The sequence below is a fragment of the Eucalyptus grandis genome, chromosome 1 (assembly GCF_016545825.1).
Source record: "Eucalyptus grandis isolate ANBG69807.140 chromosome 1, ASM1654582v1, whole genome shotgun sequence".
In the NCBI taxonomy this organism is placed as follows: Eukaryota; Viridiplantae; Streptophyta; class Magnoliopsida; order Myrtales; family Myrtaceae; genus Eucalyptus; species Eucalyptus grandis.
The window spans coordinates 4,611,736-4,683,824 of record NC_052612.1 but is presented as its reverse complement, the minus strand read 5'-3'; the positions used below and the strand labels follow the sequence as shown (position 1 = coordinate 4,683,824).

The 72,089-nt window shown below is 39.6% G+C and overlaps 2 protein-coding genes and 1 pseudogene across 2 annotated transcripts; 1 reads left to right on the top strand and 2 right to left on the bottom strand.

The window, feature by feature from the left end:
- Positions 1-8,028: 8,028 nt before the first annotated feature.
- On the bottom strand, positions 8,029-8,928 carry LOC104428901. The gene has a single exon (XM_010041823.2). It carries the CDS (start codon positions 8,926-8,928, stop codon positions 8,029-8,031), a length of 900 nt encoding a protein of 299 aa, XP_010040125.2.
- Positions 8,929-9,014: 86 nt separating this feature from the next.
- On the bottom strand, positions 9,015-10,031 carry LOC104452565. The gene has a single exon (XM_039315989.1). The coding sequence runs from the start codon at positions 10,029-10,031 to the stop codon at positions 9,015-9,017; it is 1,017 nt and encodes a 338-aa protein (XP_039171923.1).
- A 33,818-nt stretch (positions 10,032-43,849) lies between these two features.
- On the top strand, positions 43,850-68,629 carry LOC108958282 (annotated as a pseudogene).
- Positions 68,630-72,089: the final 3,460 nt, after the last annotated feature.

Here is a 72,089-nt window from a genome sequence, read left to right as displayed (position 1 = left end):
CAATTGGGTGAATTGGGTAATGCAGTGCATCACGACGACTTCCCTGAGTGTCAAATTCAATGGACAACCGTTACCCTATTTTCAACCTACAAGAGGCCTCCGCCAAGGCGATCCTCTCTCGCCATATATATTCATCCTGGTGGCTAATGTTTTATCAACCCTCATCACACAAGCTGTCGACATGGGGAATCTTAAAGGAATTCAGTTCAACAAAAAGGTCCTATCCTTTCTCATCTATTTTTCGCCGATAATGCCATATTCTTCTTAGATGGAAGTCTACTTGAATGTCAAAATTTAGCCAATATCCTGCAACAATACTGTCTAGCTACCGGACAAGTGGTGAATAGAAACAAATCTGGCCTTTTTCTAAGTAGAGCTTGTCCTAATCTCTTAAAGCACAATCTGGCTAGTACATTGAGGGTGCCATTGATTGAAAAAACTGGAAAATATTTAGGGATACCTTCTAATTGGGGAGTTTCTAAAAAGGATATGTTCGCCTGGATACTAGGAAGGGTTAGTGCTAAGCTGGCGGGGTGGAAAGCACAGCTTCTATCTAAAGGGGGGAAGGAAATACTGCTCAAATCTGTGGTGCAGGCCTTACCAAACTATGCTATGTCAATATTTAAAATTCCAGTTTCTATATGAAAATCTATTGAGCAGAAAATAGCACAGTTTTGGTGGCAAACTAGTAGTACCAAATCGGGCATACACTGGAAAAGTTGGGAACTACTTCAAGAAAGGAAGGAAAGTGGAGGGCTGGGTTTTCGTGACTTACTTAGTCTCAACAAAGCACTCCTAGGTAAACAAGCTTGGCGACTATCTCAATGCCCTTCCTCTTCGTGGAGTCGACTGTTTAAAGGTTTATATTTCCAATCTACTGATTTATGGCATGCTCCTAGAGGTTCAAATCCGTCATGGGGCTGGCAAAGTCTGCTATTAGGTCGGGACTCCATCTCAGACCAGATTCAATGGTCAGTCGGGAATGGTCACAGCATAAAAATTCGAAATGATAAATGGTTAGCTAGAGGAACTCTAGGTGGGCCAGCTAAAAGAGGGGAGCCTGAAATGGTTGAAAGTTATATTACACAGAATCCGACCACCTAGAATGTCCATCTTCTTCAACAAAGTTTTGATGAGCAAGTTATTCAGGAGATCCTCACCATTCCTCTTAGCTCAACTATGGTTTCTGACAAGATTATTTGGACAGGGACACTTACAGGAGACTATACAGTTAAAAGTGCCTATAAGTTTATTAAAGAACATGCTCATAAACATCTTCCCACCTCTGCAACCACATTCCCTCACGTTCCAACCCCTGTTTGGCGCAAGATTTGGCATCTACAGACTGCCCCCAAACTCAGAGTCTTTCTGTGGTCCCTCTGCCACAATGCACTAGCTACAAGGGAAAACCTATACAAAAGACACATCCTCCCCAACCCAGATTGTCAGTTATGTCAGACTCATCTCCCTGAAACTACAGAACACTTATTTCTATATTGCCCACAGATTCAGGGTCTTTGGTCTCATCCGAAAGTGCAGCTTACTATTTCAACCCACAACACACAAACAATGTCCACTTGGCTAGCAGATATATTGTTGCAGGATGAACATGTACCTGATCCGGAGATAGTAGTAGCTCTCCTCTGGCAAATTTGGCAAGCGAGAAACCACTTCATCTTCCGCAACAAACGCTCAACTCACGAATAGATGGTAGATCTTGCATTCATAACTGCAGAGAGCAACCGCAGTAAGCAGAAGGCCATAATATCTACAGGGCAGCGAGTTTCGCCTACCTCTCGGATTTGGAATCCTCCACCGTCAGGGACAATCAAAGTAAATATTGACGGGGCTTTCCCCGTAGCAGATCACACAGGTTCAGTGGCTTGTATTTGCAGAAATCACGAAGGAAATCTGATCGGGGGTTCCTCCCAAATCGTTCCTGCTTCATCTCCTCTGCAAATCGAGATTCGAGCCCTACATCATGCCCTGCTTTATCTACTCGAGAAAGGAATGAATGAAGCTCACCTTCAGATTGATTCTGACTGCTTGGTTATGGTAGAACTGCTGAACAATCGTTGCTCTCCTCCATGGGACTGCCGAACCCTAATTGTCGAAGTTGAAACTTTGCTTTCCCGTTTTCCCCTTTTGCGTCTATCCCACTGTAGACGGGAAACGAATTCCCTTGCTGACTGGGCCGCTAAGGCCTTTGGCCGAGGTTTTTTGAACTCTAATTGGGCCTCTTCACCTCCTCCTATGGTTCTGGACCTACTATGTATCGATGCCCTAACAATGGGTTGTAATGCTTTTCCTCCGTAAATATTATGCTTGGTTTTTTCTGATCAAAAAAAAAAAATATGATACTATCGGTTCAATTATTTAATATTTCGTGTGTGTTTTTGTATAATATGATGTAAATAATCATTGTACTCTGTGATGGAAGCTATAGTTCAATAGCTATAGAATAATTATTACAAGATTTAGTATTATGTTTAATTTCATATCTATGATTTATGCTTCCATGTAATCCCTATGCTAATAAATTAATAAATGGCTGTGAGAATGCCATGGATATTGCTCAACGGGGGGAGATTGCATCGAGATATCGAAGCGAAGCAGAGAAGCGGTGTCGGGTCAGAATAAGATAGAATAAATGATCATAATAGATATGACAAAGGCAATTAAGAGGAGGATGATAGAATAGGGAAACGCAACTCCTCTAATTTGATTTTAACTGGTGTAATTTCAATCATTACTAATATCTATCGGTTGTTACCAAAAAGCCTAGCTTCACTCTCATTTCCTTTCTAAGTATCTGGTTTTTATCAACGACTAGATTCATTGATTTTTATTACACAACCAGTTAATTAATTCCTCTTAAGGGTGCAATGTTAAAGCTTCCTTTATCAGGGACTCACCCGATTATATTATCATGACCCTCAACAAAGTTTCTCAATTCACCATGATAAAGCTAAGGTTACCAGAAAAAATGAATTTACCACAGAGTTACATAACTGATGTCGAAAATATTACAAATTAAAGTCGAAATCGAGACAACATTCATGCTTGTCCTTGCCCCGTCGCACTTGTTTTCACACTTATGAGGATGAAAATTTGCAATTCACCATGATGATATTCTTATAATCCGTAAGGTGGTGCAATTCATGTATCAGCTACTGTGATATAAATATTTCCTTACGTGAAAGAGGCTTGCTGTCATCCAGTCTCTTGCATCTTATATCAAATTAGCTATCCTTCGACAACAATCTGGTGGTGCCAGTAATGTAATCATCTGAAGGGTCCTCCACGGGCGAGATGGGTAAATCTTTGGCAGGTAGAGTTTCAAAGGGTTTCAATTAGAAATATGTAAACGGGGTGTATTTTTTTCGAAAATTAATGGTGAAAAAAGAACTGATTGGAGTTTCGTGACTTTGCCTTGGTAAGCTCTCTTTGGGCTTGCATGACCATTGCTCCATCTGGCTTGCTACGCGATGCAAAATCCATAGCCTGCAAGGAAATGACTGGGAGATTTGCCAGATAACTAGCCTTCCAAAATCTAGTCCCCGGCTATTCCATGGGTAGAATTTGCTTCTCTTGCCGTCGGCAAGATGGATAACGATACTAATGATCATTTTCTAATTGTTGTAAGGTAGTGCTGACATTTAGATTTTTATGATATAAAGGTCATATTAATTTAAGAAATAAGAATCTATTTTCTTTTAATATACTTTTTTTGGGAGTACAATGATGAGCTTCTTAGAGGAGCTGGGTGATAACTATTGCGGTTTGCCCTAGTGACCCACCCTTCCAACTTGGAAGAGGGAGGTGGCGGGTTTGAATCTCCACCTTGTTGAGGAGTTAGGGTGGGGACGAGTAAGCTTCACGAGTGGGTTTCAACTTTCAAACCCCTGCAAAGAGGTAGGGCAAAAATCCGAGAGAATCGAGTGTTAGAATAGAAATAGAGTAGGACGGACTAAAAAAATAAAAAAATGAGGAGCTGGGTGATGGCCCACAAGGGGCCCACCCTTAAAATATAATGACCCCATAGATCCCATTCCCAGAAGTGGAGATCGAACACCCCACTTTCCCGATCGCGTAAGGAAACTTATGCCATAAGGAAACTGTGGCCACTAGGCTTAATTCTTTTTGGGAAGAAAACCCCACTAGGCTTAATTCTTTTTGGGAAGAAAACCCCATTAGACTTTAAATTTTATTACAAAAAGGCACATAAGATGAATCACCAAATATTTATTTTTGGAGGCATTCGAGTGAACAATTTTTATTAATGCGTCACTTAATTGATTGAAAAAAAAATATGGCATTTAAATGATTGTTGTACAAAAATTACAACTCTTATGGTATCTTTTTTTCCAGCATATCTCTTTTTTTTTTTTTTTTTTTTCAGTCATTCTATTTTTTTTTCCTAATTTCAGACATTACACAATTACTGTCTTATTTGCATGATTTAATTTTGGTGATTTCCAATAGATCACCAATTCTACATGGACTCTTAAATGATTTAGCATAGGTTTGTGACAAATTTAGCAAAATAATGATTTACTCCAGATAATGTGAGATATCAAGTTGCAATTTGTAGGATTTAGGAGAATCCATATAAAGAGTAAGCATTATTTTTTGGTTCGGTTTCTTTAAACAGAATTTTCATGCACGGAATCTAGGATGATGTTAAATAAAGAAAGAAAGGATGAGGTAAATTCTCCATACCTTTTTTTTTTTTTTTTTGGGGGGGGGATAATCCATGCCTGTTAAAAGCGGAGATCTTGATCGCTTTCTTTTTGTGATTTTTCCAGTTTCTATGGAAGTAATTCCAGAACCACTACTAATTGTTAGGGTTACGTGGATGAAAATTCTATCCAAAGTGAGTACTATAATAAATGTACGAATGGTGTCTGTGCAATTTTTATTTTGCGATTCAAGTTAACTCCGAGCATGACACCTAATTCTTAGATTTTCTCTATTCCGCATTATTTTATGATATTGGTGTCCATACCATCAGATTTCTTTAATGCTAATTAATAGAATGATTACGAGCAAACCTCGGAGTGATTTAACAGGATTGCTTGGTAGACCCGGATAACATTTAGACTAAGTGTATATTCTTCCAAACTCTATCCATCGCAATTTTTTTTTTTTTGGGTTAATACCCTGAAAAATCTCAAACTGATATACCCGTGACAAATTTACCCCAAACTATTTTTTTGACCATGAAAAACCTTAAACCAATACACTTGTGACAAATTTACCCCGATTGACCATAAAAATCCTAAATTAATACATTTATGACAAATTTACCCAAAACTAATTTATTCAACCGCAAAAAACCCAAACTGATAAATTTGTGACAAATATATCATTTACTAAATTGGATTAATGCCACAAAAAAATCTAAAATGTGATAAACGGAGCGTAAAATCCTAAGTTAGTATACTAGTCAACTATCATGTATCATTTAACTTAATAATTTGATAGTAAAATTTAACGAAAACTAATAGAAAGTAAATTTGTTATAAGTGTATTAGTTTGGGGTAAATTTATCAAATGTATACCAGTTTGAGGTTTTGGCGGTCAAAAAAATAGTTTGGGGTAAATTTGTCACGGGTGTACCAGGTTTGAGATTTTTCAGAATATTAACCCTTTTTCCGCTTTTCTTAAAATTATGGGTTAATACCCTAAAAAACCCAAAACTGGTACATCTGTGACAAATTTACCCCAAACTATTTTTTTGATCATGAAAAACCCCAAACTGGTACACTTGTGATAAATTTACCTCAACTGACCATAAAAAACCCTAAACTGGTACATTTACGACAAATTTACCCTAAAATAATTTATTCGGCCGCAAAAAACCCCAAACTAATAACTTGTGACAAATATACCTTTTGCTAAATTATATTAATACCACAAAAAAAAATTGTAAACAGTGACAAACGATGCGTAAAATCCTAAATTGATATATTGGTCAACTCTCACATGTAATTTAACTTAATAATTTGACAATAAAATTTAACGAAAACTAATATAAGGTTAATTTGTCACAAATATATCAGTTTGGGGTAAATTTGTCAAAGATATACCAATTTGGGGTTTTTAGTGGTCAAAAAAATAGTTTGGGGTAAATTTGTCACAAGTGTACCAGTTTGGGGTTTTTCAAGGTATTAACCCTAAAATTAAATCATCATTATGTTAAAGTCACCACTAACCTATTCTAGACTAGTTTGGATCCTAATAAGATACGAGAGATCGCTATAACTAGATATTTGTATAGAGATGTGCCTACACCATTGATACCTCTTTTCACTCTAGTAAAATACTTCCAAAAATGAAATTTACCATAAATTGACTAATAGTGCTTCTCAAACATTTTCAAACAGGAAATGCCCATAAACTAGAAAAATGACCAAAATAACCTTTAGATCGAGAAATTGATTAATATGCGTTCTCGGACTTGACGGAAATGCCCCTAAACTCAGCTTTATGAGTGAAGTGACGATATTACTTGTACGTTCGGACGTGAAATGCAATTCATCATTTTTTGGAAGGCTACTTGTTTGGCAAAAACAATATCAGTTTCCTCCATTTTTCCTTGCAGGCTAGCTGATAACATTTTTTAAAAATGTTCAAAGCATTTACATAATTCTAATAGAGACGCTTCGAAACCGTAGCTGCCTAAGATTTATCAGTCATCGCCTGTGGAGGACGCTTTAATCGATTAAATTGCTGCAACCACAAGATTTTTGTCAACGAACGGCTAATTTGATATAAGATACAAGTGACTGGGTGTCAGCAAACCTCTTTGATGTAGGAAATATTGACATGACAGCAGGTGATACATAAATTGCACTACCTTACGGAACACACATTGGTAGTGGTGCAATCTGACGTTACGACCCCCTCTCCCCCAATACAGTTGATCATATATCCCAACTCTTCTTTATTAAAATATTTAAATAATAAATCACGTCTTCATCTAATAATTTAAGCTTTTAAAATAGTTGGCAGTATCCCCACAAAATCTCATATGATATCAAAGCTATTCAAAACTTTCTAGGCCCCATTTTTCTCTCCAATTAAATTTGCATACTTAGTATTAGACAAAAAAAAAAAAACAGATTAAACATGAGGGGGAGTGTTATAATATTTAAATAATAAATCATACATCTATCTATAATTTATGCTTTTAAAATAGTTGGTAGTAATACCACAAAATCTCTCATTCTTAACACGGAACATCGACACTAATGAGTTAATGTCATCCCGTGGCACTTGGAGCATGAACTGAACTTTCATCTTCACAAGTGGGAAGTCAAGTTGTGGCGACGATGAGCAAGAATGTTACCTCAATTTCGACTTTTAATTACGTAACTTTGTGGTAAATTGATCCTTTATGGTTTCTAGCTTTGCCATGGTGAACTGAGAAACTTTATTTAGGGTCATAAGAATTTAATCATGTAAAGGAAGCTTTAACATTGCACCTTAGGAGAAATCAATTAACTGGTTGTATAATAAAAATTGAATGATCTAGTTGTTGATAAAAACCAGATACTTAGAATGGAAATGAGAGTGAAGCTAGGCTCTTTGGTAACAACCGAAAGATATTAGTAATGATTGAAATTGCACCAGTTAAAATCAAATTAGAAGAGTTGTGCTTGCACTATTCTATCATCTTCCTCTTAATTGCCTTTGACATATCTATTATGATAATTTATTCTATCATATTCTGACTCGACATCGCTTCTCTGCTTCGCTTCGATATCTTGATGCGATCTTCCTCCGTTGAGCAATATCCATGGCATTCGCACAGGCCATTTATTAATTAATTAGCATGGCAATTACATGGAAGCATAAATCATGAAATTAAACATAATACTGTATCTTGTAATAATTATTCTATAGCTATCATACTATAGCTTCCATCACAATATACTACAAACATTAGCATCATTATATACGTAAACATACACGAAATATTAGTTATTGAATCAACAGTGACGTACTGAATTGCAAATGCGTTTAGAAGTTAGAGAAATTGGTCCATTCCCCCAAGGGTTCATAGTGCATGCCCCATTCAGGTATATATAGACAGCCGAAATGAGCCATTAATAGCCAGACAAAGGTTAGAAGCTCTCCACCTTTGCTTAGCACCTTCCCATGTGCCTCTCCCCTTATATGACTTGCTGCATATGACAGCATCTCAACCCATACTCCGCTCATCACCCTCCCCTTCAAATCCTCAAGGCTACCCAACTTTAGAGCCAAAATCCCCGGTCCACGGAGCAGGGATGTCGGTTCGCAAATACCTGACAATATCTCCCACAGCCCCTTCACATCCTTGGTCGCACCATCAACATGGCCCCATAGCTTGCGCACCCTCGCCACTGATTCCATTTGGGCAACCCCCTCCACAGAAAATGCCAAGTTGGGCTGATTAAGGCAAAGATATAGCATGTAGTCGGAGAGGATCTTACTGAATTCCCTTTCATCGTTTTTGCCAGTAGATTTTTCGTTCTCGTACCACATTTCGGTAGCAAGATGCCACATCATTATACTATCGATGTAATTAACCTCAGTGACATACATTAAAAGATGGCCGCATTCGATTCCCACTGGCGTACTTTCGAGAAATAGGTTACCTCGAGCCTCAAATATTTCCCTCACCTCTGCCAGATCATTTGCATTCTCAGATTTGCGTTTGACCTCCTTAAAGATATAAATCCATAGTTTCTTAATAAAGGGATTCCTTGACACGTGCTTCATATTCGCAATCATTAGTCTTTCCCCTGGACCACGGCCTCTTATAATTTTCTCACCAGCTTCTTGGAGACAAGAGATGACCTTTTTAGCCACAGAAAATGGAAAATTGCAGCTATTAGAAAAAGTGGTGATGCCCCAAGGACGATCACGCTTATACATCTTTTTCGGACTCTCTTTCAAAGTCTCGGAAAAAAGGTTGGAAGCATAGATGGATACCGACCACCTTCGAAATATTAATGGTGTATCTAAGACCATGTAAATAACATTCTATTATGCTCTGCTTCACATGCAATGAAGCGGGGCTCCCTCAGCTCATCCGTGGTAGATAACAACTTGTGGAGAAATGAATCTAGTTTAGATGATCCTGTGTTATACCACTGGATTCCAACAACAGTCCAATCGGAGAAAACAAGCATGAACAAAGCTATCACATCAAGAGCAATTCCTCCAAAAAGAAGGGAATAAGTAATTTTTGCATCAAGTTTAGAGAGCCCATCCTTCTGCAAGTGAGTGAATAAAATGAAAGCCAACACAATGCTAGTGAAATCTATGAAGCGGAAAATGTAGCTCCACCAGGAATGTATTGCCAAAGCTTTTGTATATAGCACCTCGTACATGAAATTGAGTTCAACTGATATCACCCTTAATGCATCTATGGCAGAAACTTTGCAAAAATACTCTTGGCTCATTTTGCGTTCGTCACGTCTAAATATAAGGTTCACAATGAAGACATTAAAGATTTGAAAAAACTTGTAAGCATGCTTCACCACGATACTCTCAGCAAGCTTTGCTTCTTCATCATCATAGTATCCATCCCTTAGAGCATCGACTTCTTCAATTAATTTATTAACTGCACCGAGTGAGATTATCGTTTTTCCAAGCCGAATGCTCGAGAACATTGATTCCCTAAGCCTTGGGAGGCTCGAGAGTTTAAGTGCTTGTAACCTCTCCGCATTTTTTGTGACCCCAACAAGAAACACCAACATCGTGGGGATCACCTGTGACTTGTTGATGGGAAATATCTGCACAAACACATAGATAACAGCACCGACTTGGAATATGAGATTGAGCATATGTCGTCGCCAAAGCGAGCTATCCTCTAGAGAGAAGGCAGTGATGGTGTCTGGACCACCAAGATGTAGCAAGAGAAATGAGGCCCAAAATGCTTGAAGTGCTCCATCGACGTCAGTTGCACAAGCAGATGAATTAACTTGGTTGTGAGAGATGAGCCCGATCCCAAATGTAGCTACCCAGTCAGCCATCACATAGACCAACCACAAGAGGAAAACGATGCGGTCATTCGCTATTTTTTTTTTCTAATGGATGCAAATAGAATGAGAAATACCTGAAGTGAGAGGCTTAGTATGACAAAACCTCGGATATTCCACTTTTTCCAAAGATCTGAAATGGAGCCAAATGCCATGTTATTGCTTAGTTTGGATTTTATCTCTCCTCTCTAATATTAGAAGGGATAATGGGGAATGTATATATACACGTTGAGATAGTTCCTTTCTTGTTTGTAGAAGATGGAATCTATTCAAGAACCCAAGAAAGTAAGGGATCTTGTACATTAAATGGCAAGAAAAGAAAAAAGTATCCCATCTATGACGATGCTTATTGCTTCGTGTTGGATTGACATTTTATTGTCAAATTAATCTTGTCTCAATTCTACTTTGTTGACACCCGAAATTTTATTGACATTTTTAAACATCCTTTTTGCAAAAATAAAAAGCAAAAGAAAAAAAATGAAATGAAATTAAAAGCGAAAAAAATTGGAAATAAGGAAAACGAAAAAAAGAAAAGAAAAAAAAGGGAGAGAAAAAAATAAAAGAAAGAAAAAAAAACAGAAAACAGGATCGGGGAACGCTGGTGGGAAAGAACTCTCTCGCTATTCTCGGGACTCTCTCTCTCTCGGGGGGAGGCAATTCTTCAGATCTACTTTCTCTAACTAGAACTCTCTGTCTAAAAATCTCTCTGGAACGGGCTCGAGTTATTTTCTCTCGGAGGGGAAGGCAATAGCTTCAGGGATTTTTTCTGTTCGAGGATTCTTTGACCCCATTAACAAAAAGCGAAGAAGAAAATTCTCCACGATTTCTCTCTCTCTCCCAGGATGTTACGGGTGAACTTCTGCAAATCTGTGCAGAAATTCTCCATTCACGAACTCTTCGTGGATTTAGTCCACTCAATCCTTCGATAGAGGCAACGGATTTCGTTTTTTTATCGAAGGGAATAATCGAGATCTTCACGAGTTTCGTTGCACAATCCAAGGAGATTATCCACAACTGAAATCAAAACAAGCTGAGATTCTGGATTCGGCTAAGTCTTCTCAATCTCTACTCGTATACTTGGTGTGCTTAGACTCTGATTACATCAGGTTTTGTTGACGTCGATCTCTTCAATTTCATTGATTAGCGTCCGTTGATGAGTCTCGTAAGTCAAAAATTGGAGATCGATGTCGAATGAAGTCCCGAGCAAAGTCCAATCGTTTCTTCATCGGGCGATCGTATTTTCAGCAAAGTCCAGCGACTACGATGCACCGATGTGTTCATCTCGAGAGTTGATCTAGAAAAAGGATTAGAGAAGAGTGATCATGATCTGCGAAAGTCATAAATCGAGCTTGAAGATCGGTGCTGAATAGCTCTTATACCAGAATCTGACTCGGTGTTCTTCACGTTCCGTAGTCCTCGAAGCAAAATCAAAGCTAAGCATTCCATTTCCTTTTTCTGTTTTGATTACAGAACAAAATAAAATTCGACTCTCCGTTGATTTCAATATTTCTTTTCAATGTTAAATAGCAGTTTCGTCATTGCTAAATGAAGAGATCTTCGAAGGCATGTTCTTCGCCGATTCAATCAAGGTAAGTGCTTGAAACTCCTTTTAATAGCATCCGATGAGGCGAGAGCTTCTCGTGTCGAAATGCATTCTCGACAACGAAGGTTCGGGGCCAGGATGCATTGCGAATCTGATTAGAATCAATACTTGATTGATTTAGAGTTGATTACAGTTAAATCTTTTGGTTCTATGATTTTTTGAACTTGGATGACAATTGTTCTGCAACCTCGGATTCCTGACAGACCTCTTTGTGCGTATGCCCAGAATTGAGTTAGTATATGTGCTTTTTGGTGCTCGATGTCTTCATGGAAGTCAAAGATGGTTTGATTAGCTTTCTAACGAGCTATAGCACGTTTTGATCCGATATCATTAGCTATCTGAAATATTTTTCGAAAATTAGGAGATGATTCTGGAAAACTGATATATTGTAGTTTACTGTTATGCATTGTTCGACCTTGACTGTTTTCCCGATTTTCTACTGAATTTTGTACTTGAATTCATAGATCGGTGTCTCATGAAAAGTTGCTTGAAATTTCCTTGGCTACAACATATAATTTTTTTCAGAATTTTTTGGAGTTGATTTGATTAGGAAAATGCTCATTAAATCGTCCTTAGTGTGGACTGTCTTGTCGTGACCTGATTGTTGTTTGCCTTGAATGAGCTAGTAGATGTGTCCAATTGCCTTTGATGTGTTGTAGATATTCATAAAGGGCATTTCAGACTTCGGAAAGACACATGGCATATCATATTTGAATCTCGTTTTATGTGAATATCATGCATTCATTTGGCTAATTGCAATTGAAATTTGTCATGCATGACATTCTTAGTTCTAAGTAACTATGCAATGTTAATGACTTGTGTGTTTCTTTGCATTCTGATTTAAGGTTAAAGGTTTACCCAAACTTTTTTTTCGCATTCAATCTTATGTCATGTGCAAGTTTCACATTTTTATGCATTGTCTAGGTGGTTTTACGAACCGTTAAACATGCATTGTATTTTGTTTTGTTTGTGGCTAACATGCGCGATTTCACAAATATCAATTTTTGACCATCGATTAGATCTTGATTGGACTTGAACCCTATTAGGAAGTCTTAAGATTCATCTTAATCTTTCAGATGATGTTAATTTTGCATCATTTACATACCATTTGATTTAGAAATTTGTTTCTTTCACTTGTTTGCACCTATTCATATGTTTCTTAGATTAGGTTTAGATTAGGATCTTGAAGATGGAGAAGGTATGAAGATGGTGGAGGTCGATGTCCATTCCGACCGTTGTCATGTACTATTTGTTTTCCCGACATATGTCTCGGGTTCCATGCATTATATAAAACCTGACGAGTTGCGGGTTTCCTTTCTTTCCCAATTGTTTTCTCTTTTATATTTTTAGAATTGCATGATTAGGTTTAACGGCTTTTTCTTGATTGTTTACTTCATGTCTTGCAATTTAATTTTCATTGATTGTTTTCCTTTCATTTTCTAGGAATAGAATAGAATGAAAGTAATCCACCACGCATGATCATTTAGTATAGGATTGACGGTTCTGAAAATATAAAAAGAAATGCATGAACATGTTAGGAAAAACACAACATACTGTTTAGGTACCGAAAGGGCGCTAATAGCAATATTAGCGTAACCCAAGTCCCTGAACCTAGATATCTGGTTGCGTAGGAATCGAGGGAATACTCCCGACCCTCGATTGGGTTTCTAAGCGACCCCCAAAAATGAGGCTAGTGGCGACTCCTGTATATTTTTAGGTTGTTATAAATAACTAGATCGCATAAATAAACCTACTGTCATGCAGGGTACGAGCTTGGGAGAGCTCGCGATCTTGAGATCAAGTACCCCTAAACCTGACCTTTCCCATCCTTGGATACTTTTCGAGGGGCGGCGAGATCCGGGTCGCGACAGGCTTGGCGACTCCACTGGGGACTGGTTACTAGGTTAAGAGGACTTGAAGCCGTTTAAAAATGGTTGTTGTGTTTTGACTAACATGTCTTATGTAGGATCGTCTGCATGTCAAAGTTGCGTGGAAAATCAGGTTAGTCGTTAACGTCGTGTTAAATGGTTTTGTAGGTCGGAGTTATAAGGGGAGGCGTGCTTGTAAACCCTTTGTTTTTCAGGTGGTGTAAGGATGAATGAATGTATGTGGGTTTATATTGAAGTGCTGGATGTTTAATTTAAATGCATGTTTACCAGCTTTAGCACGACACTGCACACACAACCGCGGTCTAAAACCCCGATCGCCCAATTTAGGACCTTAGGAGGGTTTATGGGTGGAATCTGCGAGTGGATGCTCGTGGTAATCCATTACTTACATAAACCCGCTCATCCCAACCGATAAAAATAGCACTGACCGACGATAGTAGCAGTGGGTAAACTATTTTTATCCTTTGGGATGAGAACCTTGAGCTTTTAGTACCCTCACCTTAGGCATCAAAACCTCACAGTTTCATGCGACATGTGATTTGTGCTTGCCATGTGTCTGGTAGGTAAGATATCATTTCTTCTTCATCGTGCTTATCTTTTACTTTCCATATTTCAATTATGCGTTTTATATTTCAACAACGATATGTTTTAATCATGAGTGCCCCTTTAGGTTTAGGATTAGATGGGTAGACCCAAAGTGGACGTGATCCCTGTGCCTGGAATCTCAAGACTTTATGGGAGAATCTCAACCCAAGTCAAGACTACGTGAAAAAATTCCTAAACCTCAAGGTTTTCGGCGAGCTCACATTAAGGAACAAGAAGACGATGCCTTGATAAATGAGGAATGCTTGGCCCATGATAACAAGCGTCTCCACGCGATCCCACCTAGTCCTTAGGTTTTCATTTCATACACTTTTCTTGTAAAGGGAATTCATTCGTGTTTCCCTCTTCTCTATCAAGGTTTCCCTGTATTCATTTTCATATACCTTGTAAAATCAAGCAACTTTGTAAGCTTCAAGAAAGCAATATTATATTTCTCTTGTAATTGTTCGATGAAATGAAAAACATTCTTGAACATTTTCATGTAATTTTTAGAAAATGGGCATTCTGATTAAATATTTGTCGTTGTTCCTTTTCAATTGTATAATTTCTTTTGAATAAATTTTGATAAGAGGAGGTTATATGATATTGTGATCATATACACTTCTTATCATTTATTTCATCTCAAGAAAATATAAAATTGACTAGGATTTGTACTTTAATGGTTTCTTTTGATTGGTACTAATTGGAGTCATTTTCTTTTATAGGAGGTTTTGAAAAAACGACTAAACAAAGATTTGTTATACAAACTCGCCGCCAAACACAGATGAGAAACGAAGATACCCGAGCCCGTGTCATTAATATGGAGAACCAAATGGCGCATATGATGGCATTGTTGGCTGACCTATCCAACCAAGTCAAGAACTTAACGTCTATAGTTTTTGCTTCTCCTACCATGAATCTTCCTACCGCTCATACACCTGCCATGGAGATAGGGGGTTCTTCTCGAAACTTTGAGAGCAAAAGAAAAGCTCCTCAAAGGCAATTCACTCCATTGCCTAGACCAATGTCTCAACTACTTCCAATGCTGATCGAAAATCATCTTGTGGCAAAAGAGATCCCGAGAGATAATCCGCCAAAGTTTGTCGGGTTCGACTTTAATAAGACGTGTGATTATCATATGGGAGAGAGAGGTCATCATGTCGACAACTGTCTGGTGCTCCGTTCTAAGGTCCAGAATTTGCTCGATAAAAAGCTACTCACCTTTAAAGACTCAGCGTCGAATGTCCAACAAAATCCTCTTCCAAAGCATTCTGAAGAGGTCAACATGATTTATGGGGATGACGACAAAGATATACCCCTGATGGAAATCCAAAAGATGGAGCAAATCACACCATTTGCTGATCGCCAGTTGAAAGACGACATCACTTGTAATAAAGAAGACCTTACTTCAATTTTGCCAAAAGATAAAGAGGTCTACTCCTGTGATGGGGATGAGGATGAATATAAAACTTCTCATTTGGATAGTGAGTTCATAAAGAAAGCTTGCGAAAGAGGTGAAGTGGTGGACACCTGGAGACAACCAAAAGGGAAATACAACTTTATGGTCAAGTATATTCCTCCTCCAAGTTATTTTCAAAATCCCGAAGACATTGTCCCTAGTGGATGGGGAAATGAATTCGAGGATGAATTCATAGCTATGATTGAGCCTGTTGTGATTGATTTGACCAAAGAAAAAATCTCATGTGGGAGTGATACAACTGATAAAGGCATCATTGAAATCAGCTCATCGATTGACAATTTTGGAACCATGAAGATCTCAAGCGCGGGTTTTGGACCTGTTGTGATTGAATTGCCACCAGAAGTTGGTGAGTGTTCCAACACTAAGATGACTCCCACTTATGACACTAAGGCGGTCCCTTGGAATTATAAGACAAATGAAATCGACGCCATCACCCGATCAAGTCAAATCTACTCACCACGTGAAGGTGAGGAAAAGAAGGCCGTAACTGATGAGGAAGCTGAACAACTCCTCAAAACACTCAAGACAAGTGAAGCTGAAGTGATTGACCAATTGCACAAGATGCCTGCGCAGATTTCTCTATTGGAGCTTTTCAAGACTTCTGAAAAACATAGAAATGCTCTCCTCAAAATTTTAAATGAAGTTCATGTACCCGAGGCCATTGGAGAAGTACAGTTGGAGGAGTTTGTGGGTGCAATACTTCTAAGATATCAAATTACTTTCTCTGAGAGAGACCTCCCTCCTGAGGGCCAAGCACACACTAAGGCGTTATATGTGTCCGCTCAACATTTTGAGACAAAGATTTCGAAGGTCCTGATCGACAATGGCTCTGCCTTGAACATTTGCCCTTTATCCACCCTTCATAAATTGGGGATAGGAATGGAAAATGTCTCTTCACCAACAATTCTTGTTCTAGCCTTTGATGGGATGAAGAGAGAAACAATAGGAGAAATCAATTTACCATTGACGATTGGCCCTATTACCATGACTCAAAAATTTCAAGTACTGGATATCCCAAGGAATTTTAGCTTGCTATTAGGACGACCTTGGATCCATGCTACAGGGATCATTCCTTCTACTCTTCATCAGATGATGAAATTGCCCATCGATGGAAAGATTGTGACCATTCGACGTGAAAGAGATGTGGAGACTTTCCATAACACAGCCATACCTTTCATTGAGCCTGAGGTCAAGGGGGAATCGAGCTATCACTTGTTTGAGATGGTGTCTGTCACTCATGTGCCTGTTGGGTCGATTATTAGGAAGCCTCGATTCTCAGAAGCCTCCCTGATGGCAAGTAGAGAATTGCTCAAGAACGGTTTTGCTATGGGGAAAGGTTTGGGTAAGTTCACCCAAGGCATTATAAATCCTATTAAGGTGGTCAAAATCAACAAGTGTGAAGGCTTGGGTTATCAAGGCGACCGTAAGGGTCAAGGTAATCGCAAAGGCCCAAGCATCAAAGGTAGAAGCTACCAACGTCTCTTGCCTCCACTTTTGAAAGATTTCTTTCCTGGACCACCGAAGCTCTTGCAAGAAGGAAAGGCCAATGTCTATCACTTTGCTAATTTGTTTGAAGATGGTCTGGTTGGCACTATTGGTAAAGATGAAGAGCCTACAGTTCCCACTATGTAAAGGATGTTTCTAGTTCTTGCATTTAATTTTTAGTTGTATTCGATTCATTTCTCCCCTGTGAGGGAATTTCATTCATTTCTCCCCTGCGAGGGAATTCCGTTCATTTCATTCATTTGTGCTTGTAATATCTAGATCATAAACTTTCTAGATCCAAGATGATATACGTTGTAATGCAATTTTCGCATGTCAATAAAATTCATGTTTTGTTAATAGACGTGTGAGGCCCAAATCAGTCCTATGATGATGCTTTGAGGCCTGAGCCTCCACACGATCTATAATTTCAAAATGTTTTAGTGGAACGATGACGTCCAATAACATGAGGGCTAGTTCTCAATAAATTTAAAATAAAAAAACAACTTGAATTTGAAAACAAATTTTTCATGTCATTTACATTCATTACATTCATCCATATGTATATATACTAACCATTTTTCGATTGCATCCCAAGCATGACATTTCACATCATGATAGTCATTTGCATGGCTTGGATTCACATTCAAAAGACTTTGACGAACCCGATTATTCCAACTCAGAGAAAGAAGATGATCCTCGAGGTATTGAAAAAGAATAGCTCATACATGAAGAGTCCAAACCTCTTATCGCCAAACAGCCAGTCGCTCTAAATTTAGGAGATTCAGATAACCCTAAAGAAACCAAGATTGGGGCAGGTCTCTCTCAAGCGGATGCCAATGGATTAATTGGGCTCTTGAAAGAAATATATGGAGAGTGTGGCACTCATATGAACGGTAATCTTTTGGCCAGAAAAATCATGAGGCTCGGTTACTATTAGTTGATCATGGAAGCCGATTGTATTCAGCATGTGAGATGCTGTCATCAATGCCAAGTCTATTAAGACAAAATCAATGCTCCTCCTAATGAGGTACATCAAATGTCCGAGTCCTGGCCTTTTTCAGTGTGGGGCATCGACATCATCGGACCAATTAATCCTAAAGCATTGAATAGACATCGTTTTTTTTATCTTAGTAGCAATTGATTACTTCACCAAATGGATTGAAGTTAGTTCTTATGCCCATGTTACTGCAAAGAGTGTGGCAAAATTCATTTGTCGTGATATCATCACCCGATATGGAGTTCCTAAAGCAATCATCACTAATAATGGACCGAACTTGAACAATAAAGTGGTGGATGATTTACTTGGAGAATTCTACATTCGCCATTTGAATTCTTCTCCTTACCGCCCACAAATGAATGGAGCTGTGAAAGTAGCAAATAAGAACATCAAGAAGATTTTAGCCAAAACGGTGGAAAATTATCGTGATTGGCATGAATGGGTTCAACAAAGATTTGAACAACTTAATATGATTGATGAAAAGAGAGTAAAAGCCTTATGCCATGGACAAAGCTATCATAAGAGAGTAGCTAGGTCATTTAACCGCAAGGTTAGACCAAGGCATTTCGAGATTAACGATCTTGTCTTGAGGAAGGTTTTACCTATCATTCCAGATCCTCGTGGGAAGTTTACTTCAAACTATGAAGGTCCATATATTGTAAAGAAAGTGCTACCTGGTGGGGCACTAATCCTTGTAGAAATGGATGGTCATGAATTGCCAAGACCTGTAAATGTTGATGCTGTCAAGAAGTATTATCCATGAATAAAGTGAAAAGCCTTTGAGCCATTTTTGGATTGAATCTGAGCCCTTTTAGGATGTTTGCATCATGCATTTTCATGCATACATATTGCATCTACATGTTTGTTCATTTTGCAGGATCTCTGATGAAGATTCTACCTATCCGCAAGAGGTTCATCTTAAGAGTGCAAAACTTTCAAAAGTGTCCATTCTTCTTTAGAACTTGGAAGTGACCATGTTCCTTAGAATGCCAAAAGAGTCAGTTTAAACTTTAGAGTCGGTTAGAACTCTAGAAGTACAGTTAGAACTCTAGAAATGAACCCATGTTCTGAGCAAAGCCTGTTTTGTCTACAAATTTTATCAAATCTTACTTCCAAAAATCTCCCCGGTAGGGTCAAGGAAACATGTCATTCCAGACAAAATTTCATCATATTTTCATTTCCCCATGGAGCTGAATTTAACCAAAGTGGGTTTTGAAAAACCTGAAAATGATTGTTAAATATGCCAGGTGGTAGTGCCTAAAATGATGAGAGGCAACCCTTTTACCAAACACGTCCTCATACACTCTTTGAGAGAGTTGAGTGGAAATAACCATGTCTTAGGGCATAGGATTCATTCATAGTGAATACATGATTTGAAATGATAAAGGCATTTCATTTCTCAATCCCAAACACTATTGATATCCCTTGTAAGCCACTTTGAGCCAAATAGGGAGCATTTCCAAAATAACCCTGTCAAGAACAACCCCACATTGGGGGCAAAATAGGGGGTCTTGGTTGAAGATTACGGAGCAAAAGATTAAGAAAGATTTTATTGCTTTCACTTGTATCAATCTTCTTGTGCTAGCTTCAGGTGATTTCTGATCGAAACTCGAAGCATCCCAAAGTGACGAAGAGCATTCCGTTCACTACCATAAACACAATTATCCATTGCTTAGCCAATTTGAGCCTTATGCAATTTTTTTCATAACCCCAAGTAATGATTATCTCCCCACACTGGGGCAAGGCATATGATTTACCAACAAAATTGAGAATATTGGTAATGTTTTTAAATGCCACTCGAGAGTCCTAGATACTCAAAAGAGAATGAAAACTAGGGGGCATGAAAAAGCAGTGTGCCTGGTAAAAGCAAGGCCAATGCCCATGAAAAAAAAATGCAAAGAAAAGCAAGAATGCAAAAAAGAGCGAAATCCATGATCATGCAAAAGATCATTCGTTGAAAAAACAAAAGAAATGTCTTGCAAGAGAAAACATGTATTGCAAGCAATATCATTAGAATGAAGAGCAAAGCTCTCATGTCTCAAGACAAATTACCCAAAGGACTCTCGAGATAAGTTAAATTTCAAGAGTCGAATTTTTGAGAAGTTGTGTGATGGTAATGATGCCAAGATAATCACTCACTTTTTAACCCTTTGATATTTGGAAGTCTTTCAAGCCCTTCTAAGCCTCACCCGAACCAACACTACAACCCTCATCCGCAGTCTCTTCTGATTGAGATGGTTCGAGTTGAAATGAGAATATCACATAGGAGCTACTGCTAGAAGGAGTAGAAGCAATCCTATCTTATCTTATCTTCAAGGTTCTTGACTTGTAAATCTGATGAAGATATTGATTGAATGTTCATTTCTTGGCCTCAAAGTGCATACCCTTTGTATAAACCCATGACCAAGCCATCATCACGGTCCCTTCGAAAGACCTTTTGATCAATGGATTGTATTCACTGTGAACGTTTCCGAAAACCTTAGATATAGGTTGAGTGAGACTTCTCCAGTGAGATTTAAACAGTTTTCCCATATCAATGGTTGGGAACAAAAGCCCTTTTTGAGAGCTGGTGTGAAAGACCTCTTTTGATTAGAATATTTCCACTTGGCATATTGATTTAGCCCTTAGATGGTTAATTAAATCTCATTTTTGTTAAAATCTTCTCTGAAAGAATTTGGCAATCAATGTTATTGCGCGAGTTTGGTTCTCCAGCAATTTCGAAACTCATAACTGGTCGAAAAGACCTTTCTCTCGGTCGAAGCTCGTTATAACACGGTAAGACCCTTTTCTCGGTCGAAAAGACCTTTCTCTCGGTCGAAGCCCGTTATCACACGGTAAGACCCTCTTCCCGGTCAAAACCCGTTTGTATACGGTGAGACCTTTCTCCTAGTCAAAACCCGTTTTTGCACGGTGAGACTATCATACCCGGTCAAAACCCGTTTGTATATGGTGAGACCTTTCTCCCGGTCAAAACCCGTTTGTATACGGTGAGACCTTTCTTCTAGTCGAAACCCGTTTTTACACGGTGAGACATCACATCCAGTCGAAACCCATTTTTACACGGTGAGACATCACATCCAGTCAAAATCCGTTTTTACACGATGAGGCATCACATCCAGTCGAAACCCGCTTGTATATGGTGAGACTATCATACCCAGTCGAAACCCATTTGTATATGGTGAGACCTTCCTCTCAGTCGAAACCCGTTTGTATACGGTGAGACTATCATACTCAGTCGAAACCCGTTCGTATATGGTGAGACCTTTTTCTCGGTCAAAGCCCATTATTACACGGTAAGACCCTTTTCCCGGTTTAAAACACACAGTTCTAGGTCAACTTAAAACCTTGTCCTCAAGTTCTAGGTCATCTTAAAACCTTGTCCCCAAGTTCTAGGTCAACTTAAAACCTTGTCCCCAAGTTCTAGGTCAACTTAAAACCTTGTCCCCAAGTTCTAGGTCAACTTAAAACCTTGTCCCCAAGTTCTAAGTTATCTTTAAACCTTGTCTTTAGGTTCGTGGGTCTATCCTTAAACCACTAGGCTCGTGGGTCCATCCTTAAACCACATGGTTCCAAGTCATCCTTAAACCTTGTCTCTTAGGTTCGTTGGTCCATCCTTAAACCACTAGGTTCGTGGGTCCATCCTTGTCTCTTAGGTTCGTGGGTTCATCCTTAAACCACACGTTTCCAGATCATCCTTAAACCTTGTCTCTTAGAGAGAGAGCGAGAGACAGAATGAATAAACCTCAACAAGAGTTTAGATACCCCAACGAGCAAAGGTAAGTATCAGGTATGTCCTTAACCGACTATCATTGCTTTTGTCATTCTCTATTTTTCAAAGTCAAGTTGACTAAAATTTAAGGTATCAATTTTATCTTTGAGTGAAACCTCTTCAAATCCCACTCAAAGAGGGGCAGCTGTTGACACCCGAAATTTTATTGACATTTTTAAACATCCTTTTTGCAAAAATAAAAAGCAAAAGAAAAAAATGAAATGAAATGAAAAGCGAAAAAAATTAGAAATAAGGAAAACGAAAAAAAAAAAGAAAAGAAAAAAAGGGAGAGAAAAAAAGAAAGAGGAGAGAAAGAGAAAAAAAATAAAAGAAAGAAAAAAAAAATAGAAAACAGGATCGGGGAACGCTGGCGGGAAAGAACTCTCTCTCTATTCTCGGGACTCTCTCTCTCGGGGGGAGGCCATTCTTCAGATCTACTTTCTCTGACTAGAACTCTCTCTCTAAAAATCTCTCTGGAATGGGCTCGAGTTATTTTCTCTCGGAGGGGAAGGCAATAGCTTCAGGGATTTTTTCTGTTCGAGGATTCTTTGACCCCATTAACAAAAAGCGAAGAAGAAAATTCTCCACGATTTCTCTCTCTCTCCCAGGATGTTACGGGTGAACTTTTGCAAATCTGTGCAGAAATTCTCTATTCATGGACTCTTCGTGGATTTAGTCCACTCAATCCTTCGATAGAGGCAACGGATTTCATTTTTTTTATCGAAGGGAATAATCGAGATCATCACGAGTTTCGTTGCACAATCCAAGGAGATTATCCACAACTGAAATCAGAACACGCTGAGATTCTAGATTCGGCTAAGTCTTCTCAATCTCTACTCGTATACTTGGTGTGCTTAGACTCTGATTACATCAGGTTTTGTTGACGTCGATCTCTTCAATTTCATTGATTAGCGTCCGTTGATGAGTCTCGTAAGTCAAAAATTGGAGATCAACGTCAAATGAAGTCCCGAGTAAAGTCCAATCGTTTCTTCATCAGGCGATCAATATTTTCAGCAAAGTCCAGCGACTACGATGCACCGATGTGTTCATCTCTGAGAGTTGATCTAGAAAAGGATTAGAGAAGAGTGATCATGATCTGCGAAAGTCATAAATCAGAGCTTGAAGATCGGTGCTGAATAGCTCTTATACCAGAATCTGACTCGGTGTTCTTCACGTTCCGTAGTCCTCGAAGCAAAATCAAAGCTAAGCGTTCCATTTCCTTTTTCTGTTTTGATTACAGAACAAAATAACATTCGACTCTCCGCTGATTTCAATATTTTTTTTTAATGTTAAATAGCAGTTTCGTCATTGCTAAATGAAGAGATCTTTGAAGGCATGTTCTTCGCCGATTCAATCAAGGTAAGTTCTTGAAACTCCTTTTAATAGCATCCGATGAGGCGAGAGCTTCTCGTGTCGAAATGCATTCTCGACAACGAAGGTTCGGGGCCAGGATGTATTGTGAATCTGATTAGAATCAATACTTGATTGATTTAGAGTTGACTACAGTTAGATCTTTTGGTTCTATGACTTTTTGAACTTGGATGACAATTGTTCTGCAACCTCGGATTCCTGACAGACCTCTTTGTGCGTATGCCCAGAATTGAGTTAGTATATGTGCTTTTTGGTGTTCGATGTCTTCATGGAAGTCAAAGATGGTTTGATTAGCTTTCTAACGAGCTATAGCACGTTTTGATCCGATATCATTAGCTATCTGAAATATTTTTCGAAAATTAGGAGATGATTCTGGAAAACTGATATATTGTAGTTTACTGTTATGCATTGTTCGACCTTGACTGTTTTCCCGATTTTCTACTGAATTTTGTACTTGAATTCATAGATCGGTGTCTCATGAAAAGTTGCTTGAAATGTCCTTGGCTACAACATATAATTTTTTTCAGAATTTTTTGGAGTTGATTTGATTAGGAAAATGCTCATTAAATCGTCCTTAGTGTGGACTGTCTTGTCTGTGACCTGATTGTTGTTTGCCTTGAATGAGCTAGTAGATGTGCCCAATTGCCTTTGATGTGTTGTAGATATTCATAAAGGGCATTTCAGACTTCGGAAAGACACATGGCATATCATATTTGAATCTCGTTTTATGTGAATATCATGCATTCATTTGGCTAATTGCAATTGAAATTTGTCATGCATGACATTCTTAGTTCTAAGTAACTTTGCAATGTTAATGACTTGTGTGTGATTTCTTTGCATTCTGATTTAGGGTTAAATGTTTACCCAAACTTTTTTTTCGCATTCAACCTTATGTCATGTGCAAGTTTCACATTTTTATGCATTGTCTAGGTGGTTTTACGAACCCTTAAACATGCATTGTATTTTGTTTTGTTTGTGGCTGACATGCGCGATTTCACAAATATCAATTTTTGAACATCGATTAGATCTTGATTGGACTTGAACCCTATTAGGAAGTCTTAAGATTCATCTTAATCTTTCAGATGATGTTAATTTTGCATCATTTACATACCATTTGATTTAGAAATTTGTTTCTTTCACTTGTATGCACCTATTCATATGTTTCTTAGATTAGGTTTAGATTAGTATGTTGAAGATGGAGAAGGCATGAAGATGGTGGAGGTCAATGTCCATTCCGACCGTTGTCATGTACTATTTGTTTTCCCGACATATGTCTCGGGTTCCATGCATTGTATAAAACCCGACGAGTTGCGGGTTTCCTTTCTTTCCCAATTGTTTTCTCTTTTATATTTTTAGAATTACATGATTAGGTTTAACGGCTTTTTCTTGATTGTTTACTTCATGTCTTGCAATTTAATTTTCATTGATTTTTTTCCTTTCATTTTTTAGGAATAGAATAGAATGAAAGTAATCCACCACGCATGATCATTTAGTATAGAATTGACGGTTCTGAAAATATAAAAAGAAATGCATGAACATGTTAGGAAAAACACAACATACTGTTTAGGTACCAAAATGGTGCTAATAGCAATATTAGCGTAACCCAAGTCCCTGAACCTAGATATCTGGTTGCGAAGGAATCGAGGGAATACTCCCGACTCTCGATTGGGTTTCTAGCCGACCCCCAAAAAATGAGGCTAGTGGCGACTCCTGTATATTTTTAGGTTGTTATAAACAACTAGATCGCATAAATAAACCTACTGTCACGCGTGGGGAGAATTACCAAAAAAAGTCCTAAACTTATTGTAATTGTGCCAATTCAGTCCTAAACTTTTTTTTTTGGCCAATTTAGTCCTAAACTTTTTATAATTGTGCCAATTCAGTCATTCCGGCCAAAATTGGCCGGCCGGAGACAAAATGGGCCGGCGAACAATTTTTTAATAATTTTTTTAAAAAATTTCGAATTTTAATTTTTTTCGATTTTTTTTTTTTTTTTTTTTTTTTACCTCCTTCTTCTTCCTTTGGCCGGCCGGCGCCGCCGAGGCGAGGGCCGGCGAGGCGACCTCGCCGGCCACCGGTGAGGCTCGCCCCCACCGGCCACGGGCGGCGAGCCTCGCCCGGCCATGACGAGGCGAGCCTCGCTAGATCTGGCTACGGCCTCGCTAGTGGCCGACGAGGCCGCCGTCGCCGGATCCGGCGAGGCTCGCCTCGCCATGGCCGGGCGAGGCCGAGCCTCGCCTGGGCGGGCGACGGCGGCCTCGCCGTCGGCGGGCGAGGTTCGCCCTCGCTGCCACCGGCGAAGGCGAGCCTCGCCTAGCGACGGCGAGGCCGCCGTCGCCAGATCTGGCGAGGCCCGACCTCGCCATGGGCTGGGCGACGGCGGCCTTGCCGTCGCTGGGCGAGGCTTGCCCCGCTGCCACCGGCGGCGAGCCTCGCCCGGCGACGGCGAGGCCGCCGTCGCCCGGCCAAGGTGAGGCTCGGCCTCGCCCGGCCATGGCGAGGTCGAGCCTCGCCCGGCGAATGCGAGGCCGCCGTCGCCGGATCGGCGAGGCTCGACCTCGCCATGGCCGGGCGAGGCCGAGCCTCACCTTGGCCGGGCGACGGCGGCCTCGCCCGTCGCCGGCGAGGCTCGCCGCCGGTGGCGGCGGGGGCGAGCCTCGCCCGGTGGCCGGCGAGGTCGGCTCGCCGGCCCTCGCCGCCGGCCGGAGGAAGAAGAAGTAGGTAAAAAAAAAAAAAAATCGAAAAAAAAATCGAAAAAAATTAAAAAATTCGAAAAAAAATAAAAAATTCGAAAAAATTAAAAAATTCGAAAAACTATTTAAAAAATTATTAAAAAATTATTAAAAAATTGTTCGCCGCCAGCTTGTCTCCGGCCGGCGTCCATGTCAGGCTCCGGCCGGCCAATTTTGGCCGGAAGGACTGAATTTGCACAATTATAAAAGGTTTAGGACTAAATTGGCCAAAAAAAAAAAAGTTTAGGACTGAATTGGCACAATTGCAATAGGTTTAGGACTTTTTTGGTAATTCTCCCATCACGCGTGGTACGAGCTTGGGAGAGCTCGCGATCTTGAGATCAAGTACCCCTAAACCCGACCTTTCCCATCCTTGGATACTTTTCGAGGGGCGGCGAGATCCGGGTCGCGACATACTTGCACTTTGATACATAACTACCTGAATTTTGAACTACGAAACTTCATTATCCATGAGTAACTTTGGGAAATGTTTGACGATACCACATCTAACCAGACACTTCATAGTTTTTATGAATAGATTCTATTTAACGAGTCAAATGAGAGTGAATATAGGATAAGTAGGTTATCCTCCATATTAGGAAAACCAAAAGAACAGTTAGCAGCCACTTTTCTCGTTGAGCAAGCAAACCTTTTTCCCCAGGAAGTTCATGGGGTTGCATTGGGCTTGCTAAATATCTTCTCCATCAAGTCTAGTTTTCAAATTTATTTCATCCGCTTGTGAATTTCTTTTGTATGACCATTTGCTTCGAACTCTTCTACACATTCAACATCATTTCACTGCGTAACTCTTAGGAATATACTTTTTATATTAGCTAGTCTGCATCATTCATACATATTCGACTCGTTTATTGATCGTGTTATGTCTTTCAAAGCCAAACACGACACTTTTGTGAAATGAGTTGCGTAACACGGTACTTTTAAGAGATAAACCCTAATAAAAGGATGTTTAAATGTGCAGTAGTGTGTCTAAATGTATCTAATCATATCACGTCAACCTATAATATTTAACTAATCGTTTCTAAACATGTCATAATTAGACTAAAAGGTCAATTAGTAAAGGACGAGTTATAATTTATGTATAAAAACATTAATCGTCAAAACTCAATCACAATCATGCTTCCTTTTCACGTCATGTTACCGAGTTGTGTAAAAATTAGCGACCCCACGGGGTGATGCTTCGACCCTGACCGGACTCTTTTTCTTTAATTTGGACCCACTTACTTTTTGTCTTTTCCGTCTTTTCCTTTTAACTTAGACCCATTTATGTTCTTTCTTTTCCTCTTTTTCTTTCACGGTCCCCAGGCAGTATCCTTAACTTGCACGAAATTACGTGATTCGTGAGTCACGTTAAATATTTATGAAAATTACGTGATTGGGGTACTATCCCCTTGGCTCTTTATTCGAAATTCACCGATCATAGAAAATAAAATTATAGAACATTTAAATTAATAGCTTATTCAACTGTACTTCACAGCATTTACCATTTCCGCTCCAAAATCTGAAATCGAGTACGCGTTTCAAGCTTCGAAAGATGATGGAATATTGGCGACGTTCTAGTATGTTTTTGTAGATATCATATGTTTAATATTAAAAATTCTTAAATTGCAAGAGTCGCAAGAGAATGAACATACAAAAATATGAAGGTTAATACCACAAAAAACCTCAAATTATGCCAAACTGTGACACAAATATCCCGAACTTCTTTTTGTGTCAATAAAATTCTAAACTTGTCCAGTGTAACAATTACTCCAAACTTTGGTTTTGTCATAAAAAACTTCGAACTTATACAAGTGTGATAGATATACACCGGATGAAATTAAAATAGATGATATATATGTTTCACATGTATAACTTATAGTTTTTTTTGTGACAAAAACAAAGTTGACCGTATTTACATTACAGTAGACAAGTTTAGGATTTTTTGTGATACAAAAAAAAAATTGAGATATTATGTCACAATTAATATAATTTGAATTTTTTTATGATATTAAGAAAAGTCATTTTCTTCCCCGTACCTTAACTTGAGATCATTTTAGATAAACGAAACAAAGGATGAAGTAAATTCTTCATACCTGTGAAAAGCAGAGATTTCAATGTCGCTTTCTTTCTTTGTTCCTCGTCACTTTTTGGAGTTTTTATGGAAGTAATTCTAAAACCACCCTTAGCAGCTGGGTTACGTGAATGAAAATTCTGTTTAAAGTCACTGAACGGGGAAGGAAAAATAAGGAAAAAAGAAATTGTCTATCCAGAGCGAGTACTACATGTAGAAATGGTATGCGTGCAATTTTCTTTGCAATTCAATCCGACTTTAATATTATGAGATTGATGCCCATATCAACAGATTTCATTACTGAAAATCCTAACCTAGGCTGAATAATGTTTAAGCTTCGTACAGACTCTCACAAATCCTATCAATCAATTTTCATAAAAGAACTGCCCATAAACTTAGGAAAATGACCAAAACAGCCCTTGAATCAATAAATTGATTAATTTGCCCTCTCGTATTTAACCAAAATGCCCCTGAACGATGTTATTTATATGTCAGAAACACGAAATGCAATTCATCATTAAAATGTTTTTTTGTAGAAAATTCGATTGCTTTATTAAAAAAAAATGCAGTGACGGCCTGTGTATTCCTCTTACTGACGGGAAGAGATGCATGTCCTACCTATTATAAGAGCTAGGGACCATATTTCGGAAGGCTGGTTGCTTGGGAAATACAAAGTCAATTCCCTCCATTTCTCCTTGCAGGCTAGGCTAGCTGATGAAATTTTCACCCAGTCGTTTTCTTGCCAGCTATAGTATTTGTGTAGTGTGGCAAGCCAGATGCAGAAATAGTCATGCAAGTCCAAATAGAGTTATCAAGAGAGAGTCACGAAACTCCAATCTGGCCTTTTTTCACCTTTAATTTTTCAAAATGTTCAAAGCATTGACTTATTTCATATAGAAACACTTCAAAACTCTAGCTGCCAAAGATTTATCCGTCACTGCCTGTGGAGGACGCTTTAAATGATTAAATTGCTGCAACCCCCACATTTTTGTCAACAGACGGCTAATTTGATATAAGATACAAGTGACTGGATAACAGTAAACCTCTTTCATGCAGGACATATTGGCATGACAGCAGGTGATACATAAATTGCACTACCTTACGGAACACGCATGGTAGTGGCGCATTGTCACACTACGACACCCTCTCGTCCAACACAATTGATCATATATCCCACCTCTCTTTTTTTCATATTATTCATTTTTCTCAAAACAAACAGAAACAAACAGATTCTAGATGATTTGCCCAAAGGAGCGGTTATTGTCCGAAAATAATTTGGGAAAAAATGCACGTTATATCATATCTTTGTGTCTCTAGTCGGTTCAGACCTTATCTCATGGAATGTGTGCTTGGAAAACCGAAACTTTTCTTTAGAGAATATACTTTCTTCACTGGACGAAACAAATCAAGTTCGCAAGTAGGGGAAGGGGAAGAAGAGAAGCATGTCCCATCTGTAGATTGAAGGATTATTTTCTTTTTTTTCTTTGTTAGGCAAAGGAAAGAGATGAAGGAGAAAGGATATTCTAAATTTCAAGTTTAGATTTTCTTTAACACGAGTGTAAATTTAGCTATGATAATATACTTTAAAAAAAATAACTAAATGTAAAACTTGTCAGCCTATTATAATAGGATTTTTTTGCAATAGACGCTTCAAATGTAATTGTTAATCAATTAATTAAAGTAATTTTGTAGTTTCATGAGTAGTTACTCTTTTGATTAGTAAATTATTCCAAATTAAGTGGCCCTATATAAATGCTCGAAGGGCACTGATGAACACTTTTGTTCATCAGTGCGAGAGAGATTTTTTTCTTTTATTATTCAGTTTAATTTTTCGTTTTCTTCTTATAACTCAAATTTAGGGAAGCCTCTTTTTTTTTTTTTTTTAATGAAATATTCAGCCTCTTTTTTTATGAAATATTCAGCCTCATTTTTGCGTAGTTATTTTAAAAGAAAATCTATATATAAGAAAAGTTATTTTAAAGCATTACTACCACAATAAGTGCGATCATGGAGTAACTGTTTTCATCTGATTGTATATAGAATCTAATTGTATATAGAAATTGCAAAAGAGAAACTATATATACACAAACAATATGTACATAAGAATTAAAACATTTGCTAAACTGACACCAAAAGCAAATACCTGGGTAAAGCTCGTGTATAAGCATATATGCATGACCGATCATTTTAATCGGACCCTAGCGAATTATTGTCAAAGTAGTATCATAAAAAGATTTTGATACAAGTATGTATATACACGTTTGCACATATTTCATGTGCCTTTTCCTTTCCAAGCAAAGCACTACCATTCATTCATCAGCACATTTGCTTTTGGATATGGTTTAGTCATGCCCACAAGAACAATAAAAAGGCTTAAAATGTGAGTAGTGCATGTGACATGTCTAGTAATTTCATAGTGCAATACTGTCTTATTACGATGTTCAACGTTTATGAGTGCCTCTTCGCATTTTTTTTATGATTGTGGCACGAAACATCAGCATCTTTGAGAGTGCCAATGACTTGTCATAGAGAAATATATGCACAAAGACATAGATGACAGCACCAACTTGGAAGATCAGACTAAGTAGGTGCTGCCAAAACAAACTGTTCTAGAGAGAGAAGGCAGTGATGTTATCAAAACCACTAAAATGTAACAAGACAATAAGACTCATAATGCCTGAAGTGCTCCATCTACTTCAGTTGCACGAGTAGATAAATTTTTTGGGATGGGAGAGATGATCCAAATCACAAATGTAACTACCCAATCAATTATCAAATAGGCCAACAACAAAAGGAAACTGATGCAGTCACTATCTGTTTTCTTTCTAAGGGGTACACACACAATGAGAAAGATCTGAAGAGAGAGGTTCAGTATGACAAAGGCTCGGATGTTCCATTTGTCCCACAAATCTGAAATGGACAATCTTATCATTCCTCTTCACTATTCAGTTACAACAAAATGTATTGGATGAGTATGACGAGGCTCGGAGATTCTATTTGCTCTACAACTTTGAAATGGACAATCTTATCATTCCTCTTTACAATAATTTTAGTCATAACAAAATGTATAGGATGAGTATGACATGCCGCACGAATGTTTCATTTGTTCCACAAATCTAAACTAGAGCTAAATATCATATTTTTGCTTGGTTGGAATCTTGTCATTCCCCTCTGCTATAATTTCAGTTACAAAAAAAAAAAAAAAGTATAGGATAAATAGTGAGGAACCTATAAAAACATGTTACAGTGATTCCTTGTTTGTTTGTCAGAAAACAATATCTGTAAAAATCCAAAGTAGTAAAAGAATCAATTTATTTTGCAAATAAACATAAGCAAGCGATAAGCATAAGTAAAGTATCTCTTGCATTAAATGTTAGAAGAAAAGTATCTCATTTATGGACAATGCTTATTGCTTTGTGCTGGGTTGATGTTTTATTGTCGAATCGGTCCTTTATCAATTCTACTACACATCCATATGTTCCATGAATAAATGCAAGCAAGGTATCTCTTGCATTGAATGGTAGACTCGTGCATGGATGATGTTTATTGCTTTGCGTCGAGTCGATATTTATTGTTGAATCAGTCCTTTCTCAATTACTTAGGGTGCTTTGGTAACGTTCTATTCAAAAATTGTTCCAGGGAACAAAAAAAAAAAAAAAAAAACTATTTCTGTTCTGGGTACAATTTTTGAACAGAAAAACGTATTTGGTAACTGCACAAAACTTTTGTTCTTGGAATAGAAAAAGAATAGAAACTCGTTTGGTAAACTTGTATAATTTTTTAATATTTTTATTTTCTTTTTTTCTTCTTTTGGCTGGTCGCCAACCTCGGCCATGGCTGGCGACCGGCCGACGAGGGTTAGCGGCCTCGCCCGCTACCGTTGAGGCTCGGCCTCATCGGATTTGGGCAAGCTCGAGCTCACCAAGGGCCAGCAACGCTCCGACGAGGTCGCCAGGGCCCTTGATAGCCGGTCGTTGGCATCGCTGGCCCTCTTTGGCCAGTCACCGACCAAAGAAAAAAAGAAGAAGAAAAGAAAGAGAAGAAAAAAATAGGAGAGAGAGAAATTATTTATTGAACCAGCTACGGCCCCATGCCAATGGCGCGACCAGGGATGTGGAGGGGCTGTGTAGGAGATTGTCAAGAAACTTCGAAGCTGGAAATTTGGCCCAAGAGATGGAAAGGCTTGGGGATATGAAGTGGAAGGTGATAAGCGGAGTGTGGGTTGAGATGTTATCATATGCAGCAAGTCATATAAAGGGAGAGGCACATGCGCAGGTGCTAAGCAAAGGTGGGGAGCTTCTAACCTTTGTTTGGCTAGTGATGGCTCATTTTGGCTGTCTATATATACCTGAATGGGGCATGCATTATGAACGCCTGGGGGAATGGACCAATTGGTCTCGCTTCTGAATCGCAAGCCTAAACAACTAACAGAATTGCTATTCAGTACGACACTATCGGTTCAATTATTTAATATTTCGTGTATGTTTATGTATAATATGATGTAAATAATCATTGTACTCTGTGATGGAAGCTATAGTTCAATAGCTATAGAATAATTATTACAAGATTTAGTATTATGTTTAATTTCATATCTATGATTTATGCTTCCATGTAATCCCTATGCTAATAAATTAATAAATGACTGCGAGAATGCCACGAATATTGCTCAACCGGGGAAGATTGCATCGAGATATCGAAGCGAAGCAGAGAAGCGGTGTCAGGTCAGAATAAGATAGAATAAATGATCATAATAGATATGACAAAGGCAATTAAGAGGAAGATGATTGAATAGGGGAAACACAGCTCCTCTAATTTGATTTTAACTGGTGTAATTTCAATCATTACTAATATCTATCGGTTGTTACCAAAAAGCCTAGCTTCACTCTCATTTCCTTTCTAAGTATCTGGTTTTTATCAACAACTAGATTCATTGATTTTTATTATACAACCAGTTAATTAATTCCTCTTAAGGGTGCAATGTTAAAGCTTCCTTTATCAGGAACTTACCCGATTATATTCTCATGACCCTCAACAAAGTTTCTCAATTCACCATGACAAAGCTAAGGTTACCAGAAAAAAACTAATTTACCACAGAGTTACATAATTGATGTTGAAAATATTACAAATTAAAGTCGAAATCGAGATAACATTCATGCTTGTACTTGCCACGTCGCACTTGTTTTCACACTTATGAGGATGAAAATTTGCAATCCACCATGATTATATTCTTATAATCCGTAAGGTGGTGCAATTCATGTATCAGCTACTGTGATATAAACATTTCCTTACGTGAAAGAGGCTTGCTGTTATCCAGTCCCTTGCATCTTATATCAAATTAGCTATCCTTCGACAACAATCTGGTGGTGCCAGTAATGTAATCATTTGAAGGGTCCTCCACGGGCGAGATGGGTAAATCTTTGGCAGGTAGAGTTTCGAAGGGTTTCAATTAGAAATATGTAAACGGGGTGTATTTTTTCGAAAATTACTGGTGAAAAAAGAACTGATTGGAGTTTCGTGACTTTCCCTTGGTAAACCCTCTTTGGGCTTGCATGACCATTGCTCCATCTGGCTTGCTACGCGATACAAAATCCATAGCCTGCAAGGAAATGACTGGGAGATTTGCCAAACAACTAGCCTTCCAAAAGCTAGTCCCCAGCTACTCTATGGGTAGAATTTGCTTATCTTGCCGTCGGCAAGATGGATAACGATACTAATGATCATTTTCTAATTGTTGTAAGGTAGTGCTGACATTTAGATTTTTATGATATAAAGGTCATATTATTTTAAGAAATAGGAATCTATTTTCTTTTAATATACTTTTTATGGGAGTACAATGATGAGCTCCTTAGAGGAGCTGGGTGATGGCCCACAAGGGGCCCACCCTTAAAACATAATGACCCCATAGATCCCATTCCCAGAAGTGGGGATCGAACGCCCCACTTTCCCGATCCCGTAAGGAAACTTTCTGATGCCATAAGGAAACTGTGGCCACTAGGCTTAATTCTTTTTGGGAAGAAAACCCCATTAGACTTTAAATTTTATTACAAAAAGGCACATAAGATGAATCACCAAATATTTATTTTTGGAGGCACTCAAGTGAACAATTTTTAATTAACGCATCACTTGATTGATCAAAACAAAATATGGCATTTAAATGATTATTGTACAAAAATTACAACACTTATGGTATCTTTTTCCAGCATATCTCTTTTTTTTTTTTTTACAGTCATTCTATTTTTGGTAATTTCAGACATTACACAATTACTGTCTTATTTGCATGATTTACTTTTGGCGATTTTCAATAGATCACCAATTCTACATGGACTCTTAAATGATTTAGCATGGGTTTGTGACAAATTTAGCAAAATAAGGATTTACTCCAAATAATGTGGGACATCAAGTTGCAATTTGTAGGATTTAGGAGAATCCATATAAAGAGTAAACATTATTTTTTGGTTCGGTTTCTTTAAACAGAATTTTCATGCACGGAATTATAGTTATAAATAACAGTTTTATAATTAACTTCCATAAAAACTCAGAAAATGATAAGAAGAAAAAAAGAAAGAAAGCGATAATGAAATCTCTGCTTTTAACGGGTACAAAAAATTTACATCATCCTTTCTTTCTTAATTTAACATGATCTCAAATGAAAATTTGGGGAAGAAAATGGCATTGTTTAATGTTTTTGTGTGTTTATTTCCTTAGGACTCTCGAAAAAAAAAATCACATTGAATATCTGAAATCTACAAAAACATACGAGAATGTCTTATATAATTTTCCATCGTTTTTTTATGCTTATAACACTAACTTGATTTCAAATTTTGCAAGGTAAATAGCAGACGGTTTTGAATAAATCGAATAATTTATTACTTCAATTATATTATAAGTTCATTTTCTATACTGTCGGTAGAATAATTGACAAATGTAAAGGAGCTCGCCAACAGAAAATCTAATCAATAAATTGTGAACAAAGAGGCAAGAGTTGTTGCATCAATCAATTATAGGACAACAACGTGACTCACAAATTTCTGCCAATTTCTTTTAAAAAGAAAGTGTGAATCACCAATCACATAATTTCTTTTAAGTTAAAGAACCTTCCATCGGACCGGAAGAAAAAAGGGTAAAGAACAAGAACAAAAATGATAGGGGTGATCGGTTCCCAATCTAATCTGATTTCGAGGTGATCCAATGGAAGCCGTGAATGCAAAGGTGAAGAAGATGATGGAAGCGAACCACCAGCCAAGGGGGAGACGGAGAGGGTGGAGATGATGGGGACTAGCACAAGGCCGCCTTGTCGGCGCAGCAGAGGACGGTCACCTGCGCTGCTGCGCACATGTTGCGCTGTATCTTCATATCCACACGAGCACGCACACACACAAACGCGGCGCAGCCACTGGAATCCCTAGAACCGATCTCACTAGAACCTGATGTTTCAAAAGAAATTTTTCTAGAGACAGAGAGAGCGCGAAGAAATCTAAGAGATCTGCAGTTGATTTGTGGGAGAGGAAGAGATATTTCGGAGTCGCAGGAATTAACATGTGACCCAACGGAGGAGGAGAGAAGAAGTGGGGAGGGTTTTAAGGGCGGACATGGGAGAGACCGCGAGAGGGGGGTTGAGGGGGGAAGTGAGGTTTATTCTTTTTGTGGGTTCCTTTTTAGAAAAAAAGGACAAAAAATATTAATTAAGGAAAAAGGGGGATATGAATAAAAAAAAAGTGTAAAGGAGGATTTTTTTTTTTTTTTTTTTAAGGCTGTGAAGGCGGAGTTTGCACACGCGGGCGCGTTTGCAAGTCAGTGTCCTTGCACAGGAGACCACCCTGGCTGTCGTGACGAGCAAATATATCGCGTATGAAATCCAGTTTTTGATTTCTCTACAAAAAATCGGTCTAGTTCGGGCAGTCCGCTTCCCACCCAAAACTGGGAATTGGACCACCCATCATTGATTCCAATTTTATAAAATTGGAAATTGAACCAATGCTCCTAAAAACTAGCTGATCCGGTTCAGTTCTAGTTCGGATATTAATGGGTCTAAGTTAAAGGAAAAAAGGAAAATAAAACGACATGAACAAGTCAAAGACAGAGTCAGGCAAATGTTTGTAGCACTGCTTTGTTAGACAACCAATTTTTGACACAGCTCATTGACATGACATGAAAAGGACACATGATTATAAGAGTTTAAATGGATTAACCCTTTTATACACAAATAATGCAAAGGGTTAGGGACCAATCCGGTTCCAAATATGGAACCGTCTACTTGAATCGAACTAGCAATATATATAAGATATATTTAATTTTTAAGAAAAATTTTCAACCCAAAAAAATATTAAGAAAAATGAAGACCTTAAAATCCCTAATCTAAAGTTCAACACCCATTGTTGAATGCTCCTCTCGTCTCATCTTATCTTGTCTCACTCTTACCTTATCTGAATCACCTCTCTATCTATTACTCATGACCTCGACTCTTAAGTTTAACGTCCATCGACTCACGGTCATCAACTCTTAACTTTCAATATAAGCCTAATCTTTTTACTAATCTTATAATTACGAATATGGAAGTTCTTTGTTTTTTGCTTTACTTTGGCTTGCTAAAGAACAATGCACTGAGTACGTGAAGCTTAGTCGGATAAATTTCATGGATCCACCAAAGAATCGAACTACACTGGTAGTCTAGGGGGTGCATGACAACTAGTAATTTCTATTCTAAAAACAATTTTTCTATTCCGAACCTGTTGGAATAGAAATCCGTTTGATAAACTTATTCCATTTTTCTATTCCAAACTGCGCCATGGCCGTCCGTCACTACCATCCATCAGTCCGCCATCGCTGCCGTCCGTGACCGCCATCCGCCGGTTCGCCGTCGTCCGAAAGGAAGAAATTTTGTGTCATTATCAAACAAATTTTTATTTTTAGAGTAGAAATTTTGTATCGTTATCAAACGGTTATTTTTGCTTAGAAACTCTTCTAGAAATAGAAATAGAAAAATCTATTTCTGTTCTAGAAACTATTTCTAGAACATAATAGTTATCATGCACGACCCTAGTTTCCAAATGGATCGACAAAATCAACGAGCAATTTCCAATTTCAATTTTTCAGAACTGGTTCTTGGTGGGCGGTTCCAAATTTCAAGGTAGGAAGCGCCTATTAGACTATGCTAGGAAGACATATAAGTTTAGAGATATTGTTTAAAAGGTGGATCTATGGTTCCTGATTAGGCATGAGCTCTCTCATGCTCAAACCTCTTGTGACGTTAGGATATTTTATGAGCTCTCTCAAGCTCATAAAATTGGGGAGAGTATACTTCTTTTCCTATACAACTAGAGAATTTAAGGCCGATGACTTAATAATACTGATAAATCAACTAGTGCCATTTCAATACCTAAACTTATTCATCATGCCGTTTAAATTGATTTTTAAACCTATATGCTAACATTTGAGGCAATCGGGCCAATTATTAAAATAACAATTAACAACTAAGGAAGCATTAAATAAATTGCAAGGAAAAATAAGAATGTAATGTTAAGAAATAGGAAAATTTCCATTCCTAACTAGGTTAAAGGGAAACCACAATCGACATATCAAAAGTGTGCAATCAAGTGATATTCGAAATAGAAACGCTTAAATAGCAACCAAGCATTCATCTCTAAAAACATTCAAATCCTATTATAATGCCCTAAGAGCTTGTTCAATTTTAAGCTCAATTTTTTATCAAGGATTTTTACACTTTTTAAGAGAAAACTACTCAAAAGATAATTTTTAAGCTTTTTCCTAATTTTTAGAAAAAATAATTTTTTCAGAATTTGTAAATATTTTATAAAAAAAATTAAATTCAAATTTTAATCCAAAAATATGGACTCGAGTTGGATCTCCGGATCTTGTCCAGGCCCGAACAGACCCTAGGCCCTCAGCTGAACTGGGCCTGACATTCAAGCTCAGTCCAGCTCAAAAAATAAGCCCACCCGGGAAAAAAAGAAAACCGCAGTAACAAAGCCTAGTCCAAATAAATAAATAAATAAATAAACCCTAACCTAGGAATCAAACCAACCCAGCCCAACGAAAGAAGTAAACAAAACAGATAGGACCGACCCATATTAGCCAGACCCTAACCTCTGGCATTAGGGGTGATTAGGTCTAGGGTGGGTAAGGTCTAGACCTAGACCCTGTATCTGACCCTGTTATAACCGATTCCTCTTTTCTTAACCCTATACTCGACCCTGTTTATATTGAACCCTGTACCCAACCCACTCTATTTTTCCGATTCGGTTCCAGGGTCAACCCTGTTTCCACTAGAACCTGTTTTGCAATCTCTCGAAATCCTATACGACTTCGAATTTTAAATTAATATGCGAGAAAATAACATAATCTTCATATTTTGTATTGAAACATTAAGCATTTGTAATAAATAAATACATGAACTTTTTGACTAAACAAAAAATTAAGGATCCACTAGGCTTATTATAATAAATAAAATCATAAAACAAAGAATTAGCAACAAACATGGGTCTAATATTAGTCTTATTCCCATAACTACTACATGAAGCTACTCATTTATAAAGGCACAACTCCTCTTACAAAAGAAAAATTAGGCCAGCCAATTCATGTGATACACAAGAATTTGGCGGTGACGAACACCATCTGTCCATCGGACGGTGCGAGAGGGAGCCGGTGAGGGAGGGAATCAAGTGAGGAAGAGGAATGACAAAGGAGGAGTGCTATGTGTGTTTGAGAGAGCCAAGAGGAAAAACGTTGTATGATTGTGAGAGTAAGAATAGAAATTGGGGTTTTGGACCTCTACTTACAAAACCTGTTCGGGAACCGGTTCCAAAACCGGTCCAAGAATTGGTTTCCGGGTGGGTAATCACTCGGAACCTGTTCTTGGACCGGTTTAAACCGATTCCAAATTTGGGGAACCGGTTCCCGAACCTATTTCAACTGGAACCGATTCCTGACCCTATTTTCTAGATGGGCCGATTTGGGAACCGGGTATACCCGGTCCAGTTACACACCCTATCTGCCATTTAAAACAAGAGAAAGAAGGAAGAGGCCGGGCCTAAGCAGAAAAAGGAATGAAAGAAGGGGCCGAGCAAGCCGAGTCTTGGCCCGGTCCCGCTCCATCTTTTTTTTTTCAATGTTAATAATAATCAATAATAATTATTATTTTTTACCACCCACCTAGGTGGCGCTGCTGGCGGCGAGCTTCTCCTCCTAACGCAAGGGGAGGAGTTCGATTTCCAGGCGTCGCAGGGTGACTTACCCGGTGGCACGTGTGTGGTGGCTAGCACATGTTGCCCCCAGGGTTTACCCCCTGTTACCCCGGCTTTTCGAACTGTTCGTGTTGGTACAGTGCACGGGTTCCCTGGGTCACCAAAAAAAAATAATAATTAATTTTTTTTTTAAATTATAAACTGTATTGCTATCAATGCAAATGCTCCTAACCCCTCAATTTGATGAAAATTATTTTTGTTTAGGGGTAATAAATTTCCTATGTAATTAATGAATGACTACATGGGTCACCATAATTTATGTGTCAACAATTTGATATACAAAATTTAATTTCTGTTAACTTGATCCTTGTGCTTTTTGATTCCAATCTATTTGGTTTTTATGTGGTTGTGTAAACGAGGAATTATTCCTATTGACTAATCTTATTATATAATACCGATCCATGCTTCAGTGCTCGCGCGCGCGCACACACACACATATATATATATGGTTTTGTCCCATGACATGGATTTTCGATTTTCGACACAATATACTATTATAGATGCATACGAATCACCTCATGCATGTGTATTAATTATATTATATTGTATAAGACTCCACCAATAACATGGAGACTACAATCTTTTGACTCTTCCTAGTGAGAAACATTAAAATCTAAATATGACTTCATCGTATCTTAACCAAAGGTGCAACGTTTGACTAGTTTGTTGGGTGTTACATGATTTTGTTAATTTTGATATGTTTACATGGTATTTTCCAAAACCACTGAGTTCTTTAACTAGGTTGATTTATCTTGGATTGATGTAAAATTATTGAATATATAGAAGAGACTAACCTATGTATAACAATAAATTTGAAGCATCTTATTTGTCAAGTGTTTTTTACTCTCAAGGATGAAGAGAGACAACTAGCATGGTTACACCGTTTAATGTAAACAATACATAATTATAAGTTTTGCCTGTTAAAGTGTCAATTTTAAATGTACCTATCCTATACAAGCACACTTATATGAGTTATTGGATATATTCTTATTCATCAATAATATCTAGTGTTGTGTTAGAAGTAGAATATTTGATGGAAGAATGAGATATCCTTTTAAACAACTTGTTATAATAGGAAATATTGAAGTTTCATTCATGCATGAGATACCTTACTTACATTCATTTACGAAATAGATGAACGTGCAAATAATTGAGAAAGGACCAGTTCAATGATAAAACGTCAACTTGACACAAATCAATAAGCATCATACATGTATGAGTCTGCCATTTAATATATGAAATACCTTGCTTGCATTTATTCATGGAATGAGTGGCTATGTAGTAGAATTGATAAAGAATTGATTAGATGATAAAATATTAACTTGACACAAAGTAATAAACATCGTCCATAATGAATCGATTCTTTTACCACTTTGGATTTTTCAATTAACATTGTCTTTTAACAAACAAGCAAGGAATCATCGCAACATCTGTATTCTCAATTTTAATGTTAATATGGTATTTTGTAAAACTATTGAGCATTTTAACATTGTTGATCTATCTTAAATTGATGTAAAATTATGGGATATATTAAAGAGACTAACCTATATATAACAAGAAGTTTGAAGCATCATATTCTTCAAGTCTTTTACACTTACAAGGATGAGGAGACAAGTAGCATGATTACCTCCCTTTGAACGTAAACCATACATAATTATAAGTTTGGCCCATCAGGTTCTCAATTTTGAGTTGGTTTGAGAGGATTTTATTTTTTTGATACGAAAGATGACGTACGAATCCTATACAAGCACACTCATATGACTTGTTAGATATATTCTCATTTATTAATAATAGTAAGTGTTGTATTAGATGTGGTATCATTATCATGGATATTGAAGTTTCATTCATGCATGAGATATTTTTCTCTTGTCATTTAATGGATGAGATACTTTGTTTACATTCATTTGTAGAATGGATGAACATGCAAGTAACTTAGAAAGGACCGAAAATGCAATCATTTTAAGACTTTTTGGCCCAATATATAATGTGTCCCCTCAACTTATAATTTATTTAATATAATTCTTAAAATTTTGGTATATATTCAATATAATTCCTAAATTGTATGAAAATGTTCGATGTAATTTTTGGTCTTAAATTAATAAAATGACTATATTGAATATAACTCAGGAACTGTATTAAATATGTACCAAAAGTTCATGGACTACATTGAATAAATTAAAAATTCATGGACCATATTGCACATTGAGAGAAAGTTCAAAAACTAAATTACTCATTGAACCAAAATTCATAAACTGGACATTATCCCTATCCTTTGTCACGTTGTGTCGAAATTTAGCCATCCAAAAAAAAGCAATGCTATGATCATTAGCCCGACTCTTTTTCTTTAACTTGGTCTATCTTCATCTACTTTTTCTTTTTTCCTTTTCTTCTTCAACTTAGACCCATTTATGTCCTGTCTCTTCTTTTCTTTTCTTTTTTTTCCTCTTTTTCTCCATGTTCCCCAAGCAATATTCTTAATTTGCACGAAATTACGTGATTCGTAAGTCACGTTGGTGTCCAATAATTGATCCACAACTGTTTGACTCTTTATTCAATTATTCTACCACCAGAACAGGAAAATGAACTCAGAATGCCTAAATTGATGGCTTATTCGATAGTCCTTAATAGCATTTACAATTTTCCTAGCAAGATTTGAAATCAAGTGGGTTTTTAAGCTCCAAAAAACGATGGATGGCAAATTGAAAAGGACATTTCTGGTTGGTTTTTTCTTTCGTAGATTTCAGATTTAAATATAAAAGATTCTTAGATTGCGAGAGCCATAAGAAAAGAATCGTGCAAAAATATTAACCAACGTCATTTTTTTCTCAAACCTTCATTTAGGATCATGTTAAATAAAGAAAGAAAGGATGAGGTAAATTCTCCATACCAATTAAAAGCAAGGATTTTGATATCCGTTTTTTTTTTTTCTTTTTGTGATTCTTCCAGTTTCTACAGAAGTAATTTCAGATCCTCTATCATCAAATTTCTTCATTGCTAATTAATGAAATGAGAACAAGCAAACCTTGGAGTGATTTAAGAAGATTGCTCGGTAGACCTGGATAACATTTACACTAAGTACAAACTCTTCCAAACTCTACCTATCACAATTGTTTTTCCCTTTTTAAAAAAATTAAATCATCGTTATGCTAACGTGGCCAGTAACCTGTTCTAAACGAGTTAGGATCCCAATAAGATACAAGAGGTCGCTATATTCTCCAAACTAGAAATTCGAATTTAGAAATGTGCCTATGCATAGATTAAACATAATCCCGTATACCTCTTCACTCTACTAAAACATTTTCAAACATTAAAATGACTATGAATTGATTAATGGCCCTTCTCAAACATTTTCAAAGAGGAGATGCCCATAAACTAGGAAAATGACAAAATACCCTTTAAATCGAGAAATTGATTAATACTTATAACCGAAATGCCACTAAACTCAGCTTTATGAGTGAAGTGACGATATTACTTTTACGTCAGAACATGAAATGCAATTCATCATTGAAATTTTTATTGGTAGAAAATATATTCCAATTACTTAAAACTATGCAAGAGCGCTGCTGTGACAAAATTCTAATTGTCAACATTACATGACGTATAAAATTTCAGGAATCATTAATGTCCTTGTCCTACCCACTTACGGATAAGAGAAGCACATCCAACCTATATAAGAGATGGGGACTAGCTTTTGGAAGCTGCAGTTGTTTGGCAAAAACAAGTCAGTTTCCTCCGTTTCTCCTTGCCGGCTAGCTGATAACATTTTCACCCAGTCATTTTCTTGCAAGCTTTAATATTTGTGTAGCTTAGCAAGCCAGATGTAGAATATAGTCATGTGAGTCCAAAATAGAGTTACCCAGAGAGTCACGAAACTCCAATCTGGCCTTTTTTCATCTTTATTTTCTTAAAATGTTCAAAACATTTACATATTTCTAAGAGAAACATTCCGAAACTCTAGCCGCCAAAGATTTATCAGTCATCGCCTATGGAGGACGCTTTAAATGATTAAATTGCTGAAACCACCATCGGACGGCTAATTTGATATAAAATACAAGTGACTGGATAACAGTAAACCTCATTCATGTAAGAAATATTGGCATGACGGCAGGTGATACATAAACTGCACTACCTTACGAAACTTGCATGGTAATGGTGCATTCTCATGCTATGACCCCCTCTCGTCCAACACATTTGATCATATATCCCACCTCTTTTTAACACAGAACATCGATGACTGATGAGTTAATGTCATCTTGTGGCACTTGAAGCATGAACTGAACTTTCATTTTCATTGGCCTGTCATACTCAAAGGTGACCCAGAGGACCGGCCGCATCGGGAATGATAAGAGGATCCAGGGCTGTTGTTGTTTCTGCGGTGGCATGGATTTTAGCGTGACGAGAATGAATGATATGTAATATATACAGGAGAATTTAATCTACAAATTTCCACAAACCATTACTCCAATATTACTCATATTCTAATGACAAGGATAATGTAGTTATTTTACCATTTTATGCAACATAAATAATTACATACATTATCATAATATCTCTCCCCCTCTCTCTATTCTCTAGTTTTTCTCCTCCGCGTTCTGTGCTCGTCCGTCTCTATCTTTTTGTTTATGAGAATTCTTGAATGATTTCTCGATGAACAGGATCCTCAATTAATGGTTGCTCCAGAGATTAAAATGGGCTTCCCGTTTTGCACGTGGATCGGCTAACATCCAGTTCATCGCGGGGACCCTCCTTCCCTGCCAGCCATCACTTTGATCCGGCCGAGTCATCTTGCCATCAAAGATCATCACTTTGTGATCCGTTTCTGCTACTACTGCTCTCTTCAATCTCAGCAAGGCACCCACGCACACTGTCACTAGTCTCCGGCGTCTCGGCGCGGGCTATGGCCGCGACGAAGAAGAAGATCATCATCGACACCGACCCTGGCATCGGTATGTAGAATTTCTGTCCTACATCCCGAAAAGCTTTGATTTTTCCATTGAATCACCCGATTTTGCATCATGAGTGTGCCTCGATTCTGACCGTCGTAAATGGGTTCGACGTCTTTCAGACGACGTCATGGCGATCTTCATCGCGCTGCGGTCGCCACAGCTGGAGGTGATCGGCCTCACCACCATACACGGGAAGGTCCACACGACCCTGGCCACCAGAGACGCCTTGCATCTGTATGTTTCACTTAGGTGGTGCGTGACAGTTTATTGCAGGAGGCTTTCGGGATTTCGTATGCTCACTTTTTCTGGTGTTGGCTGAAGGACTGAATCGATTGTACTGTGAATTTTCTGTGGGGTCACAAACGTTTTGACCTTATTTTCTCTTCTTTTTTTATGGTGGTGGAGCTGGAGGTTGCAGGACGGACCGACATCCCTGTGGCTGAAGGGTCCCAAGTGACAATTACCGTATGTAATTTGCTAATTGCACGCTTTCGTACATTGCCGTTATAGGATTCAGGGGTTACTATTGATCACTTAGGCTCGGCTCTTGAAATGGTGACTCGTCGCCTTGACAAATTGATTGAGTGGTTGAGATGCATTTGCGGTTGGTGTGAAGGGATGAACATGGTCGAGTGGCTGATAGGATCCCAATCTGTACATATAACCAGGTAGTGGTAGGAGTAGGGTCGACACTAGCACATGTGAGGGACCCTCGATTTTGTATGCATTTTCGGTTACTGTGTGTGTCGCGACTTCTTTTTTTCGGCGCCTGCGATCGGGTACAAGCGCCTAAGGAGGCTAATGGCTTGGCTGAAATTAGTTATCCCGGATTGTCCCAAGTCCACAAATTCACGACTTTAATAGTCTAAATTTTCAATCTGTAAATTAATTTTAAAACGGAGTCGCCACTAATCAATTTGGGGTGGGTCGATTAGAAACCTAAGCGAAGTATCGGGAGAAATACTCGCTCCTGCGCAAACTGAGAAATTAGGATCGGGGACTTGATTACACTAGTTAATCACTAATGCCCTTCGGAACCTAATCTTATTTAAACCCTGAGGTTTTTTGAATGTTCGAGGGATTTTCCATGCATTTTTGGGGGAAAAACATTTTTGAGTCTTTTCTAATTTTTTGGACAAAAGGGATTTTTTTTTTTATTTTTGGTATTTTTTGGAAAAATATAAGTCTTTTTGGCTTTTTCTAATTTTTTTTTGGCTTTCTCATGAATTTTCGGCTTTTTGGATTTTTGGCTTTTTTTCAAAAATATGGAATATTTTTATTTTTATTTTTATTTTTCGGAAAATAAAATATTTTTAATATTTTCAATATTTTTGGAAAATAAATTATTTTTTATTTTTCTCGATTTTTTTTTTTTAAATAAAACATTTTTTTTAAATTTTTTTAAATTTTTTTAAATAAAACATTTTTTGATTTTTTTAAATAAAATATTTTTTTATTTATTAGAATATTATTTTATATTAAAATAATGAAACAAAATGAAACCGACCCGGTCGGATCCGCGAGTTGGGTCCGACCCGGGCCAACTGAACGTTGAGCGACGGGCCCGCTAAGCGGGCCCGACTTTTTTTTTTTTTAAAACAAATTATTAAACAAAAACGACGCCGTGGTCGAGCGTTCGGGGACACTGGCCTCGCCCAACGACCCGCTCCATAGCGAAACACTACCCGACCCGGCTCTCCGGCACCCGACTCGTCCTCTAGCCACCCCCGAATCGCAAACCCTACCCGATTTTCCAAGTCCGGATCCACTTCGCGACCCGGAAAATCGCAAACCCTAGGGTTTGCAAATCCGCGGCGTCGGGGAGGAAACTGAAGCGCTATGGCGGCGACGACAGCTACGGCGGTGACAGCAACGAACGATGGGGACCACGACGACGGCGACGGCAACAGAATGGGGTTGCAATGGACGGCGACGGGTTTTTACCTTTCCTCAAACAAGGGCGCGACGGCGACAATGCTAGATCGATCGAAGGTGGCAACGGCGACGACCGCGGCGAACAACGACGGCGATGGTGGATCCCGGACAGTCAGTGTCACGCCCCGACCCTCAGGCACGCACACATCCCTTACTCTTGGTCGATTTTAAAAATGCGATATCCCAGGACTATGTATCGCCGACCCTTTCATTCTTTATAAAGACATGCGGAAGCGATTATAAATCCCTGAGATAATAAAGCAATGGGATAGAAAAGCGGGCCATACATTTTCTCACTGAAAATTCACAACTACAACTTTTTATATGCAAACAAGGTCGACAAGACGGGATAGGATTTCGGTCCTCATCCGGGTCGTACTCGATGTCATACTCGGGGTCCTCCTCCACGTACTCCTCGTCAGATTCATGCTCCTTAGGCTCCTCATCCAGGTCCTGAAATGGTTATTCAATAACCATTGAGACCACGTCTCAGCAAGTTCTACCTCCTAAGACCCGATTAGTAAACTAATACACCTTAGGGCTGCCTATGCACAACATGAGTCAAAGGACTTACCTTAGCCTCAGATTCCACCTGCATATTAGCACAGATTAAATAGGCACACAAGCAATCACATCACAGATCGAAGCATCGATCTAATCGACTTAGTCGATTACATGTCAACAAGACCACTCACGGTCACTTTCATTCAATCGATCATTTCACAACATCAAATCAAGGCAATGAATCACATCAAATCACACTCAGATCAAATCATCGATCAATCGACTTAGTCGATTACACGCCAACAAGACCACTCACGGTCATTTCCATTCAGTCAATCAATTCACAACATCAAATCAAAACAATGATCAATCGACCTCGTCGATTACATGTCAGACGGACCATTCTGGGTCAATTCGATTATTCCATCTCAATCATCAATTACGAACTACGATCCTCATATCACATCTTAAGCAAAGGTGGAAGACACAGTCCACCACTCGACCACTTTCGATACTCAATGGCTTTACGGTCTCACTCGACCACTTTCGATAATCGATACACAGAAATACGGCCACGTAGGCACAATCTACGCCACACAGGCATGATCACTCATCGCCACACAGGCATGATCACTTATCGCCACACAGGCATGATCAACTATCGCCACACAGGCATGATCACTTATCACATTTTTACGAGCATTCTCTAAGGCAACTTCTTCGCCAAGATGACATAATCAACCATTGAATACACGTGCATTCTCCAGGTGATATTCCGATTCACCGAGCCCACGTATTTCCATTCAGGTGATAACCAATACCCAACAATTTCTCAATCAAATAATTAAATCAACTCAACAAAGCATTATAAATGCTGAATAACATACTTGGCCAATTCAATCTCAATCAATTTCAATCAATTTAGGGTAAATCCCTAAAATATAACAATTTATTCAATTCCATACAACGTGGAGCTCAAATGAATAAACGGACTGCGCCACGACGATCACCACGAGATTTTGGTCGTCGGCCATCAAAATCTTAATTTCCGAAAAATAAATAAATAATTTATTAATTTCGAAAATTAAAATTAATAAATACAATAAATTCAATTTAGTACAATATAAAGCTCAATTAAATAAACGGTCTGCACCACGATCATCAGCATAAAATCCCGGTCACTAGCCAACTCAATTGAATTTCCGGAAATAAATAATTAAATAATTAATTTCGAAAATTAATATTTAATTCCTAAAAATACCACCTAGGCCCGAATCGCTTAATTAACACCCGATAAGGGACGGAAAAATCCCAAGAAGCATCCAATAAATACTACATGCAATTCTCTATCTAATTACACTAATCACACAACTAATATACAAAGCAATTAACTAATAATCACTAATCAATTCTAATATAACAACCTAATTACACTTAATTAACACTAATCAACCTTTAAGTATAATTAGCGCACTAAGAAGGCATTAGTGAGTAAAACTCACTCAAAACGACGGGCTCGACGCGAGGATCGACTTTCCCCAAAGCGGGCCGAGCATCCGGGCTCGGGAAGGCGGCCAAAACGGGCTAAAACCCTCTGCGATACCCATTTTCTGCAACCCTCTGATCGCTGCTGGAAGGGGCGGATCCGGGGCTGATTCGAGCTAGACAAGGCCGGTGGAGGGCGAGAGGACTCCGGTGAGGCCGGATGGTGGCCGGAGGAGGCCGAACCATGGCCTGTGATGGCCAAAACGAAGCTGAACAGAGGCGGAACAGGGGCCGGACAGCGGCTGGGGCCGGCAAGGCGGGCGAGAGAGCGACCAAGGCGCACGGAGGCAACCGGCGAGCGGCGGAGCACGCGAGTGGGGCGAGTAGCGACGGCAGCCCGGTTTTCTTCTCTCGGCTGTTGCATTACGCTTGTTTCGTTCGGAACCAGAGGGAGGAGAGGGGGCGGAGATGCGCGGACGGCAGCACGGCGGCGGGCTCAGGTGCGCGAGCAGCTCCGGTGCTTGCAGGCGTGCCACGACGACGGCGAGAGGCGGCGACAGCGAAGCTGCTGCTATCGCCGGCTTCTTCGGTTGTTGCTTTGAAGAAGAAACCCCAAAGAAAAGGGAAGAAGATGGAGATGCGGGGAGAGGCAGCGACGAGGAAGAAATGGGGAACCGGTTTCCCCTTTTTCCTCTCTCATTCTCTCTCTCTCTCTCTCTCTTATGTCATCCGCACGTGGGCCACCATGGGCTGTCATCCACTCACAATTCAAAGACAAATTTGCCCCTTCTAGAAGCATTTAGGTAGGCCAAAATATGGGGTAGAGGTGGCATACGAATTTTGTTAATTTTTCTTCCCAATTGGACCTTAATCCCTCTTGATTCAATTTAAATTGACTCTCATAATTTCATTCAACACCTCGTCATTCCAATTAGTATTTTTCCCTACCAATATAGCCCACTTGTATCCCAATTTCACAATCCCTGGCTTCAACTGAACAACAACGGCCCTATTTATCCAGTCGAAATTAGAACCCGAAAATCTGGATGTCACAGTCAGATCTAGCCAGATTCGGCGCCGGGTTACCCTCTCTCTCCCTCGGGCTCGCCCTTCGAGCTCCCCGAAGTCTCTCGAGGACCCTCCGAGCTCACCACACCACGGCCAACCCTGCACTCGAGCTCCCCGAAGTCTCTCAGGGGACCCTGAGCTTCGGCTAGCCTCTCTCTCTCTCTCTCTCCATGATCTCTCTGTTCGTGTTTTTCGACGATGGAAATGGAGGCCTATTTTATAGGTTGAGGGGTAGCCGGTCGACGAAGCTCGACCGATGGCTGCCACAGCCCTCGCTGGCCGAACCGGCGTCCCATCCGACACCAACCACCCCCCTGCTTCACGTGCGCCATCGCTGTCCGTCCACTCCCTTCCCCTCCGTTGCGCCCCCTGCGCGTGCGTTGCAGAGGCACAAGGAAGGAGACGACCTGGCGGGGCCGGGCCAAGGTGGAAATGGGCTTTACGGGCCCATGCGAGGACTTTTCCGCTTTTTTTTGTTTTTTCGTTTTTTCTGAAACAGACAAAATAAAATAAAATAAAATCCTTTTTTAAATAAAATAAAATAAAATAACCTAATTAAAATAAATAATTTAGGCGTCAACAGCTACCCCTCTTTGAAGGTGAATTCGTAGAGGTTGCATTCAAAGACAAACTAATGCCTAAATTTTACCCGTGCATGCGTAGCATATTATATTTTATTTTATTTGAAACCTATTATTCTATGAAAAAAAAAGAGCAATATAGCTTTACATATACTAAGACAGATAAGAAGATACCTGTAGTTACTTACCGGGAGTGAGTGAGATAGGGTGTGAACCCCGAGTTTTGCAAGTATCAAGGTGTCATCTTACCTAGTGATATGAGGAGGTTGCTTTTCCAAGGCTTGAACCATTCTTCGGTCGCTTGTTAAAACAATCAATGATTTGTCTAGGACCCGAACCTTTCTTCGGTCGCCTTGATGGGAAATTGCTCCTTCAGGGACCCGAACCATTCTTCGCCGCTGTTTGAGCAATCGGTGGTTTGTCTCGGACCAAACCATTCTTCGATCGCCATGACGGGAAATTGCTTCTCCAGGGACCCGAACCATTTTTCGGTCACTTGTTAAAACAATAAATGGTTTGTCTAGGACTCGAACCTTTCTTCGATCGCCTTGACGGGAGATTGCTTCTCCAGGACCTGAACCATTCTTCGGTGGCTTGTTGGAGATATTAGTGGTTTGTCTCGGACCCGAACCATTCTTCGGTCGCCGTGACGGGAAATTGCTTCTCCAGGACCCGAACCATTGCTTCTCCAGGACCCGAACCATTCTTCGGTCGCCTATTAAAACAATCAATGATTTGTCTAAGACCCGAACCTTTCTTCGGTCGCCTTGACGGGAAATTGCTCCTCCAGGACCCGAACCATTCTTCGGTCGCCTGTTGGAGCAATTAGTGGTTTGTCTCGGACCCGAACCATTCTTCGGTCGCCGTGACGGGAAATTGCTTCTTCAGGACACAATCTTTCCATATTTTTTTTTATCTCATCAAGGCATTCTCCATTTCTTCTATTAGGCGGGTGAATGATAGCAGCTCCTGTTTACTAATGAATCTGTCGCCGCTAGTATAAGAAAAAAAAAAGCACATAAGGATGGCTTCGTCCAGAACCAAGGAGGCATTATGGCGGGCGCGTGCGTTCCCCAAAAAATGGTTGATGCAGTGAAGGTTTTTTAAAAGTGAAAATCTGATAAGGTGGATTGCAAAATGATCTTGACTTTGCCAAGCGAAAAGAATGTTTTTTGATACACCTAACCATTCTTCAGTCGCCTGTTAAAACAATTAGTGGTTTGTCTAGGACCTGAACCTTTCTTCGGTCGCCTTGACGGGAACTTGCTCCTCCAAGAGCCGAACTATTCTTCAGTCACCTATTGGAGCAATCAGTGGTTTGTCTCGGACCCGAACCATTTTTCGGTCGCCTGTTAAAACAATCAATGATTTGTCTGGGACCTGAACCTTTCTTCGGTCACCTTGACGGGAGATGCACCAACCTTTCTCAGGGCGTCTCATTTGTGGGTGTCTGATTTGTATCGAGGACACCAGTTGGTACCCGAATTTTCTCGGGAGATGTGTCGACCTTTCTCAGGGCATCTATTTTATGGGGGTGTCTGACCTCTGTCAAAAACAACAGCTGGTACCCGAATTTTCCCGAAGGATACGCCGACCTTTCTCAGGGTATCGATTCTGGAAGATACTTGGACATTTACAAGCATATCAAAGAGTACCTGGATATTCACAAGTACTAACCTGAAGGATATTTGGGCCTTTGCAGGCATCAAAATGGGTATTTAGCTTACCATAGGCATTGAAGGGGTACTTGGATAATCACAAGTATGAACTCTTGGGGGATATTTGGACATTCACAAGTATCGAAGGGGTACTTGATAATTGGAAACATTGAGAACATACCTTGGATATTTGTGAAGGTGTCCCACCTCCTGGCAATTGGAAATATCGAGGGCGTACTTGGGATATTCGTGAAGGTCTCTCACTTCCTGGTAGTTGGAATATCAAGGACGTACCTTGGATATTCATGGAGGTCTCTCGCCTCCTGGTAATTGGAAATATAGAGGACGTGCCTCGCATATTCATGAAAGTCTCTCACCTCTTGGTAAATGGGAATATCGAGGGCGTACTTGAGATATTCGTGAAGGTCTCTCACCTCCTGGTAATTGGGAATATCGAGGGCGTACCTGAGATATTCGTGAAGGTCTCTCACCTTCTGGTAATTGGGAATATCGAGGGCGTACCTGAGATATTCGTGAAGGTCTCTCACCTCCTAGTAATGGGAATATCGAGGGCGTGCCCCGCATATTCGTGAAAGTTTCTCACCTCTTGGTAATGGGAATATCGAGGGCGTACTTGAAATATTCATGAAGATCTCTCACCTCCTAGTAATGGGAATATCGAGGGCGTGCCTCGCATATTCGTGAAGGTCTCTCACCTCCTGGTAATGGGAATATCGAGGGCGTATTTGAGATATTCGTGAAGGTCTCTCACCCCCTGGTAATGGGAATATCGAGGGCATGCCCCGCATATTCGTGAAGGTCTCTCACCTCCTGGTAATGGGAATATCAAGGGCGTACCTGAGATATTCATGAAGATCTCTCACCTCCTGGTAATTGAGAATATTGAGGACGTGCCTCGCATATTCATGAAGGTCTTTCACATCATGGTAAGGGGGAATATCGAAGACGTACCTGGAATATTCGTGAAGGTCTCTCACCTCCTGGTAATTGGGAATATCGAGGACATACCTTGGATATTCATGAAGGTCTCTCACCTCCTGGTATTATAAACTTGAATGTGGTATGAGACTTACTTGGATTGCCGCAGGCACTTAAAGGGGTGGAACACCTGGATAGCCACAGGTGTACAAAGTACTGGAACACTTGGATGAACACAAGTATTTAATGATATGATCTGGGACCACTCAGGCTGATCCAAGTGCTAGAATGCATACCTGGACGGCGGTGCCAAGCAAAGCAATGGAATGCTTGAACAACTGCTATATTATTTGGGGACAACTCGGGTAGGTTGAGTGTCATGAAAAGGAAGTACCTGGACAACGGTGGGTACTTGACGATATGGAGATACCTAGACAGCAGTAGGTATTCCAAGAGATACTTGGTTAATCACAAGTATCAATACTCTGGGGACAACTCGAACAGGTTGAGTGTCAGGAAAATGGAGTATCCGAACGGTGGTCGGTACTCAAAGACAATGGGGATACCTAGACAACAGTAGGTATTCAAACTCAAAGGACGACTCAAATAGGTTGAGTGTCAATAAGAGAGTACCTGGACAGTGATAGGTACCTTAAGACAAATGGGGATAGAGATATGCTTACCTGGCAATATCTCTAATCTTTAAGAGTATGTCTGTTATTTGCACAATATGCACACATGATTGTATATGCTGTAAATTCACGAGTTTAAATAGGATTCATGCATGATAATTTTGTTAGTTTTGCATCCTTTGATTTCCACTGGGGGAGATTTTGAAAGACAATCTTCATTTAGAATGTAGATGTCTTGAGCATGCCAGATGAGGGACTTTCAGTCTGAAGGGACTTTTCGCTCACTCTCATGGAAAAGTCTATCCTGACCATTAATGCAGGATTTATAAGGACCACACTATCTCACTGTCATCGTGTCAGTAGGGGTTCGAGTATTCTCGCAAACGGTACGACTTTACCAATGTGAGAGGTCTTTGTTGAAACTATGGTGAATTCTTGGTCAGCGGCTCATCAGAGGGGACCATCAAGGTCGAAGCCAATGGACGAAAATGTTGCATGATCATCTCCGGGTTTACAAGTCAAGAGCCCTGCGAAAAGAGATAAAGTAATCTTGCTCGTACTTCTTCGAGCGATACTTATACACATATGAAATCCTACGTTAATTAAAGTGCCCCTAGTCTGAAGAGACTTTTACAATGGGAATGTAACGTAGACTTGGCTCACATGTAAGAGGGTGAGAGTTGGTGACTGTCTTGGCATTTGTCATTAGTCTTTCTTGTCAGATGGAGGTTTTATGGACCACGACAACAACTTTTTCTTGGCTGTATTTTTTACTAGGGGGCATTGGCATTGCTTTTACCAGGCACACTGATTTTCATGCCTCTATTTTTTATTCCAGTTCTTCATTTATGGGCATTGACCTTGCTTTTACCAGGTACACTGCTTTTTTATGCCCCAGTTTTTTGTTCTTGTTGCTTGAGGAATTGATCTTGACAAGTTCAAGCAAATGCCTTTGTTAGACTATGGGGTATTCATCTTTTGCTGGAGCTTCTGATTATACTGCTTGAGTGGCAGCAACTTCTACTTTGCCTCCATGTGAGGGTGAATTTACAGACTCAATCATGTCGTACAATGGATACAAGTGTGTAAAGAAAGAATTGCTCTTCACGACTCTAGGGCACTTAAATTAACGCGAGTGTTCATATGCAATAAAAACACTCAAAGATTGATGCAAGTGCAAGCAAGAAAATTTCTATCCCTTTTCTCACCTTGTGATGCTGACTTGCTTTCGACTTGCCCTAGTGTGGGGTGGTTCTTTGACGGGAGTATGGCAGAAATTTTTCAGTGTATGGGGCTCAAAATGAGTGATGGAATGCCTCTCACTGCTTTGGTCATCGTACCATTCGCGAGAGAACTATTTACCCTGCAGCCATTGAATCTTCTGCACTCATCTCACAAGTGTATAGATGGGGGGACTGTGTGTAGGATATAGCTTGCCTGTCATCATTCTGACGCGCCTCATCCAGCATGCTCAATCAATCTTGTATTCTTCACTTAGCTGTCTATTCTAATAATCCTCAGTGGAATCAGTGACTTAGACAGACAAAATCATCATGCAGAATTCATCTGGAAATGACATGCAACATTTTGAATATGATGGAGTTTGAACTCTTCAAAACAAGTGAATGGTTTTGACTCAAAAAAGACCCTATTGACAACTTTAGGAGTTAACATAATGGTATTTCCAAATATGTTAAATTTTGAACATCAAAAGGATTATTCGCAAATGGGTGTCGATAGTTATCGCTATTGATTAGGGATATGACACATAAAGGATCAGCCGGGGTTGGGGATCGATCGGGCATCTCTGTTTTTGCCCTGCGAAGAGAAGATGAAAATGGATCAATCAACGGGGCCAAAATTAAAGGTGAATTGAGGCTGAAGGATCTCTCGTTATTTGCTTTGGCAATACTTGAGACGCCATTTTGCTTGGGAGAGTTTGTCATGCCTCTCATTGATTTGTTATCTTTGTTTTTGACAGTCAGGTAATCCTACAACAAACAAGACATGCTTCTCATTGATTCGTTATTCTTGCTTTTGACAGTCAGGTGATCCTACAACAAATAAGAGGGAATGTGTTAGTCATGAACTCTTTCAAGAGTCGAAAGCGATACAACTTTACCCTTCACTAGTTTGCAGATGATTGGGTGAACCTGAAGTGGGAGGGGGACATGAAATCCTATGTCCCTTGCTTCGTTAGGTCAATTATTCTCTGAATTGGCTCTTGGATGACATGTATTTTTACACGAAGCCAGATGAATTTGATATGGGTCATTTCCACGTACTAGCTTGGCCAATATTGATTTGCCAAACCTAACCATTGAGTTTGGTTCTTGAGTTGTGATGCTCCCTGTCAAATAGGGGAAATACGTCAAAAGCGGGTTCATATAGTGGGAGTATTGGAAACGATACCAAATTACCCTTCCCTAGAGTTTGTATTTGTTGATTCCTAAGGATTTCTACATATTGATGACAGCCTCTTCGTCTTGGCATAGTTCAATATTTCCTTCAATTGGCCTTCCTCCTTTGTGACCATGTATGCATGATTGTTGGTCGTTGATTCATCTTCAACGCCTTCCTTCTATAGAATTTCTCCTTCTGTCTTTAACTATAGCATCATTGGGAAAAAGTCATGTACCTCAAGCTTCTATGGAATCTAAGATAAAAAATCTCAAGCTTTCTGATGGCAATTACTCCTTGGAAGAATATGCGTCTAGAGTGAAGTTTCTAGATTCCAAAGTCATTGTCCAGGGTGTGGGGCTATAGATCGCTTTGACTGTCTAGATTTTCTCCATGTTGACAGTAATCACTTTAAAGGAAGAGAAGAAATTTCTTCTTTGTGCTTCTTGGCTCGTTGAAGCTAGAAGTCCCATCAATGAACTCGCGACATCCTGCCTTGAGCTATCATGCTATGCATGCTTCAAGTTTGATAATAAGCCTGTGCCTATTACGTCCCATCCTTCGTCTCTTGTAGATGGAAGAGAGAGGATGTCATTTTCGACATTATGTTCAGGGAATAGGACTTACCATTTTGAAACGTGATGATCCTTTCTGTTTGCCCCCGCTTTCTTGGAAGGGTGCTTTTGAATTTGGTTTGTTCACACGATGTGCTAGTTTCAAATACATTTTGTCACACTAAATCAAAGGGGATGATGTTCTGAAACATAAAGTGAGAGGGTTAGAAAGACAAACGTGCTTAAATTTATCATCTTGTTTTGATAAAAGCTTTTGTGTGATGAAATATTTTTTATTTTCAAAATACGTCTTTGGGGGAGAAAAAGCATGAGGAAGCCTAGCCCTCAGTATTCTTCTTAGATGATAATTTTTTCATGGTTGGATAGCATCATCGGGTTGGTTTGGGATACCGCCTCATGCTCTCAAAATATTTTATTAGAACTGTACAATAGAGTACTTGGAATAGAAAATACAATAGTAGCACACTAGACAAGATAAGAAACATGAAATTATAAAAACAAGTAAAGCCCATGAAAACTCCTGTGTAAAGTAGTGCTTTGATAGTGTAGGTTCCGAAATCAAGCGACTCTGAGTTCCTCGCCTCCAGTAGACTTGAAGTATTCGCATGACATGATCACTTCATTGAAGTTACAAAAGTGTAACCCATGCAACCAATAACGATGCTTGCGAGGTAAAGCCCCTATGAACAGCTTTATCATTTCTTCTTTAGCCAGTTGAGGGTACGTTTGCATCATAAAAGCCTCCCACCTCCTTGCATACGCTCGAAAATCCTTCATTGGTCTTCTTCTGAAGTGAACCAAGTTTTGACAAGGCACTTCAGTCCCAATCTGGCTTTGATACTGAAGCAGGAATGTAGAAGATGGCTCATTCCAATCTCTCATGAGGTAGATATCTGCTGTGATGAACCATTATAATGCAGACCCCGTAAGACTTTCTTGAAAGGCCTGAGTTGCGAATGACATCGGGCTATAGTACCGACTAATTTCAGCATGGATATATTGCAAATGAGCCACGGGACAAGTTGTACCATTATACTTACGGAGATTAGGTATTTATATCTCTCTAGGGGTCATAATCCTATGAGCGCAAGACGGGCTTGATGTATCTTGGTTAGGCCACTGGTTTTCCCACTGCATATTTGTTGTAGTGGTGAATTTTTCTGTTTCAGGGAAGTTGGACTCTACCGAAATTACCCCATTGCTTTCTTTTGGGTTAAAATTTCCGAATGAGGATGAAGTATTGAAGCTATCCTCATGGTCAGAGGATGAGCTTAGTACTTCGTTAGGATCATAGCGGATAAATACGTATGCTTCCTCTTCTGACGGGCCTTCATCCCCGGATGAGAATAGGAAACAATTATATAATGAATCGTCATTTTCATTGTCGAAATAACGCTGGAAGTCCTTGGGATTGTATTCTAGGGGATGGTAGCCTTCGAAGCTATATTCTTGGGAATGCTCGAAACTTTGGGGTGATGGCTCGTCAGCGGATGCTACATTGATCTGCTTAGGCTTTCTTTTCTTGGCTTCTAGTCCAGACCTTTTAAGTAAGGCCCTTCGTTTTGCCAGCTCGATTCTGTCAAGGGAAGTGAGAGACATTAGAGTTTCACTGTCTGATTCACTTTCTAGGTTGATAGGAGTTGGTATTCTTTGGACCCTAGCTCTTGGAGTAAGCTTGGAGAGTTGTCCAATCTTGCCCTGGTCTTGAACAAGCTCTGCGTCTTTGATCTCGTACAAAGGCTCCTTGCCTTTCCTAGTGGGAAACTTTTCAGTAGTAGGATGCTACTCAACTGCCCACTCATTATGCAAGGCTCATTGACACGTTTCTTTCCTATCTCAGCAACTAACGGTTCCTCATGCTCCGCGATCATCAGTTCTTCATAGGGCAAGGCTATGTCAGAGTTGATGTCAATATCATATTCTTGGTGAAAAAAATGAATTAGTTCCCTCCAGGTTTTAAATGGACTAATCTTCCTGACAATGTACCATCGCAAGGCAGGGTCGGTTAAGCTCGATTGGTACGATTGAATCATCCTTCGGACCAGGTAGGCCTGCAAGTAGGTCTCTAGGCGGGAGGTATCATCATATCTTTCGTATTCAGGTGTTTTGAGCTCTTCAAGAATCTCAATGTTGGCATAATTGGACAGGTCCATGGGATTCTGCTCTTGCAGCTGGCTTAACTTTTTCACGATCATTTCAAACTGTCTATGGTACTGGCTATTTTCTGGCAAATTTGCAGGTGTCATGACGGTGTTTGAGGTAACTATAGAGTTGGGCTTATTTTGAGTGGATTTCATTTGTCTTGAGAGTTGTTGAAGGACAATGGATGTATGTCCTACACCATCTTCAATGTTATTGAGACGATTTTGTACATCATTCTGATCGGGCCCTAGTGCATGAGGCCATTCACGAGCTATTGGTGGCCGGCGATTCATAATTACTTGCTCGTTGCGAAAACAATGAATGAGCACGAAAGTAAACAAAGATTGACCCATGGCAATGGTCTAACTGCTTTTTTATTTATCAAAAGAGGATTTGTAGACTGCCAACTCCTAACATCTAAAACTTGAAATTGAAATGACAGAATGAAATACTAGATATTAAACAAAAGTCCATAAACAATGGGACAAAACTTTCACACTATTAACACTAAGGGGCACATGATTGTCAATTTATATGCAACGAGGAGTCTTGCGCTTGCGCAAATGCTTGCTTTCTTGGACCAGCTCTGAGGTGTGTATCCAGTCCATTCCCAAATCCCTCTCCATGAGCTCTGCTTGCTCGTGCTGGTTGCTCTTGCTGATTGAGTGAGGGACTGATGGCTTCCATTTTGTCGAGATACGATAGTTGTGGATGTAAGACATGGAGGTGTGATGGGCTTTTTCTTCTCCCTCAAGCCCTTCAGGTACCACGATCCTTTTGCAATGGCACTTGTCCTAGGTTTCCTGAGCGGTAGAAATTTCGAATGCGTAGTCACGGCTTGTGTTGAAAAGAACTGAAGAGATCATCCTCTTGAAAGGTGATGGGATCTCTTGAAGGGCTCCATATTGCCGTGCCACCCGATAAGGGTGATAGAGAACGGCGCCGGTGAGGCCGAGCAACGGAATTGGGAGATAGTGCTTGTAAGCGAAGTGAGCTCTCTTTTTATGGAACCAACCAGCACACCATTGGAATGCCTCAGGAGCTGGGTCTCTTAGGAAGTTTACCCAATTTAAACAACTTTGATTGGGAATGTATGATCCTAAAACCATAAATTTTTGTAATGGGTTTTCGAAAGCATTAGTTTCAGACGATCGCATGAAGTCTCGAAATTCGCTTAGGTGAGAAAAGAACCAAACTTGTAAAATTTCAGGAGAGGCTTGCATGATTTTTTTCGTGTTGTCTTTAAAACGATTAAAGGACAATAATGTTTCAGTTAAAATCATGTTGACATAATTTCCCCCTCTCAAGATTTGATCAACTATCCATGCCATCTTAGGACTTATGTCATTTCTTTGATGGGGGAAGATGATGAGCTCGAAAAATGCCAGGTGGAAAATCTCACTTTTTTGGGTCATAGGCTGATTTTGGAAACATGCATTCATAAATTCTAGTGGGCAGGTATTATGGTTATCTTCAAGAATTTGTATCATAGTATGGACTTCAGTTCTTAAAAGCCGCGCTAACCCACGCAGCGGGATGATGCCTGTTGATGGTTTGACGAGCTTTTTCTCAAGAGGCATTCTAGTGATGATGCTGTATTCTTCTAGGGTTGGGGTTAGCTCAAACCTACCAAACATAAAAGTAACCGTCTTCGGGCACCATAAATGTGGCATGGCTTGTATGACTTCAGGGCGAACGGTGATTTGAATCAACGATAGGAGGTGACCGACTTTGGCCTTCACACGTTATTGGGCAAACTGATCTAATTGACCCCACCATCGAAGAGCTCCGCCTTGGGAGTAGGAATGAACTGAATATCGTCTTTCCCCATCGCATATAGACTGGGACTTGAAAAGCTTATCCTAAATTGACATGGGCCAAATAAAAAGACTGAGTAAAAGTAAAGAAATTACTTTACTTTTAAAGAAAAATGGCAAGCACAAAGACATGTGCATGGGACGTGCGGCTCGATTTCTAACTGAGAAGGTTTGTTGAGATTAAAAGGATATCCGTCCGTCGCAGTCTCGCGTTAGCAGCATACATTCCTAACCTCGGCTAAGAAATTCGGCGAAAAGAAAGGCAACCTCTACATTGCAGTCTCATGTTCGAGGTCGTATTTTTCTTAACACCATCCTAGAAATCCTATAGCGGCCCAGGTCCGGCGGCCGGGTTGTGTGTGCCATGTGTAGTGTTTAAAACAATAAAGCATGCACAACAGTTTATAATCACAAGATAATCTATTTTAAGCAAAATTAAAATAAATTTCTAAGCTTTTGACCTGCATAAAGAAAAAAACCTAAGTCGGTAAAGAATTTAAACAAGACAAAAATGGCCTAAGTCTTCAAATTCCCCAGCGGAATCGCCAAGCTGTTGCGACCTCTTTTTGTCGACGCCCGCGATCGGGTACGAGCGCCTAAGGAGGCTAATGGCTTGGCTGAAATTAGTTATGCCCGGACTCTCCCAAGTCCACCAATTCACGACTTTAATAGTCTAAATTTTTAACCTATAAATTAATTTTAAAATGGAGTCGCCACTAATCGGTTTGGGGTGGGTCGATTAGAAACCCAAGCAAAGTATTGGGAGAAATACTCGCTCTGCGCAACTAGAGAAATTAGGATCGAGGACTTGATTACACTAGTTAATCACTAATGCCCTTTCAGTATCTAATCTTATTTAAACCCCGAGGTTTTTGGATGTTCGAGGGATTTTCCATGCATTTTTGGGGAAAAACATTTTTTGAGTCTTTTTCTAATTTTTGGACATAAAATGGATTTGTTTTTGGATTTTTGTTATTTTTTTTGGAAAAATATAAGTCTTTTTTGGCTTTCTTTGAATTTTTTGGCTTTTTCATGAATTTTTGGCTTTTTTTGGATTTTTGGCATTTTTTCGGAAAATATGGAATATTTTTTATTTTTTTATTTTTCGGAAAATAAAATATTTTTTAATATTTTTCAATATTTTTGGAAAATAAATTATTTTTTATTTTTCTCGAATTTTTGGAAAATGAAACATTTTTAAATATTTTTGAAAATAAAACATTTTTTTTTTTTTTTAAATAAAATATTTATTTTTTTATTTATTAGAATATTATTTTATATTAAAATAATGAAACAAAATGGAACCGACTCGGGCCAGCTGAAATGCAGTCGGGCCCGACTTTTTATTTTTATTTTTAAATTATTAAACAAAACGACGCCGTGGCGGGCATTCGGGGACACCCAACCCGGCCCGATGACCCACTCCACGGCGAAACCCTACCCGACCCGTCCTCCAGCCGCCCCGGATCGCAAACCCTACCTGATTTTCTGGGTCCGGATCCGCTTCATGACCCGGAAAATCTCAAACCCTAGTGTTTGCGAATCCGTGGCATCGGGGAGGTAACCGAAGCGCTATGGCGGCGACGACGGCTACGGCGGTGACAGCAACGACGATGGGGACCACGACGACGGCGACGGCGACGAAATGGGGTTGCAATGGACAGCAGGTACGACGGCGATGGGTTTTTACCTTTCCTCGAACAAGGGCGGCGACGGCGACAATGCTAGATCGATTGATGGTGGCAACGGCGAAGACGAGCGACGGCAACAAGGGCAAGGATAGACTGACGAAGGCGACGACCGTAGCGAACAACGACGGCGACGGTGGATCCTGGACAGTCAGATTTGGCCAGATCCGGCGCCGGGTTACCCTCTCTCTCCCTCGGGTTCGCCCTTCGAGCTCCCCAAAATCTCTCGGGGACCCCTTCGAGCTCACCACACCACGGCCAACCCTGCACTCGAGCTCCCGGGTCTCGAGGGGACCCCGAGCTTCGGCTGGCCTCTCTCTCTCTTCGTGATCTCTTTGTTCATGTTTTTCGACAATGGAAATGGAGGCCTATTTATAGGCCGAGGGGCAGCCGATCGACAGAGCTCGACCAGCGGCTGCCACAACCCTTGCCGGCTGAACTAGCGTCCCATCCGACGCCAACCACCCCCTGCTTCACGTGCGCCATCGCTGTCCGTCCACTCCCTTCCCCTCCGTCGTGCCCCCTGCGCGTGTGCTGCAGAGGCGCAAGGAAAGAGACAACCTGGCGGGGCCGGGCCGAGGCGGAAATGGGCCTTACGGGTCCATGCGAGGACTTTTCCGCTTTTTTCTGTTTTTTCGTTTTTTCTGAAACAAACAAAATAAAATAAAATAAAATAAATCTTTTTTTAAATAAAAAAAATAACCTAATTAAAAAATAATAATTTAGGCGTCAACGGTGTGTGTCTTTGGTCTGTGACATGCGTGCATGCGACATATGGAATGGGTTTCCAAGGATAGGAGATGTTTGCCGGTCCTCTCGTTTTATTTTTTAGTGTGGGCAGCGCTCATTTGTTGTTGGTCACTGCTGCAAGGACTCTCTTGTTGTCACCATAGCAAGTTTATTTCATAAAGCAAGAAAACCCCACAAGGTTACCTCTTGGTTCTTAATAATAATAATCACTGGGAACTCTTGGATGCTTTACATCATATTTGTGATGTTCTTGAACCATAACTTTGTAGATCTCATACTTGGGTTTGGTAAATTGTGATGGCGTTTTGACTGTGAGCTGATTCTCGTGCACTCTTCTAAACGATTAAAAAGCCAATTTTTTATTCTAAAGAAACATCATCAGTTATGATTTTATCATTGTTTCTCCTAAAGAAATGTACAAAGCTTCGAATTGCGGATTTTGTCCATGGCGCTGATGAACATGGCAATCGAAACTCCCCACTACCAAAAGGGAAACCAATTGAACAGTCAGCAGCCACTTTTCTCATCGAGCAAGCAAATCTCTATCCCAGGGAAATTACTGGGGTTGCACTGGGCCCGATCACAAATATTGTCACTCCCCGACCCTCAGGCACGCACACATCCCTTACTTTTTGGTCGATTTTAAAAAGCGATATCCCAGGACTATGTATCGTCGACCCTTTCATTTATAATAGCACATGCGGAAGCAATTATAAAATCCCCAGACAATAAAGCAATGGGATATACAAGTAGGACTAGGAAATTGAACCTGAAAACCAACACCCTTATGCTCATATACAAGCCATACTAAAACGATTGGTTTCTACTCCAATTGATTCTATAACAATCGTCATCAGGATCCTACTCTGGATCATCTTCGGGTTCTCCTTCACGTACTCCTCTTCGGTTCCTCAACATGGATCTCCTCATCGATTCATGCTCCTTAGGCTCCTCATCCAGGTCCTGAAATGGTTATTCAATAACCACCGAGACAACGTCTCGGCAAGTTCTACCCCTAAGACCCGATTAGTAAACTAATACACCTTAGGGCTGCCTATGCACAACATGAGACAGAGGACTTACCTTGGCCTCAGATTCCACCTGCATGTTAGCACGTATCAAATAGGCACCCAAGCAATCATATTATAGATCGAAGCATCGATCTAATCGACTTAGTCGATTATATGCCAACAAGACCACTCACGGTCATTTCCATTCAGTCAATCAATTGATATCATACGATCCACACATCTATCAATTTATATCATCTATTAAACCATACCATCTATTCATCCATCAATACAATTACGGCTCGCACAAGCTGAAATGGATGCAATGCTCTCACAAGCTGATATAGATGGTAGCTCGCCAGCTGATATATACATAGATGATAGCTCGCACTGGCCGATATATGGATCGTTGCTCTCACAAGCTGATAAACGATCATTGCTCTCACAAGCTGATATATATATATAGATCGTGCTCGCACAAGCTGATAAAACGATCTTAGCTCACCAGAAGCTGCCGCAATAGTCAATATAGTATACTATAGCTCACCAGAAGCTGCCGCATATATATGTATATCATAATTGCTCGCCCAAGCTGATACATATATATAAACCAATGCTCGCCAAAGCTTATCATTCAATAATAAACCAACTCATATCTCAATTCAATCAATCAATCAATCCAATCAATTCAAACTGGTCATACAAACCAATTACGGTGCTAAAAGCCAACACCGGGTATTTTCAAGTTAAATACCACAACTTTATCAATATCACTCAATTCCACACTTTTGGAATTATTAACCATAATCATCAATTAGTCAATTTCTCAATTTAAACATACAATTAACACAAACCGACCGCATCACGATCGGCGCGAAATTCTAACGACCGGCCATCTACCAATCAATCATTTAATCTCAATAAATTCCAAATCAAATTAGGGTAAATCCCTAAAACATCACAATTTATTTAATTCCATGCAATGTAGAGCTCAAATAAATAAACGAACTGTGCCACGAGAATCGGCACGAGATTTCGGTCGTCGGCCATCTCCATCTTAATTTCCGAAAAATAATTAATTAATAAATATTAAAAATTCAATTTAACTCAAAATAAAGCCCAATTAAATAAACGGACTTCATCACGGTCGTCGCATAAAATCCCGGTCACTTGGCCATCCCAGTTGAATTTACGAAATAAATAATTAAATAATTAATTTCGAAAATTAATATTTAATTCCTAAAAATACCACCTAGGCCCGAATCGCTTAATTAACACCCGATAAGGGACGGGAAAAATCCCAAGAAGCATCCAATAAATACTACATGCAATTCTCTATCTAATTACACTACTTACATCACTAATATACAAAGCAATTAACTAATAATCACTAATCAATTCTAATCTAACAACCTAATTACACTTAATTAACACTAGTCAACCTTTAAGTATAATTAGCGCACTAAGAAGGCATTAGTAAGTAAAACTCACTCAAAACGACGGGCTCGACGCGAGGATCGACTTTCCTCAAAGCGGGCCGAGCATCGGGCTCGGGAAGGCGGCCAAACGGCCAAACCCCCTTTGTCATACCCATTTCTGCACTCTCTGATCGCTGCTGGAAGGGCGGATCCGGGCTAATTCGAGCTAGACAAGGCCGGTGGAGGGCGAGAGGACTCGGTGAGGCCGGATGGTGGCCGAAGGAGGTCGGGCGGCGGCCCGAGGTGGCCGAACGAGACCAACCGTGAGGCGAAACAGAGGCTGGGCCAGAGGTGGTAGCTCGACAGACGAGGCGAACGGCGGAGCGGCGCGTGCGGTCGAGCGGGCGGCGTCCGACAGCTCCGGCGTGGCTGCAGCTCCTTCAACCGACGATGGTTGCGCTTCGTTTCGCTTCCGTTTCGTTCGAACCGGAGGAGGAGAGGGGGCGGAGATGCGCGGACGGCAGCACGGCGACGGGCTCGGGTTCGCGAGTAGCTCCGGTGCTTGCGGGCGTGCGACGATGACAGCGAGAGGCGGCGACAGGCGAAGTTGCTACTACTGCTTCGGCTTCTTCGGTTGTTGCTGAAGAAGAAACCCCAAAGAAAGGGAAGAAGATGGAGATGCGGGGGAGAGAGGCGGCGACGAGGAAGAAATGGGGAACCGGTTTCCCTTTTCCTCTCTCACTCTCTCTCTCTCTCTCTTATGTCATCCGCACGTGGGCCACCATGGGCTGTCATCCACTCACAATTCAAAGACAAATTTGCCCCTTCTAGAAGCATTTAGGTAGGCCAAAATATGGGGTAGAGGTGGCATACGAATTTTGCTAATTTTTCTTCCCAATTGGACCTTAATCCCTCTTGATTCAATTTAAATTGACTCTCATAATTTCATTCAACACCTCGTCATTCCAATTGGTATTTTTCTCTACCAATATAGCCCACTTGCATCCCAATTTCACAATCCCTGGCTTCAACTGAACAACAACGGCCCTATTTATCCAGTCGAAATTAGAACCCGAAAATCTGGATGTCACAAATATTGCACTGGTCAGCCTTCTTGTTTGGATCTTTCGTCGTACTTGTTTCATTTGGTAGTAAAATGTAGCATACTTGTTTGGTAATGGCTTATGCATATGTTGTCAAATGGATGTACAATCTAGGCTCTTCAACAAGATCCAACCTTTTCCAAAAATATTGGGCAGATCGTGCTTCTTGGGGGAGCTTTTTCTGTGAATGGCAACGTGAATCCAGCAGCTGAAGCCAATGTAAGTTGTAAATTTCTTCTTTTTCTCGCAAGAGACGAATATCTAAAATTTGGAATGTAAAACCTGAGCAGCTGCCGGAAGTTTTCCTGAAGGTTCTTTTTCTCTAATTTACCATGGCTAAGAAGTCTGCATGGCCTAATGTTCTTTGCCAATTGTCCCACCATATTGATGATGTCTGTTGGGTTGGACATACCTGGTTCTATCTGAAATAACTTCTAAATGTCTGTTTTATTGTTTCGGGGTGGAGAGACTGACCATTCAAACCTGAAGTTATCTGAATGGCTCAGGTCCAGAGCATTAATTCTCCTTCTCATTCTTGTACATCTTTGACTGCTGACCAGATTTTTGGCAACCCAGATGCTGCAGACATTGTATTTACCAGTGGAGCTGATGTTCTGGCTGGAGGAATAAATGTAATCCATCAAGTTGTTTTAACAGGTAAAGTCAGCTAGTGTTAAAATTTGCTAAAAGTGTTCTTGTTTTGATGGACTTAAAAGAGAGATTTAGCATAGAGCATGCATAGATAATGCGAGTGATTTTTTAGTGATTCTCTAATCATTCTAGTTATAAGTGAAGCATCGTATCTGCTGCTTCTGGAGAAACCTATGCTGTTAGGTTTTCTTCTGATGATTTAACCAAAGGTTAAATTTTACTTAATGGTCGGAACTGTTTTCCAGCATAGTTTTGCTGTATGGATTATGAAGCAACATTTTCATTGATTAAGTACAACAAATTTCAAATATTCAGTTTCTTACTGTTTGAAGTATTTTCTGCCTAAACAGTAGTGACACCAAAAGTCAGGCCAGTCAACAACCATAAACTTAATCCATTTAATAAAAGATTTAAATTGTGTAATAATCCTTGGATTGTCAATTACATATTTATTATGGTTAATACCCTGAAAAACCCCAAACTGGTAAACTTGTGACAAATTTACCCAAAACTATTTTTTTGACCATGAAACCCAAAACTAGTACACCTGTGACAAATTTACTCTGACTGACAATAAAAAAAAAAAAATCCTAAACTGGTACATTTATGACAAATTTACCCCAAAGCTAATTTATTCGACCACAAAAAATCCCAAACTGGTAAATTTGTAACAAATATACCATTCGCTAAATTGGATTAATACAACAAAAAAATCACAAAAATTGTAAATTGTGACAAACGGAGTGTAAAATCCCAAATTAGTATACCAGTCAACTATCACGTGTCATTTAACTTAATAATTTGACGGTAAAATTTAACGGAAACTAATCGAGGGTAAATTTGTCCCAAGCATACCAGTTTGGGGTAAATTTGTCAAAGGTATACCGATTTGAGGTTTTTGGTGGTAAAAAAATAGTTTATGGTAAATTTATCACATATGTAATAGTTTGGGGTTTTTCAGGGTATTAACCCTTATTAATAATAACAATGATGATGATCATCATCATAATAAGATTTGGATAACCAGGTTTTTTTATCTGAACTGTTTTGAGACACTACGCATGCAGATAGAAATAAGTTAGTTCAATCAAATGGAAGATTTGCTCAGTACCTCTCCAGAATCTTGGAAGTGTACTTTTCCTATCATCGTGAAGCATACTTCACCAGATGTATGCTTACTGCAACATCTTGATTCAGGACATGGTTTTTATTGTCTTCTCATCATTTATTTTTAACACTTACATGTCATCTTTGTGCAGGAGTTTACCTCCACGTTCCAACAGCAATACTTGCAGCTATTAACCTTTCACTTGTAACTTCCACTGAAGGTGTGGTTAGAGTGCAAACAACTGGTATAACAAGAGGGCTCACTATACTATATAATGGACAGAAAAGGTAGGTAGAATGCCGCAACTCAATTATTGGGGCCCTTTCAGATCGCTTGTTATACTAATTCAACATAATATTTTACGAGTGCCGACTGCTGATGGTGGGCATCATGTCATGAGGCAAGGTTGTCTGATATTAGTCCAGGATCTAGTTAATATATTGTGAAGGGCACAGTGCTGGATTTGAAATCTGCTTAAATAGGTAATTCCTAGAAGTTTCGATTTTGAAAAGGATGCAACCAACGGAAACAGCATCACCATTTGTCGAATTTGGTAGTGTTCTGGTTCCTGTCTTAGCCTTATGCTTCTTATTGCCCATATTATTGACTAACCAGATTTGTGTCTCCAGTACCCTTCAAGGGACAGAATACATATATATTTTCCTCTTCTGTCGTTGCTGAATAATAAAGAATAGAAGTATCAAGGATAGGTAGGGTTTCTAATTTAAACTGTAGGAGGTTGGATCGCCCTTCTCATATGTTATGCTTCTAGAAGTTCCCTCACTTGAGTATGCTTGTTCTAACCACCCAGCTATACCGACTTTGTCGAAAAGGTTCAGTGAACACACGGAATGGTGCGACAAACCGACAGTGAAGGTGGCAGTGACTATCGACGCTCCCTCTGTTGTGAAACTAGTCCTGGATCAGCTCATGGAGTCCTGACTTGAGATGGCGCCAGGTAATTGGTCGAATGAATTGGGTGAAGTTCATTGTAAACCAGTGAAGGCTTTGTTCGATGGTCACAGAGTCAGATGATTAGCTCAGATGAGTGGAATCAAAATGTTGGTTGCCAAGGGTGGATTTAGAAATTCCTAGGTCCTTGCTCGTTACCACAACTCGATCATCTGATTTGGTTTTCTGGAAACATGTTGAAGTGACTGTGTGCTTCTTGCAATAAGGATGTCCATTCTGAGTGAACTGACTGTCATTATTTGACAAGTTGCTTAGAATGAAACCTTCCACTTATCTTGTGTGAAAATAAAAAGGAAAGATGTAATTTGGAAGATTGAACCTTTCTTTCTGCTCTATGCCGCTTGGTCTCTTCACTAAAACGTAGGTGTCATGACACAGTATTTTAAAACCAAAAAAATAGCAAATGTTACGCAAAAAGAGCGAGGATTGATTTTCTAAGTTAGATGAATTTACATATTAAATAATTCATTTGACAGGAAAATGCATTAGCATATTAAAATTCAGTGGTTAATATGCGGAGAGAGATTTGGCGATTAGGGATGGCTGCGGAAAACCAGCAATTTGAATTTTTTTTTTGGTGAACTTTCCCTGTTCCTATTTCAAAATAAAATAAGTGAATAAAAAATATTTTATCATCCAACTATGCCTAAAGGATTTTGTTGATATTGAATGTATTTTCAGTTGAACTATTTTCCTAGCGATATATGCAATTAAAGTTAGGAAAATCTTTTTTCAAATTATCAAATTTACATGAAATAAACAAGCAGATGTGTGTAAGAAGGTGAAGAAAACAAAGAAAGTGGAGAGATTGAAGAACTCGAGATTTGGAGAGAATATTTTTGTGTATTCTGTATTCTTCAATGAATAGAATCAATGTACATCTTCAGTAGTTATAATACAAGAATGAGAATGAACAAGGAAATGAATGATCCTAAAAATCAATCTAATCTAGATCTAATCTTAATTGATCTGTACAAATCAGATTAGAATCAATCCAACATCTTGTAAAGATGCGTATCTTCCAACACTCCCCCTCAAGCTGGTGGCTTGTATATGTCTAAGACACCTAGCTTGTTTAGAAGATATGCATGCTGCCTTTGACACAAAGGTTTGGTGAAGATATCTGCAGGTTGTTCTGTTGTTCCAATTCCTCTCGTTTCAATGACTCCTTCTAAGATCTTGTCTCATGTAAAGTGGCAGTCTACCTCTATATGCTTGGTTCTTTCATGCACTATAGGGTTTGCTACAAGTTTCAAGGCTGCATCATTGTCACAAAATAGCTTTGTTGCCCCTTGCACCTTTATTCCAAGATCCTTAAGAAGACCCCGAATCCATACTATCTGACAAGTGGTTTTGGCCATGGCTCGATATTCTGCTTCAGCTGAAGATAAAGAAACAGTGGGCTGTTTTTTAGTCTTCCAAGAGAGTAAAGAATCTCCTAACTTGATGCAATATCTAGTGACAGATCTTCGACTCATGGGACAAGTTGCATAATCTGCATCACAATATGCTGCCATCTCCATGTTGCATTTTCTGGATAAGAATATTCCAAGACCTGGACATTTCTTCAGATATTTCACAACTTTAAATGTAGCATTAAGATGCGATTGTTTCGGACTGTGCATGAACTGACTAAGAGTCTGCGCTGCATAAGAGATGTTAGGCCTAGTCATTGACAGATATATGAGCTTTCCAACAAGTCTTTGATAGCTTGAAGGATCTTCCAAAATAGAGTCATCTTCTTGAGAAATTCCCTTATCATAATTTGCGGTTGTCAATTTAGTGTTTTGTTCAATTGGAATAATAGTCGGCTTGCAACCTGACAATCCTGTTTATGAAATAATCTCCAATATGAATTTTCGCTGACTAAGCGAAATCCCTTGTTCAGAACGGGCAATTTCAATACCAAGGAAGTACTTAGGTGCTCCTAAGTCTTTAATGTGAAAAATTGCATGCAAATACTTCTTAAAGTCTCCTATGGCAGTCTCATCGTTTCCCATAATCAGAATATCATCAACATATATCATCAAATAGATGGATGTCATACCTTTAGTCCGCATGAATAAGGCATAATCATGTCAGGATTGTTGGAAGCCTGCTGTTGTGAGGGCACTTGTGAATTTGTCATACCATTGCCTGGAAGCTTGTTTCAACCCATAAAGGGATTTTCGGAGGTGACACACTTTCTTCTCCCCCTGTCTTTGTAATCCCTGAGGAACGTCCATATAAATCTCTTCATCTAAATCTCCATGAAGAAAGGCGTTGTGGACGTCCATCTGGTGTAAGGACCAATTACGAATAGCTGCCACTGTCAAGAATGAACGTACGGTGACGTCTTTGGCAACTGGGGAGAAAGTTTCGTGATAATTGAACCATTCCCACTGTGTGAAGCCTTTGGCAACTAAGCGTGCCTTGAATCTTTCAACAGAGCCATCAGCTCGATATTTGATCTTATACACCCATTTACAGCCAATTGGTTTACAATTTGGCGGCAATGGGACAAGATCCGAGGTCTTATTGTCAATCAAGGCCTGTAATTCTACTTCCATGGCCTTCTGCCATCTTGGATCAGTAGATGCTTCATTATAGCTGGTAGGTTCCTTATCCTCTGATAATCTACTGATGCAACATCTATGTTTTGATGACAAATTATGGAAGGAAACGTAGGATGAGACTGGATATTTGATACCTAGTGAGTTGAGAGTGGAGCAAACATAATCTTTGGTCCAAGTAGGAGGTCGCGTAGCTCGACCAAAACGTCGTGGAGGATCTACTCTTGGAGGTGAAGATGTTTCCCTAGCTGGAGTAGGAAGGGTTTCTTCCATTTCTTCATCAGCAGAAAAATCTGCAAGTGAATTCCCTGGCACATTTTCTGGAACCTGATCTTCATTAGAAATCAGATCTGCTACTGAAGGAGTTATCTGGCCATAATGATTATGAGTAGATACCGATAATGGTATATAATTAAGATCTGGATCATCTGTCACAGGACGACGGGGAATGCTTACTGTAGCAGATTCTTCATGTGAGAGTGTTTTTTCATTGAAAGGAAAGACATTTTCATGAAATAAAACATCTCTACTCACAAAGAATTCCTTTGTAGATAGCTCCATGACTCTATATCCTTTCTGAAGGTTAGGATATCCCATGAATATGCAGCGACGTGCACGAGGATCCAGTTTATCTCGAGGGCCCATTATAGCTGCATAACATAGACACCCGAAGACTCTGAGATGTGTCCGCTCCGGTGCCTTGCCAAATAATACTTCAAAAGGTGTCTTCCCATTCAATACCCGAGTAGGCATCCGGTTGATAAGATAAGTTGATGTGATAACACATTCTCCCTAATATTCATCTGGAATTGCCGCTTGAAACTTCAGGGCTCTAGCAACTTCCAGAAGGTGCCTATGTTTGCGCTCAACTACCACAT

Coding starts and splice junctions, on each gene's coding strand:
- LOC104452565 (XM_039315989.1), bottom strand. CDS start 10,031: ATGGCTGACTGGGTAGCTACATTTGGGATCGGGCTCATCTCTCACAAC.
- LOC104428901 (XM_010041823.2), bottom strand. CDS start 8,928: ATGTATAAGCGTGATCGTCCTTGGGGCATCACCACTTTTTCTAATAGC.